A 72,089-nucleotide genomic window follows, 5' to 3' on the forward strand; every position below is an offset into this window, starting at 1 on the left:
CATATGCTGTCTTATTCATCACAAAAGCTATTTGCCTTATCTACTGAAAAAAAAAAATATATATATATATATATATATGAGCTTGTATTATGACTTCTTTAAGTAGAGGAGCTGATGTTGTCTGCTAATTGATCTTTTGGCCTACTCATGAGCTTTTGGAAACTGAACCAAAAATATTTGTTGATGATACCACGAAGACCCTATGAAATGGCTTTAACTGTAACTTGCTATAAGAGATTTGCTGAAAACTTGCTTATGACTTCAGGGTGAGTTTTCCTCATTAGGTGTCGACTCTATTGGCCCCATGTATAGGATGAGGAGAGAGAACTGAAACGATCAGATGCCAGTCAGGCTCCAGGACGTGTCCCTCCCAGCATGAGTTCTATGTCCACTAAAGAGATGGACCAGAGTGCCCACCGCAGCATTGTTCTTAACAGCACAATCTGGAAACAACTCACATGTCTGCATACAGAACCGTGGACGCGTAAATTATGGTAGATTCATTCAACACAGAGCAGTGGAAGGGAGCAGATTACTGTTACCTGCAATACGATGACAAAAGGTCAAGTGAAAGCAGGCAGCTCCAAAGAGTACGGACTCCATGCTTCTGTTTCCGTGAAGTTCAAAACTGGGCCAAACTAATTCCTGGTGATGGAGGTCAGAACAGTGTCAACTGGGAAGGGTCATGGGGCAGGGGTCTTGGGTCCTAGAAACTTGTATGTCTTCATCTAGGTGGGGTCACCCAGGTGGATGCGTGTCAATTGAGTTGCTTACTTAAGATGTATGCGTTTTGTCAGATGTAAGTGATACCCAAGTTCAATACTTAAAAGAAAAAGATGAGTCACAGAGTCCCTGGCTCATGGTCTGGTAAGAGAAAAATGCAAAGGGAATCATTTCCCTGGAATGTAGTAAGTGTGGTCATAGAGGCACACACAACAAGGAGAGACAGAGACAAGTATGGGGCTCAGGGAAGGAGGAGGAGGAGAGAGAAAAACGCACAGAACTCTTGGAGAGGCGCAGGACACTTCAGGAGAGGGACAGCTCAGTGGGTCTGGAGTGGTCCGTGCCACTGTCACACCAGTGAAGCTGCTCTACAGAAGGCCACTAAATCCCAGGGATCTTTCCCAGCTTTTCTTCCCTTTGATCTCCATGGCATTTTGTTTTTTCAATGGCTTTTATTTTTGGAAACAATCTCTTGCTTAGCCTCAGAGACATTTCCCCTTGTTTTTTTTCTTCTCACTCTTGACCATTTCTTTTTGTTTTCCTTCCTGGTTCCCTCTCCCAGTCCTGCCCTTTAAAGGCTGCTGTCCCACAAGGGCTGGCTGTGTCGTCTTCCTCTCTCATCCTGTCTCTGGGCAGCCTCATCCATCTGTGTCCATGGTTTTAGCTAACCCTACCTCCCCTTCTGCCTTCCCCCAACCCCACTGCCCTAATGTTTACAAATTTGGTATCTCTGACTCATATGTCCACCATTACCTTAAGAATTGCATTTTACATCCCAAGTGGACATGACTACTCCGATGTCCTGCAGACAGTCCAAAATTTCGTATTTCTAAAACTGGGCTTTTCTTCTCCCCTGCTCCCCAAATGTTCCTCTTCTTGTTCTCCCTCATCCTGCAAACTGTCTTGAGAGCTGTGTTTTGTCCCGGGCTCCGCTGGGTGGTCTCTCTCTGCTCTTTGGCCCCACCTTCTGTGCATCCCACCATGGCACAATTCATGCTCAGTTCAAAGCAGGGAGCAAAATGGAAGCAGCCACTGTTGTGTGTCTCCACTCTTAAATGAGGCGCTCCCAAGTGCAAGGCTGCAGGGGGGCTTTGGAAGAATGCTTGGTGGAATGCGATGAGGCTTACATTCTTTACTGGCAATTGCCTCAGAGTTTTCCTGTTTTTTCCCATAGCTCTGTGTGGACACTGGAATTACGAACCTGGGATTAGTCTGATGCAGTGACAGAAATGTAACTGTTGACTTAGGCAGAATGGGAACCTACTGCACAGTGTTGGATTCAACCTGGGGCACAATTGAATCCCAGGCCTTCGAGGACGGTGTCATTCCGATTTGGTCTCTCCCTTTCCCTCTGCCCTCTGTATCTCAGCTTTCCTACCTGGTGGCTTTGCTCTCAGAGGTGAACCTGAAAGCTCAGGACTTACTTGATCTTTATGGCTGGCAGTTCCATCAGAAAGAGAAAGAAGCTTCTCTTCATGATAGCATCTCTGCACCCAGCTAGGATCATGCTCCCCGCTGAGCCAATCACCAAGGCAAGGCAGGTGGAAAGCTCCTGCACCCCGCCAGGAGCTTGGTGTCCAGCCAGCCCTCCAAAAGCCTGAGTCTGGGGTATAGTTAGGCCCACAGGAAACCTGAGGGGCTGTTAGCAGAAGAAGAGGGAACTTATGCTGGCCAAGCAAAACAGCGCTTGGCCATCAGAGGCCCTCTCTGAGGAGGCGTGGGAGACACGGCTGTCTGGGCAGGGTTCGAAGCTGGCGACACCATGCTCCAGGCCCAGCCTGGGCCTCTCACTTGCGACTTAGCCTTAGGCTCACTCCACCTGGGGCTGTCCTCCTGTCAGCCGTACACTTCCTACTCAACGGGTCATTGTCAGGTGAACAGGACTAATGAAAGGGAGCCTTTTCACCTGCATTTTCAATTTGCCCTCTGTCTTTACCTGCCACGGCCTGTGCTGTGTCATGGGAATGAGGAAGGGCAGTGCAGCAGCCGGTGCTGGCTGGTCTGTGTGAATCACCTGCAAGTCATGCAGAACGATGTTGTGGCAGGGTCAGGCTTCCAGCATCCGCAGCTCACACACCTTTCTGTTCCACACAGGACCTGGCACTGGGCTCCGGGCCGCCCCTGCCCCTGGTCCGTCAGTGTTGCTCAAACTAGAAACAGAAGCCATGCTGGAAGACAGACAGAGCCGCTGACCTAAGCCCAAAGCCAAGGTAAGCTGCAGACAACAGGCAGGCACTGGAGTGGCAGGACCATCACGTGGTTCCTGTGTCCATGCGTGTTCTGCCCGGGCGACGGCTGGTGCCCTGAAATACCATTCACAGTGCCAGTCCTGGCCCTGCTGTCACGTTGGCTTGTGCTCTCATGCAGTCACCAACCCTCCCCAGACCTCCGCGTTCTTATCAGGAGAACGAGAAGCTGGATGTCATCGCTCCTTTGTAATGATTCTGAGGTACTGCATTTAGGGAGAAAACCCCACCACACACATGCTCAATACCAACCCTATTTCTGGGGGTAGATTTGATTTAAAACATCACCATAAACCATTTAAAGCATCCAGTAATTTACTAATAATGCGTTTCCTGATGAGGGGAGGGAAGGCCGCGGTTTCAGTCTCTCCTACTGATTCAGTATGCGCTGTTCCCGAAAATAAAAATCAGCTTCATCGAAAGCTGCTGAAAGTTTTATGTCGCCTTAGCGCACACCACACCTAGACCCAGCAGGACACTGTTTCCTTGTTAGAGGATACATAGCAGAGAGTTCCAAATAATAGCTCAGCTGTCCAATGTCTACTTAATGGATTAGCAAAGTTAACAAATGATATCTTATTTCTGGCTCCTTCTGCTGAAATGCGATACTTCCAAAGGCTGGAAACCGTTCCCACTCGGTGACCTTCCTCCTTTCAGGGAATGAACATGCTTGCTTCTCTCAGCCTAGGCCTTTTCCCCTCACCACAGAATAACCCAAAACATCTGGAGATACTGTGGGGTCTCTCTCAAGAAGATTACACATTCTTTTCAGCTTTTACTTTTCTGGGAGATGAATCTTGACAACTGGAAATTAGCAGCTGGAGTTATGGCAACAAGGGGGGCCCACCTCACGGTCCCGGGGGACGTTATCCCGTCCTTCCCTTCAACATCGTCTCTGCTGTTCCCTGCTTACTCTCCCTCCTTCCTTCTTCTTTCTTTCTTTCCTCAAGATGTTTCACTGAACCTTGAGACTGTAAGGCACAGAGAAGCTTCCTCCTCCTCCCTCCTGTTTCTAGCAGGGAAAGAGACCCCTGGAATAGGAATTTGGCATTCCTGGCTCCCAGCACATTTCCTCCGGGCCTGGCCTGAGGCCAGGGCTGCTGCTTAACGGGGCAGGTTTTACCTCATCACGAAATACCCCTAAAGGCCATCTAGCTCTGGCCTCTGTGTAGGTGTCAGTAACAGCTGGAGACCTTGAAGGCAGGTGGAACATGTTCCTCTGTCCCTTCTCTCGTAAGGACTTTACAGAGCTGGTCCGTGCCATCGTTAATCACTCATTCATTCCTTTCACACGAATTTTCAAACAAGGGACCTGGTTGAGTGTCTGCTCTGTGACAGGCAGGGGACTCTTGGCCCATGGAAGCTCTAGGGCTATTTTCCAGCTGAGGTTTAAAAAAAAATGGGAAGAGGTGGGTCAGAGGGCACCCACAGAGGACAGGTGCGTTCCTTCTCAGGTTGCCGCAAACATCCTGGGGTCTCTCCTCTTCAGTTCCCAGTTGAGAGCTGTCAGCTAGGTTCTTCCAGGCCCAATTTTGCTAATGTTTGGTTAGAGGAAAAAAGAGGAATAAACCCTCCTCTGATTGCCAGTGGTTACTAGGATGCCCATTGCTATGTCGAGCTGGGGCTTGGAGCAGAAAAGTCAATGCATCATAGGATGTTGTAAGGATGGACTATTTCAGGAAAAGACGTATTTTCCCTTGGGATATGAACACGTGCGTGTGCGGGGGAGCGGGTAGAAAATCGGATGATGGGGACATAAGGAGAGTGTGGGAAGACACTAAAGGTTGAAGTGCGGGAGGTGGGGACATAAGGAGAGTAGGGGAAGACACTAATGGTTGAAGTGCGGGAGGTGGGGACATAAGGAGAGTGGGGGAAGACACTAATGGTTGAAGTGCAGGAGAGTCTAAAGAACCAACCTTGTCTGCTTTGTCTGATTTTGGTACAGGTGGAATGTGAAATATGAACTATTTACACATCTCCTATTTCCACGGACTAAGAAAAACAGAGAAAGCTGGGCACAGAGCTATAACTGAGCTCCCTTCTTCTGAGCTCCAAACCACTTCTTTAAAATGGACCGTTAGATCTTGGAGGAAGCCGTTTTCCACTAGGCCTAGTGGTGCTGGAGCAGAGTGTGTGCCACCAGCTGAGAAAACAAACCCGAGAAGGAGAAAGTATACTCAGGTTAACAGGCCCCCGGCAAAGAGTCTCTGTTCCCTGCCTGCCCGCCTGGCCTGCCCTCCCCCGGGGCTGGAACCGCGGGCTTTGGCAGGAGAGGTCTCAGGTAGGGGCCGAGGATTGGCTGGCCCAGCCACATAGAACATAAAGAGATTTACAGTCTTCTACCTCTGACTTTTATTAAATGAAAACCAGAGGTATAAAAATAAGGCAGCAAATAACACCATAACAGGAAATAAAAGGGGCGAAGCGGGGGCAAGGCCGCCCCTTGAGGATGGCGTGCCCATTGCGACGCGGGTGTCCACGGCCGTGACTCTCACCAGCCACACTCCATGGAGAGGAAGCCACCGCGAACGAAGGCAGCAGGGCAGGACTGTCTGCATCAGGGGCTCGTGGGTCTGGAGCTCACTGAGAAAGGTTTAAGCTTTGGTGAAATCTTAACTGTGCCTTGTCAATATTTTTCCTCTTTCGCTTGGAGATCTTTGTTTATTCTAAGTGACATCTCGTATATTTGTTTCCAGTTTGTTTTATGCCTCCCTGAAACTAGTTAAGTTAAAAGTCACCTGATGCTGGAAAACCCTTCATGGACTATGTGTGTGGATGTGCCTCTGTATGTGTGAAAGAGAAAATAGTCACGCTTTTTATTTTAAGTAGCCAGCAATTGGAGCTAAGTATGACATTCTGAACCTTCGTCCGTAGTTTCTGAGTGGGGTTTGTTCTTTGGAGGCAATCCATGAACCTCCCAGCCACAGAGCTCTCATCTGATTGGCAATTCCCAGCACTGAAGAGCAAATCCTGCTCTGGGAGCCTCATGTATTTCTTTTCCTTTTTCCAGACCCATACCTGGGCTCTGATTCATCAGCTAAATTCAGGTGGAAGATATCAGATGCTTATAAAAATATTCTAAAGTCATGCCTAAACTTTAAGGGGGAAAGGTCTAGATGTTTCATTAAACATTTATCACTTTTTTGGAGGGAAAGAAACTTTATTTTCCTCTCTTGGGGAATTACCCAGAAGCCATAAAATGCTCTTTTATAACTGAATATCCCAGTTTACATCTCATGGAATGAAGCAAAATAAATACAAACTTTAAAAATATGGTCACAGCCCATATATTTTAAAAAGCATTGTCACCATGGAGCAACGCGGCTCAAATATGTTTCTTTCATGTTTAACCATACGGGGTGGGTAGATTTCACCCGAGTATCAGTCTTGTTTCCTTATGAACTGTCTGATTTCTGCTGTAGTATTCATAAAAAGAAGTGGTAATGGAATCTTATGTCTTATTTACAAAGTAAAATGTTACCAAAATCTGAAAATAATTCCTAAGGATGAATTTCTTTTCTCCTTTCCCCACTGGACCCTTCAAATTTTTCTTCAGTGGCTTTACTTTTGCTTTTCTTCAAGTTTTACTTTCCCTTGGAGTTTATATGAAGGAAATGGAATGAGGTCTGGGATTTGCTTCAAAACAGTCCAGTGGGGTGAGCCAGTGGGGGATGCAGGTGAGGGTCTAGGTGAGACCAGCTTGGGTGTGAGCTAATTGTTATTGAAGCTACGTGTTGGGCACAGGGAGGTTTATTAGATTACTCTGTTTTGCCATGTGTTTGAAAATTTCCATTAAAATGTCTTCCTCAATTCTCTCCAGATTCACTTTTCTCTTTTACTGGGCCTTGGTTTGTTGATCCATAATTCTCTCCTGCAGACTCCACGTTGTTTTTTCTGGAAAGGGTGCCATTTTGCCTAGTTCATGACCTCTGGCAATGGGATTCCTGGAGCTCTTTGTGAAGATATCGCAACACGAGAAGACAATGCCTGTCGTGCGGAGTGGCTGTATGCTGCCATCCAGCTTCTGTCAGGGTGCATGTAAGACATGGGTCTACCAGGGCACAGGCTAGTGTGAACGAGATGGGTCCTGTGGCACCAAAAGCTTCCTCATTTCGGCTCCATTTTTGCCTCCTCTTCCCTCCCTTCCCCTTCTCTTTGTCTCCCTTCAATATTTCTTCATCTTATTCCATCTCTTTCCTTATTTTCTCTCAGTACCAAAGTCACCTCTCCCTCCTATCTCTGGTGTGGGAAAGCTATTCTGTAACCATTTCTCAAATTCAAATTCCTCTGGAGTGGGGGGCTAGAGCTCTTAGCCACTGTAAGGTATCCATCTGCTCTGCTCTACTCAACACAGAACACATCCAAACAGGTGTCTAGAATTAGCCCTTGTTTGATGTGGGGCAGAGGAGTGCCAAGGGAAATAGCTTGAACTCTGTCTATAGTTGAGGATTAGATATGTTCAGGCAAAGCACATGGGATGTATCGGGGGAGGATATTACCAGCTGAAGTCAGAAGGCAGAGATGGACCTGAACTTCTGAAAGTCTTTCTGCTCTGCCAGGCTCCCCAGAACTTAATAAAACCTGCTTCTATTATCACTACATGAAGCTAAAATGGATAACCAGTAAAATAGATAGAAGTATCAGAATTCTACATTGCTTCAATAGGCAAGAATGACAAGCTAGAGCCAATAAGGGAAAATGAAATATTAACAATTCTAAATTCCTCCATCCAGGTGAAAATGACTAATTGCAGTAATGCGATAAAGACCTAACATTATTCATATGCAAAACACCTGGGGCTTCCAAAAGTTTAGCCTAAGCCAATAATGAAATGCAATCACTGAAAATGCAAACGTACTTTCAACTGAGTTAGTAGATTTACAGTATACAGATCAGAAGAGGTAAGAGTTTCATATTTTGGGCACCACACTTTAAGAAAAATAATGCATTTGGGAAAATCTAGAGGCAAGAGAGTGAGATGAAGAGGAGTCTGGAAACAATGAATTATAAGGGATCGTTGAAGAAACCAGGGCTACCTCTCCTGAAGAGAAAGAATAAACGGTGCCTTCTCTTGGAAGGCAGAAAGAAGGCAGGCTGACAGAAGCTGCAGGGAGCTTCCTGATGACACAGAGCAAGCTCTCCCCCTCTCCTCCCCATGTCTCCAGTGGCACGCAGCTGCAGGGCCAGGACGAAGGCATGGAGCAGCTACTGGAGGACTCAGAAGAGCAAGTTGCGGAAGGTTTACTGGAGAAGGAGGCCGAACTCCAAGTACTGCTGAGCTGGCAGTGAGTCTACCAGGTTTTTCCCCCAGTTCTCTTCACCGCTTGGTCCAGGATGTGGGTGCAGCTGCAGAAGGGCTCAGCACAGTGGCTAACTCAAGTTCCAGCTTTCCAGGTGGAGAATCAAAAAGGGGAGGGCCAGGGAACTAGCAAGGACTCACGAGAGCGCGGAGGGGAAGGAGTCCGGGAAAGCAGCCCACCCAGGTGGTTATGAAATCCTGGGATCCCCGTGAGTTGCACACGGACGAATCTGATTCTCATCAGCACACAAAGGACTTTGAGAACTGAAGTAACAGAACAGCCCACTGTCTAGGGTCCAGATAGTCACTGAGTAGCACATTTGTGGACAGATGTAAATAACACTGCAAAGGCCTTGAAAATTGAATTTACCTTGAAACCACAGACCAAAGATGGCGGGTTGGAACTTAGGCCTGAACCTACCTGGATTTTATTGTCTGCTAAGAAAAAAAATCAACATTTCCCATAGGATTTAAACAAGACCCCGTTCATAACATAATAGTCAAACTCTCTAGGACATAACCCAGAATTACTTGGCATGGGAAGAATTAGACAAATCTCAACTCAGATGGCAAAAAGCAATCAACAGACACTATTAAGATGACACAGATTTTGGAATTAAATGACAAAGGTATTAGAGACACTATTATTAATATTAAAATTTTCTAAAACGCAATTGTGGACACTCTTGAAACAGATGGAAAGATAACTTTAGTTACCCCACTCTGCTGAACTGAAAAATAAAATAACTGGAATTAAAAAACAACCTCACCAAGTGAGCTTATTTTCCTTTGTTTTTCATGTGTTTAACTGTAATTTTATAATTGATTTTTTAACAATTGCATTTTTAAACACCTGTTTGCCAATTCCTAAAAATTTTAAAATCAGCTCTCACGAACTGTTACAAGCTAGCTTTATAACACAACTGACATCCACCATGAATGGTCTGTTTTGATGAATAGTACATATCCCACATTGCAGGACTCCTTAGTGAATTGAATATAGAAATAGACATTGTCAAACACCATGCAAGAGATGAACATGCATTTCTGAACATAGTTATCTTATGGTCTGGGGAAGATGCTTTTGGAAATGTTGATCTACATGAACAATTAAACCCTCGGTGCTCTGATTCTTTTGACTACATTTTATTCTCTCTCTTGATCCATAGCCACTACACTCGTACTTTCACCCTGACAATCTGTTTTGCTGTCTTTGTCTTCTTTCTACCTCTCCTCTGAAACTCATCTCTTGGACAAAGGGAGTCCTCATTATTATTATTATTTCACAGACAGCAGCCAAGTTTAAAATCTGGACTTACGGGTAGGAATTTTGGAAAGGCTGTAATTTCTTTCTTAGTTGGTGAAAAGGGGCTTTTGCCAGTATTCTTTCTTATAAGACTTACACCATCAAAATCGTCTCTCACAACATTCATACTCTTTGCAGCTATTAAATCATAGAGAAGATGGAGACTGTCCGAGAAGCTTGGCCAGGACAGCCTCTGGGATACTGTTCGACGTCAGCCCCCTTTTTGGTGGCCATATGCATGTGATTTGTCCCCACATCCCCATCTGTGCTGACCTTCCTCCCACCACTTACTTACTGGGGCTCTCAGCCCTTGTTAGCAAGAGTAGGAGCAGCCAAATAGTTAGGGATGAGGTGATTTCCCCCTTCACTCTCAGATGGATGATAGATCACAGACTCGCTCTCATCAGCATCCCTGGATCTCATTTGGGAAACACTCCTTTTTATTACTTTAGACTATATTTATGTCAAAGAAAATCATCCCCAAACTACAGGAATTTGACTCAATAGCTAATTTCTCTTAATTTGCCCACAGCTGTTTTACCTGTGTTGACAATTTTGCTGAAGAAAAATGTTACCCCTTGTGGAGTTAAAGGCTTTTTCAATTTTGCCAGCATTTCAGAAATAAATGGTGTGCTAGTGCAAGTTGCTTTTCAGTGAACCATGGTCTTGCCAAAGCTGCATGTCCTCCCACTACATCGTGGCTGTGAAAGGGAACTTTTAAAGTAGGTGGTGCCTGAGGTTTCAGGCTGGCTGGAGACAAAAACAAATGGAGGAGGCAACTGTTTTTGAAAAACTACAACTCCCGTGTCGAAGCCCCATTTGGGAATCAACATTTTAACTTACAGTGGTTGAAATACTTAATTAAATTCGAGGTAGAAGCTGGCTGCCACAAGACACCATCTCACCATTCCTTTATGAGCCCTTTAAAGCTGTAACTCAAACTTTGGCAGGTTGGTTTTACAGCAGATTTGTTGACACACTTGTGGATGGCCAAAGTCAGGCTGTTGGTTTGCTTATTCAAAAGAATGGAAATTGTCTGTATTCACATGGTAACGGGGCTGTGATTCATAATCACGGCCTCTCAATGTTATGCTGTATTTCTCTTCCAGAAATAGCAATACGCTTTCTTTCTTTAGATATTCTAGGTGTTTCGGAATACATAGGTTTGTTTACTTTCTTACTGCTTCCAAAATTGCTGGTCTCATTAGTGGAATGAAGAAATTCAAGTTGAGTGTTATCCTTCCTTGCATCTCTAACTCCTGAGGCAGAGCTGGTTGGGCAAATGTCAGGAAGTGAATGAGTGAGTGATGATGGTAATGGGTGAAGTGGTGTTTATGGTCATATACAGGCTGAGTACCAAAGGTCAACATTTCCTTTCAGTTGGTAATAGGCTCACTGCTGTTAGATAACAACTAATATTTTCAGGGAAAAAAAAGTCAGCTTAGAAATGAAGATTTATCTTTCCCCACCCAATCCCAGAAAATTATTTTGTATTTATTTTGATCTAGGCCCAGTATTTTTGGCTGTGATTCAAGAAAAGTAGAACAACCCTCTTTCTAAGTGGGGATTTGGGGGCTGCTCTTTCTCTGTATTTTTAAATCCTCAAAATCAATAGGGATAATATTGCCCCTAGATGAATAAAAATTGGTTCTTAAGGGGGGTGGTTTAAAAATCCTTTTTATACGTAAGTATATATATGTAGATATACACATATGTAGTACATAAACACCATGTCTGTGGTATTAGAATCATACGGGGGATTGATTAGGGAAAATGTCTAAAAAGGGTTCCTTGGCAGAGGGGTGATAATGAGTAAAAGATTGAGAAACACTGTTCTAAGTGGTCACTTTTTTGATAACTTGCTATTTGTAACACTAATAGTTTCAAAATCCCTGATTCCATTTACTTGTAAAGAGATCCTGTAGGTTGGACAGGGTAGAAATAACAGGTATATCAACTATTCCAATTATGTATTTGCCAATCTTTTTCTTTTCTTTTTTTTTTTTTTGAGACAGTCCCAGCCTAGAGTGCAGCGGCACAACCTTGGCTCACTGCAACCTCTGCCTCCTGGATTCAAATGATTCTCCTGCCTCAGCCTCCCAAGTAGCTGGGACTACAGGCACGTGCCACCACGCCTGGCTAATTTTTTGTATTTTTAGTAGAGAGGGGGTTTTATCTTGTTGACCAAGTTGGTCTCGAACTCCTGACCTCAAGAGATCCCCCTGCCTCAGCCTCCCAAAGTGTTGGGATTACAGGTGTGAGCTATGGCTCCTGGCCTATTTGTCAATCTTAATGGCCAAAACGTAACTATGTTATTTCAAATAGCTTCAGTGTTGCTATTAATTTATAGATTTATATCATGCCTATGTTTACATTGATATGTTAGCTACGTAAATATACTCCCATTACAATGAATAAAATTGATATACTCTTTTTAAGAAAGAATTTTCAAAAAAGAAAGAATGGTCATTCATTTTATACAATATTTGGCCCAACACAATAATAGATAGTTAATTTGTGATCAGTTAACAATTAAGTTCTTGTTATTATAAAAATATCATGCTGACATATATGATTAAAACTTCTTAGAATCTATTGCTGCTGTTATTGTTGAGGTAAGAGCTAAGGGAAATCTTCTCTTTCATGTGTAAAGAGTTATATCCCCTTTTAATCTGTGATATCAGCATTTGTCCAAAAGCAGTTCTGTTTTCCAAAGATGATTGTCCAGGCTAGGCATTAGAAAAACAGAAAATTCTATTAAAAAGAAAACATAAATCTGAGCTGTGTATTTAAAATAAAGAAACTAGAACTTTCCAAAGTAAATGAAACAGGGTTTATCTTATTTTTCTCAGAAAGGGAAGGTTTGAAGCTAACCCATTTGTGATTTCAAAGTCACGAAGGGATTGGTGAAATAGTGATGGGTCCAGCGTATATTTTATAGTAGCATGGAATTTAAAAAATAGGAACTCCTACAATATTATTTCATCCAAAGCATAATAAATAGAGAGACTAGGGTCATTGGAGTCGATGATTTAAACAAATACCGTAGCTCAAGAGACACTTAACATTGTGTGGAAAAAGTTGAAAGATGGCATTTGTCTGCTTGGTGTTTCAAACACACGCTTCCTTCACGATTAATATTGAGATAAACCAAGTGAGGCCAGCTTTGCATTTTTCTTTTGGGTCAAAGGAAGTCACTGAGATATAATTTCATATCCTACTCTGAAAATGTGGGGCTTAGTGTTATCATGATTTAGGCCATGTTTTTGATGGATTATACCGGGAAAGAAAAGTTGCTACAGTGCTCAGACCATTTAATTCCTTAGGAAAGTAACGTGATAGTTTCTCATGCCTCACATGAAGTCCACTCTGGGGAAAGGTGACCTTCTGAGTGCAAAGCCAGGCTTGAGGTGTGGGGTCTTAAGGTGTCCATAGTATTCGGTTTGCGAGTAGAGAGAGTTGATGCTAAGTTAGTTGTTAAGTGAATAAATCAGACTGTGAACTTCTCTTGGGCAGGAACTGTGATTTTCTTGGTCTAAAGGGGCATCAAGAAGGTGGAGGAAAATATTCTATTAGGTTGGTGCAAAAGTAATTGAGGTTTTTGCCATTTAAAAGTAATGGCCAAACTTTTAATGGCAAAAACCGTAGTTACTTATGATCTATAGACAGGAGATCAGGCAAACAAAGTTCACATCCTTCAAAGTCATCCTAGAGTCATTCCAGAGGGCTGTAGACTTTGGCCCAAACCTTTAAATTAAACCTGCCTCGGTTTCTATTTATGTCAGATAAAACTTACTTCTGTGCCATCTTTTTCTTTCAGGAAATGATTGATCCGGAAGGGTTTTGCAAATGACTTAATAGCTTTTAGACTTGTTTCTTTGTCAAAAAATGGGGACACCAGTAGTTACCTTCATGTGTCTTCATAAAACATGTAGGAAGTGCCCAGCACTTAGTGGGTGCCCATTTAAGCAGGAACTCTGTATTGGGGTTCAACTGAAACCAAAAGTTGCTGTGCGAAGATAGAATTGAGACCACCCAAGTCAACATGATTTGTTGGTTCCCGGGACACTTTGCCCAGGGGAGATAAGGTTGTAAATCAAAAAATAATTTCACTGTTTGCTTCAGGAAATTTCTTCAGTGAATTTCTTGGAGAAAATAGTCTGCTCACCGAGGCAAACAGCTTGCTTATTTAAAAAACAGTTAACTTACCCTCACTCACTTCGAGGCAGTCATTTTGCTGCATCCACTAATCCCAAATGCCCAGTCCCTATCATTCCTTACCTTGGAATACCTGCCTTAAACAACTCAAGCCCAGAGCCCGAAGTCAGAAGGCTCCACTGATGACATTGTTCTTCTGAGACTCTGCTAAGATTCCGTTAAGGTGATGTTATCGCTTCCCGCAATGAGCTCAAATAAACTTAATTTTGCTTAATTAGCAGTTCATTGACTGGTGACATTTTATGGGGGGGGGTTCAACAGTAATAATTATACAGTGGGTTTTGATCTCGTCATTGTCTGTTTCATGTGTGTTGGTGCTAATGGCAGTGGCAGTAGGCTTTCCTCTGCTCAGTCCTTGGGCTACTCTCTGGTGTTATATTCAGTTTCTTTCTTTTTTTAAGAAAAATCTACAATTTTTTTAAAATTAAAAATTGTTTTGCATCTGGCCGGACATGGTGGCTCATGCCTGTAATCCCAGCACTTTGGGAGGACAAGGTGGGTGGATCGCTTAAGCCCAAGAGTTCAAAACCAGCCTGGGCAACATGGCGAAACTGCGTCTCTACAAAAAATTTAAAAAATGAGTCAGGTGTGGTGGCACACACCTTTAGTCCCAGCTACTTGGGAGGCTGAGAGGAGAGGATTGCTTGAACCTGGGAGGTTGAAACTGCAGTGAGCTATTGTTACACCACGGCCCTCCAGCCTAAGCGTCAGAGTGAGCCCTCATCTCAAAAACAAGTGTTTTGCACCTTGAAAAAATGTTATTTTTCTTTTACTTGTCAGTGGTTTTTTTCATGTATTAAGTTTTCAAATTTATGTTTTATTGAAAAATTATAATTTTATATACTTATGGGATCCACCATGATGCTGTGATGTAGGTATATCCTGTAGAATGATTAAATCAAACCAGTTAACAGATCAATCACCTCATATACTTATTTTTTGTGGTGAGAACCCTTTAAATTTACTCTTGGCCATTTTGAAATATACAATACATTATTATTAACTATAGTCATCATGCTCTGCAGTAGATCACAAAAATGTATTTCTCCTAACTGAAATTTTGCACCCTTTGACCAGCACCTCCCCAGTCCATCCACAGTCCTGCCCTTGGTAACCACTATTCCACTCTCTACTTCTATGTGTTTGGGTGTTTTGGATTCCACATATAAGTGAGATCACATAGTATCTGCCTCTCTGTGCCTGGCTTAATTTACTTACCATAATGTCCTCCAGGTCAACCCATGTTGTCAAAAATGAAACCATAATGTCCTCCAGGTCAATCCATGTTGTCAAAAATGAAAGCATTTCCTCCTTTTTAAAGGCGGAATGGTATTCCACTGTGAATATATATACCACATTTTCTTTATTTGTTCATCCATTGCTGGACACTTAGGTTGACTCCATATCTTGGCCATTGTGAACAGTGCTGCAATGAATATGAGGGTGAAGACATTCCTTTAACGTACTGACTTCGAATACTTTGAGCATATACCCTGAAGTGGGATTGCTGGATTGTGTGGTAGTTCTGTTGTCAGTTTTCTGAGGACCCTCCATACTGGTTTCCGTAATGCCTGTATTAGTTTACATTCCCACCAACAGTATGCAAAGGTTCCTTTTTCTCCACATCTGCACAGTTCAGTGCAGTTCCTAAGGGAGCAGTGACACTGGCAGCTGAGGGAGCATCATGGATTCCAGCCTTACTGATTGTCTGAAAGCCAATGGGCATCCCTACATGCATAACTTACTTGGCTGCTGGGGACCCTGGCTTATTCTCTCTTTCTTGTGTAGGAACCACTGTTTGTTGAGCATTCCAAAATACCTGCTTGGTTGTTCCTGGGGAAAAAACCCAGGAAGCAGCTAGAGCTGGATATTCTGCTCAGGTGACCAAGATGGAAGCAAAGATAATGAGTGACAGATGCCACACCAGTGACGACATTGGGCGGGCCGTTGTTCCAACCCTTTGGTTTCTTTTTTTTTTTTTTTTTTTTGAGACGGAGTCTCGCTCTGTCGCCCAGGCTGGAGTGCAGTGGTGCCATCTGGGCTCACTGCAAGCTCCGCCTCCCAGGTTCACGCCATTCTCCTGCCTCAGCCTCCCGAGTAGCTGGGACTACAGGCGCCCGCCACCTCGCCCGGCTAGTTTTTTGTATTTTTAGTAGAGACGGGGTTTCACCATGTTAGCCAGGATGGTCTCGATCTCCTGACCTTGTGATCCGCCCGTCTCGGCCTCCCAAAGTGCTGGGATTACAGGCTTGAGCCACCGCGCCCGGCCTAACCCTTTGGTTTCTACCTGGGTTCAGCAGAAGAGCAGCTAAGTCTTTGACTGGTTTGGTGTGACTTGGGCTGAATCCTGTTGTTATCTGTCAGCCTTGCTTTACAAAAACCTCATTCCCTAAGCTGAGTTTTCCATCAATAAGAGTGATAAATCAGCCAAATTCTCTCCATCTGGCTTTTGGCAGCAGAAAGCTCTTTAGGCTAAGAGAGAAAGGAAACCTTTCTCTATCTTCTTCAAAAGCTATAAAGCAGTCACATTTTTAACTGTATGTAAATTCATAGTCTTTTAAAAATATTTTCATGCAATATAGACAAATAAGATTTTAAACTTGAAATTCTGTAGAGCATAGTGCGGTCATTCCCAATTGGGTGTCCTTGATGTCTAGGGGTTAGGGTTCACAGATTCAGTGAATAAAATCACTGGAAGCCCAATTAAATTTAAATTTCAGATAAACAACAGACAGGTTTTAGCATAGATATATCCCAAATATCATCTGGGACATACTTACACTAAAAAGTTATTTGTTGTTTATCTGAAGTTCAAATTTAACTGTATGTCTTATGTTTTATCTGGCAGCCCTCCTAGGGATTCATGAAAGTGCTTGAACTAAAGCCAGCTTTCCTTACTCGTCGTTCTAGATTCTTTTGATCATGCTATAAGCTTGCTGGGCTTCTGAAATTGGTTTATTAGGTTACCTGCGTGGTACAGAGCAAAATCCAATTAGCAAGAAACTACAAAAAAGGTATTGTCACGTAGAAGCAGAAGTTTACTGTGGGAAAGGAAGAGGCAAGAAGGAAATTGAGTCTTTTGAGTTCAGGCTTCAGGGAGGGAATGGAGCAGTGCCTAGCACAGATCTCGAGTGTAGTGGTTGGAAATAATATTCAGCTGTCACAACTCGGTCTGAAAGTGTGTCTTTCTATCCTTCATTCTTGCCAGGTTCACGCCCCGTGAAAGGCAGTCAGGGAGTCTATTTTATGACACTGGGCTGATTGTGGCCAGATGTTATTCTTGCTGTTTGCTACATTTTATTGCTGTTATATTATCTTTAAACTATTGAACGATGACATGTAATGAAACTCCTAATATCCAGTAGTCAAAATCATTAAATTACAAGGGCTGCAAAGCCCATGTCCATCTTGAAAGTATTTTTCAATACCTTCCACACTTCTCCAAAGTCCATTCATTTATCTTAGTATCTTATAGCTAAGAGCCCTACATTCACGCTCTGAAAAAAAAAAAAAAAAACAACTTCTGGGGAAAATATGTTGATGTAGTTATTGTTTTCATTATCATACATCATGTTCACATTACTATGGGAAACAGCCCTTTTCCCTCAGGGGGAAAAAAATGTCCTGAGAGTGGGGGAAGGTGGAAACACACCAAATACAACAGCACCCTCCGCTGGTCGTTAACGGAAAGGGTGCTTTTGCGATGTGGACAGGAGTAAAGAAGGTCATTGTAATGAGAGGCAGATTTGGTTGCTGTGTGAAGCACAGGCGTTAGGGTATCAGAACATAAGTAAGTGATTGGAATCGGGCCTTTTTTTTTTAAAGTAGCAAGAACAATATAAAGAAGTGTCCACCGACTCTCGCTGCTGGTAACTGAGAATGGAACTGGCAATCATCTCTAGGGAGTGTTTCGCTGTGACGTCACCGCAGAGGATGTGGGGTCCTTCGCCATGAGTATATTTTCCCTCTCCTTTTTGTTGGAATAGATTCTGACAGACAAAAGCAAATTAAACTCAGATGCAGTTCTCAACAGTCTGGAGAGGAAGCTGGATGTGAGTGCTGACCCTGGAGCCACAGGCTCTGTGAAGTTTGGTTTGATTTGGAGCTTGACCCAGCTGCACCTGGGCGTCACCTGCTTCTCACCGCAGCCCACCTGGAACGGCTGAAGCGTCTGTTGATTCCGCAGTGAAAGCACCCTGTTACCAGTGCCTTCTTCCCAGTGCGACTCCCCCGCTGTGGCTATCTTGTCTCATCCTAGAACTCTCACTGCGTTCTAGAAAGCCCCAGTGTTAGAGGTGTGAGGATCTTTAAAGCCCATCTAACCTGACCTCTGTATTTTACACTTCATAAGTCTGAGGTGAGTCACTGAGTCATCTACGTATAAATATTTTATTTCAACTAGCTGCAGTGTTGCTAAGAACTAACTCTGTTTGGTGGCAACACCAATTTCTCAAAGAGATGTTTCATAAAGGACACATTATAATCCAGGAATATCCAGGATGGTGAGTGTCCAGCTACCGGGCTGAGGCTACTGAAACAGTTTGCTTTATTGCTTTTAGGGTCTGTTTTAATCATGGAAATGGATGAAATCACACCCCAAACTGATGAATGGTTAGTTTTGGTCTGTTGGTGAATTATTCTTCCATAACATCGGTATGTGAAGTGGATGGTAAACCATTATACCCAAGGCAAGTCTAAAATGGGTTTTGAGTTTTTCACTGGCTCCTAGAGATGCCATCAAATCAAGTTAACTTCATGGCCAAATTAATATGCTTAACAAAATCGACCAATATTTTAGTATAATTAAGCAATGAGAGATAAACTGAGAGTATCTCAGACACTTTATTTTTCTTTCATAGAAAGTTTCTAAGTCCAATTATTCCAAGTCTTAGGTTTATAAAATTGGAAAGCAACATGAAATAAACCCAAAGCAAAACAAAACACCAAACATGAGTTGACTCTCTGTAAAGGTCCTTAAAGCAACTTCACCATCTGAGCCACGCAGCCAAATGTTTCCAATAAATTGCGGTAAATGGAGCTAAAGGAACTAAGTGTGTGTGGATGGTCGTCTCTCAGAAATCGGGTGAGAAGTGGGTTGCCAAACCATCACCCTGCCCCCGCGCTGTTAGGTTTATTTGTCACTACTGTTACCGCGGAGGCAGCCCAGGGGCGACGTAACCCCTGGTTTTCTGAAAGGTGCCGCATAGACGACTTCTGTGACCAATTTCCATAAAGTTCGTTTAGCAGTTCAAACTTTATTAAGACTCTTGACAAAAACAGCTGCTAGAATTGCAAAGGAATGTAATAAAAAACACAGAGTCAGACACAACCGGAGTCTATAAAAGCAATATCCAGAGTGGCCAAGCCCCCTTGGGGGTGCAAACTGATCCCGGTCTCCATCAGCGCCACACGGACCCCCATGGGACACGCAGGCTCGACTGAAGCGCGAAGGCCCGAGGCTCCTGCCATCGCCCGGCTGATAACCTAGTTACCGTCCGGGCAGAATGCCACGTAAAGCACGAGCAGGTGGGGCATGGAGTTTTAAAGAGTGAAGAAGCACTGCAGCAAATTCATTTTATGTTGCTTTTATTATGTAGTAAAAAAAAAAAATCTCCAACATATACTCATTTACTAAAAAAAAAAAACACACACACACAATAAATGTTCAGTTGATTGTAGTTTCCATATTAGCACGAAGGGGCACAAATTGGTGTTAGCCAAAGACTCTGAGATGCATTTGGAAATCTTAGCGGAAAATTTCAAGTTTGAATATAAATACATAGCAGGAATTCGTGCTGACAATCCACTATTCTTAAACTGCTCTGATCTGGGGACTCCTTGAAATACACTTCGTGTGTTATTAGAATGACCTCTAGACCGTTCAGGGAAATTTAGGAGCACAATCACCGGTATTGCTGTCCACATAAAAATGTAATATTCCAAAAATGGAAAATTAGAAAATATAGTTTATTTTTGTGGGTTTTGACTGAAATCCCAAGTGAGGCACTTTGAAGAAGCTGTCGTGATAACGGAGGAAATGGAATCAAAAGTTAGTTCCCTCCCTTGGCCCTGCCTCTGCCGCTTCCAGTACACAAGCACAGAGTGAGGAGAGGACCCTCTCTGGAGACCCTTGGAGGTCAAAATCGAATCTCCAAAGTAGGATGTAGGAACAGGCATCACCAGGACTGGCCAGTGAAGAATGATTTTGGAGGATCTTGGACAAGTGGCCATCTTAGTGTGAAAGCTGGGGGTACAACACCCTGTGTACCGTCTTCAGAGGTTGGGATTCTACTTGGGGATATAAAGAGGCAATCATTCAAGATCTCCCAGCTGTACAGCTCCAGGCAGTACTTACATTTGCAACTGTCTCCTGCCCCCTCAATGTGAGTGTTGTCCCCTGGGTTGTCTAATGTGGTGGTCCTGCCATTCGCTCATTCATTCATTCATTCATTCAACAAACATGTGAGAGCTGATTGTGTGTCAATCACTGTGCTAAGCAATGGGGATGCAGAGATGCACACACAGCCCCTGTCCTCAAGGACTTCAGAGATCAAACAGAGATAGACAAGGACAACATAAGTTCTATGTCAAAGGTGGGAGCACAGAGGAAGATCAACTAACTCGGATTGTCAGGGTCTGGAAAGGGTTCGAAGTTGAGGTAGCAGTGGATTGAGACTCAGAAATAGTCAAGTCAGTGGATAAGGGATGGAGGGTTTTTCAGGCTGAAGGACTGCTGGACAGCCTGGAGCATTTGGCCGGGGGGGCACTGTGCCCGCTGAGGGAGGAGTGCTAGGTGGTGAGGCTGGAGCATGGGCAGGAGGAGGCTATGGGGAGAGGCTGGGGAGGCCAGGGAAGTCCTGCGGGATCCAGGTTGAGATGGCAGCCCCCTTTGCAGGGGGCTCCTAGCTTCTCCCCACTCAGCTTGCACTATGTGAGGGGGACCAAAGTCTTCGAAAGTGTCTGCTATCCCCCTAGTTGCTCATGTTTTATAAGGAAGAGTGAATGGCTCAGTTGTCCAAATTCACCAAGAGGGTCTCAAACTGGGTTCTGTAAACACTGGTCAAGGTCCTCTGCAGAGGGGCTGAGAAGATGCTGGAAGAACCGTTTCCCTCACACACTGAAGACATGATCTATGAAGATCTGTGAAGACGTGAAGGCACATGCTACAGCTAAAACCCAGTTCCACTGGCATCCGCAGGACGGCACAGGCCAATCGCGGCTGACACAAGTGGTGGGAGGTGCTCGTGCCACCTTCGTGGTGATCAGAAACAGCCCCGTTGCAGGTGCCACCACTTCACTTAACACTGGGTGCGGGCGGCTCTGTCCGCTCTGAAAATCACATCTTTGGTGGACATCAGCGTGGGCCTGGGTGAGGACTCACAACTTTTTTTTGAGGGTTGTGTGTGTGTGTGTGTTTGTGAATTGTTTTTATTTTTCACCTTTATTGAGATATAATTAGTATACTTTACAACTTAGCCATATAAAGTGCACAATTCAGTGGTTTTTTGGCATATGACGTTATTCATTTTTAAAAATGGTGGTAAAATATATATATATATTTTTGAGACAGAGTCTCGCTCTGTCTCCCAGGCTAGAGTGCAATGGCGCAATCTCAGCTTGCTGCAACCTCCACCTCCTGGGTTCAAGCGACTCTCCTGCCTCAATCCCGAGTAGCTGGGATTACAGGTGCCTGCCACCACACCCAGCTAATTTTGGTATTTTTTAGTAGAGATGGGGTTTTGCCATGTTGGCCAGGCTAGTCTTGAACTCCTGACCTCAGGTGATCCACCTGTCTTGGCTTCCCAAAGTGCTGGGATTACAGGCGTGAGCCATCGCACCTGGCCCTTTAACCAATTTTTTAAGTGTACAATCAGCAGCATTAATTACATTCACAAATCTGTGCAACTGTCCCCATATCCAGTTCCAAAATGTTTGCATCATCTCAAGCAGAAACCCTGCCTAATGGTTATTAAACAACGACTTCCCGTTCCTCCCTTTCCCTATCCCGCTCCTCCCTTTCCCTATCCCGCTCCTCCCTTTCCCTATCCCGCTCCTCCCTTTCCCTATCCCTCTCCTCCCTTTCTCTATTCTGCTCCCCTCCCTCATTGGATCTACTTTTTGTCTCTGCGAATTTGCCTATTCTAGGTGTTTCATGGAGGTGGAACTATACACTATGTGTCCTTTTGTGTCTGGCTTATTTCACCTAACATGATGTTCTCAAGGTGCATCCATGTTGTAGCATGCATCAGCATGTCCTTCCTTTGTATGGTCGAATCATGTTCCGTTGTACTCATGTGCCACATTTTCTTTCTCCATGTATCTGTTGATGGACGCTTGGGTTGTTTTCGCCTGTCAGCCATTGTGGATAGTGCTGTGTGGACATGGGTAAGTATTTGTTCAAGGCCCTGCTTTCAATTCGTTTGGGTATATTCCTAAGAGCAGAATTGCTGGGTTATATGGTCATTGTTTGGTTTTTTGAGGGACCATCAAACTGTTTTCCACAGCAGCTGCACCATTTTACATTTCCACCAGCAAGTATGAGGGCTCTAATTTCCCTATATCCTCAGCAATACTTGTTTTCCACTTTTTATTGAACTTTTATTATAGTCATTTTAGTGGGTGTGAAGTGACATCTCCTTGGGGTTTGATCTGCATTTCCCTAGGAACTAATGATGCTGATTTTTCATGTCCTTATTGGCCGTTCGTATATCTTCTTTGGAGAACTGTCTATTCAAAGTCTTTGCACATTTTAAAATTGGGTTGTATGTCTTTCTGTTGTTGAGTTGTGGACATTCTTTACATATTCTGGATGTTAAACCTTTATCAGATACATGATTTCTAAATATATATTTCCCATTCCCCAGGTTGTCTTTTCACTTTCTTGCTAATGTTCTTGGATGATCCACAACTTTTCCAGAGCAGGTAAAATAGCTTTTCTCCCTCTCTCCCTCTCCCCATCCCTGGCCTCCTTGCTGCCTCCCTTCTTGTGAAGGCAGACAATTAAGTGACTGTGGGAAGGAAGGGGCTTTGATGTGCTGGGACACCGAGGGAAACCTTCTCAATCTGGCTTTCTCAAAGAGGCCCTTTCTTTCCTGAGGGTATCACCCTGCAGAACATAAAATTCCTCAGAGCGAATTAATCATTTCCCATCTACAGAGGCTACTTTCAAAGTAAATATCCCAATCATCTCTGACTCCTGGGCAGAGTCCTAAGCTCTGCTCAGCCACATCTGCTTCTAGCATCCCATGTGTCAGGACGCCCACGTTCCGGGGCAGAAACTCCACCGTGCAATCAGAGCAAGGCTGCTTCTAAGACCTTCATCTCTCCGCTGCTTCATAATGGGGAAGAGATGTGCCTGAATGTTTCAAATTAAGACGGGGTGTGGGAACCTCGTCCTACAATGAAATGACGGGAACCTCAAAGCGGGGTCATCGCAAAGGATGCTGTTCATGTTTTCCATCTGAGTCCAAGCCTGAGCTTGGCGCTCTGTGGAGAGTAGTCCAGTTTCATTAATGGGGTCAGGGCCACTCCCACTCCCACAGCCCCTTCTCAGCTGGGTGAGTGCCCACACCTGCCAGCAGCCCTCCCCGTCTGTCAGCTGTCCCCAACTCCAGAGGTCCTGAGTGTGACAAGAACAGATTCATTCCCCAGGACTGTATCAGCGAAACTCGGCCAGGGCAGGGTCTTGTGCTTTAAAAAAAAAAAAAAAAAAAATTATTATGGAAAATTCTAAGCACATGCAGAAGAAAGCCTCCAGATTCCCACAGTCAGCTTTAACAATTATCCACGCATGGCCAATCTTGTTTCAATTTTACCCCCAGCTTCTGCCCCCTGCTTGGTACCATTCTGAAGCAAATTCCAGGGCTCACAGAAGTTCAGTCATACAGGTTTCAGATTATATATCTAAAAGGCAAGGACTTATTCATATAAAGACCCAAATCCCTTGTCACATGTCAGCAATATTCACAATGATTCCTGATCATCATCCCGTATCCAGTCATGGCTCACATTTCCAAATGTCTCATCAGTATCTATTAATGATCCCATCTGTTTGTTTGTTTGAATCATGGATCCAAAAAAGATTCACGCACTGCATTTGGTCAATATGTTTCTGATAAGCTGTAGCTGCACTGGGTGTTCAATAAGCTGAATCTGGTGCTTGGGAGAGGGGGCGGCAGTAGTGTGGTCTGGAGAGGTGGGCCTCATCACAGCAGGGGCCCCTGAAGTGGGTCTTCAGGAAACGTTTGCAGCAGGTGGTTCTCAGAGAAAAGTGTTAAGACGGAGTATGGAGCGGGGGTTGGGGGAAGTTTACGTGGGATATTTACTTTGTAGGATTTAACATTTTTATAGTGAGACTATATTTGTACGTTATGTATGAAATTTAAAAGTGAATTTAAAAATAAAGACGAGAATAAAATGAAGACAGTGCATCAACCAGCTTGGCAGGTTCTGGAGACGTGGCTTGGAGACAGAGATGTACATGCAAGACACAATAGGAACAAGTAAGGCCCTGAGCAGAGAAGGCCAGGAGCTTCCTCCATCCTTTGTCTCTTCCTTGGGCCAGAGGGACAGCAGAGAGGAGGCCTGGGTGTTCTTTGGTCCTTGGGCATGAGCTCCGCCCTCCTTCTTTTGCTAGACCTGTGGACATACCATTTTCTGTACGTAGATTTCAACCCTTCACCTTAGCCTGCTGTGATTTTTAGGATCCTGTCCGCGACGGCTCATGAGATATTGGATGCAATTACAAGAATCAGATAGAGATGAAAAACTGCTAGCGCTGTTGAAAAATGCAGGACCAGCAGCCACAAGGGCCTTTTTTTAAAAAAAAAAAGCCTGTAAAGGTCAAACTCCCTGTGAGCCTCAGACACAGTTCTAGTGCCGTCCCTCACCCGGCTGGAGAGAGTAAGGCAGGACCCCTGACCGGGCCTGAAGATGGGGAGCCCAGGAGAGGCAGCGGTGCGCTTGCCCTTACTTCCTTCTCCCAAATGAACCTGTTAAACAGAGGTTGCCATTCTTTGGGGAGGAGAGGGTGAGGGATGGAGAGAAGCCGCAAGACTCCTCCCCAGTTTTTCCCCAGAGGACTGTAGTGGAAATTTCATTCCCTCTTAGAAAACGTAAGGAGGTGGGAAAAATGCTGCCTCTGGCTCAGCCTCTGTGCTTCATTTAACTAACTGGAGATGTCTTCTTCTCTCCTGTGACTGAAAAGAGAAACAGTCTTTTAAATGCCTCATCCCAACCACCATGCCGCACCACCATGTGGTTCTTTAGGGCTGACGAGGAAGTGCCTGTGTTCAGACTCTGCCCTTACGGCGGGATTTAGTGAGGAGAAAGAGCACAGACTTCAAGCTGAGTGACTGAATGTGTTTGGCCGCTGTGTGTCATTACGATAATGTCCTAATGATGTAACCAGGAGGCCAGCAGAAAGCCCTCGGTTTAGATGTTCTCATCTGACTCGAAAGCTTCATTTCTAAGGCAAGTGGTCTCCAAATGAAAGATCCAGTGCTGTTCTGTTGCATGTGGACAGTGAATGCGAAATCTACAGCTGTGAAAATATGGATCCCATTGTACACAATTTTTTAAATAGGGTCTATTTTTTAAAGCAGTTTTAGGTTCACAACTTGAGGGGAGAGCACAGAGATTTCCCGTGTACCCCCTGTCCCCCTCTCAGCCTTTCCGACCATCGGCATCCCCACCCCGTGAGACGTGACTTACAATGGATGAACCTTCACTGACGAATCATTATCGCTCAGAGCACACGGTGTGCATTCCGGCTCAGTCTTAGAGTTATATTTAATACATTCTATGGTTTGAGGAAATGCCTAATGACATTATCCGCCACCGTAGTATCACACAGAGCAGTCTCACCACCCTAAAGATACTCTGTGTTCCAGCTACTCATCCCTCCCTCTCCTCGACCCCATTATCAAGAGACAAAATTACCACAAATGTAGTTCCAAGATCGAATTCGCTTTTGTTTGTGATTCTAGAATGGGGCAACATTGCTTTCTGTAAAGTAGAACGGGTGCTCCAATGGGATGAGCAGGAGCAGTTAGTTTTTTTTGTTGTTGTTCATTTGTTTGTTTGCTTTGTGACGGAGTTTCACTCTTGTTGCCCAGGCTGGAGTGCAAAGGTGCAATCTTGGCTCACTGCAACCTCCGCCTCTGAGGTTCCGGCGATTCTCATGCCTCAGCCTCCTGAGTAGCTGGGATTACAGGCATCCACCACTACACCCAGCTACTTTTCGTATTTTTGGTAGAGACAGGATTTCACCATGTTGGCCAGGTTGGTCTCAAACTCCTGACCACAGCTGATCTGCCCACCTCGGCATCCCAAAGTGTTGGGATTATAGGCGTGAGCCACTGTGCCCAGCCCGAGGTGGTTAGCTCTATAGGCAGAAAAGGCCTGAAGAAAGCAGAGATGGGACAAAAAAGCAGATTGGGTGCTTCTAAGTTACTTTCCTTCTAGGGTTAAAACAGAGGGGACTTCCTTATTACGAGGATTCAGGTTGACTGTAATATGCTGGGTTTTTTGGGAAAACCGACCTGTTTCAAAGTTGAGCCTGATTATGTGGCACTGAGCACAAGGGACTCCATTCTGGCTTGGTGTGGTCTGCTGGGGCCTAGCTTGGTCCAAACCAATGGCCTCCTGTAAAATGCATTTACCATCCACCAGCTTTTCAGGTCCTTGGGTTTTGACTCCTCTTTCCAGGCCTGGGCGTCTTTTTTGTCTGGGGCTCTAGAGTTTCTATCTTTAGGCCTGGAGAGTTTTCTGAGAATTTCCATTCCCAAGGCTGCCCCTCACTTAGCCTGCAACAGTATCCCCTTTCTTTGTCTCATTAGCTGCCATTGTAAGCTAATTTATTCATGTAAATCAAGGAATCAAAAAAAAAAAAAAAAACAACCAAACATACCAACTGAGTCATGGGAGAGCAGAGAAATAAAAGTGTATGGTAATGTTATGGTAATAGCATTTTGATTATTCAAAGAGCATTATTTTTCCCCAAGGCTATGAACAAAGCTTGTTGATTTACATGATGGGTAGTACTCTGTCAGAATATCGTTATTTATTTTAATTTTATAATTGCAACTTCTAGGGTTAAGTCATCTTAAGGCACAATTACAGAGGAATAACAATTAGTTAGTTGAAATATGTGACTAGTATAAAATTACCAGTTTTAAAATCAGTAAAACATATGACGATCTTTCTTAACTTATACAAATGAAGACTGAAAGGTTGTGTTATCTTGGCCAATGACCCAGTTGCAAAAGTAGAGGGTAATTCAACCTCATACAATTCCCCAGTTCAAGCTGTGATGATGGATGTCCACTACACTTATTTGATGTTGACATAGAGTGGTTAACCTAAGCACAAATGTTTGATAATAACAGTGTATGTAGCAGGCCTGGACATATGAGGCTTGTTCACTATTTCAGAATTAACTTTTGCAGTGATAAAAGCCAGGGACGTGCAGAGAGAAGAAGGAGAAGCAGAAGGAGAAAGAGGAGAAGACAAGGAAAAATTCTTGGCATAAATTGTTCATCAACAGGCGATTTTCATTAAAACAAGGCTAGGATCAACTCTGGAAAGCTTGATAAATCCCTGATAAGGTGCCCAGATGTTCTAATGAACTTTGTTGGAAGTTTTGCCATTTCAAGTTTATGCGTTTTGCCCAAAGGCTAATGATTGGGATGGCCTCAGCATCTGATACTGATTCTTCAAAGCAGCGCCCCCTCCTTGCCCTGGGACATTGAGTGCCTGCTGGAGAGGCTGCAAATTGGATCAGCCTAATAGAAACTGCAGTCAGGCCTGGAAGCAATATTCAGGCTCACTTTTCCAGGAATAGAAAGAAAGAATTCTTGGGATCTTTCCGCTGCCTGACAGTGATGAGTATGTTTTTCCAGACAGACTATAGGCTGCCTTCTAAGACCCCCAATACATTTTCGAGTATGCTTCTTGAAGGCCTGAACACAGAAGATTCACTCAAAAACCAATTTATCCACAGTTCTTTGGTTGATCTCAAGCAGGGTCTCTCTCCTCGAGGAGCTTACAGTCCTATGGAGACATATGCCAACTGACAAAGACCATGACGTGGCCAAAGCACAACAAGGCTGTTATCTTTCTAAGGCTCCAAGACTCTCAGCCTAAAGCTCCCATGTGGGGCTTGGTAGTTCCTGACACCCAGGACTCTGTTCTCCTGTCTTACACATGCGTGGGCTACTAGATCTACTGAATTCATTTCACCAAAGAAAGATTCATCATCAGTTGTTCATCCTAATCTGATTGCTTAAATTTTGTAAAATTTACAAAAGGGAAGAAGGAAATGGACTTGGAGAACATAACCAGATATCAGTCACCTGAGCTACAAAATGATTTTTTAAAAAGTTGGCTCTCATTTGGAATCCAGTTCAAAATATAAGACCAAAGAAATTCTGTTGTCCTACAAAAGGGCATCAAGGTTCATAAATGAATTTGGAGATATTTTACTTCAAATAAAAGTATGTTCTGTCTTTAAAAAAAAAAAAAAACCAATCAGCCTTCACTTGAAGTTACTACAAAAAAAAAAAAAAAAAAAAAGGAATATATAAATAGCAGGATTGTCTGGTCTAGCCCATTGTTCTTAATGCCATATTGCTGTTGCATTCATTTCATACAGTCATAGACTGTTAGATCTGAAAGGAAGCTTAGCCCCAGAATGGCAAACTACTTTCATTAAAAAAGCCAATAGCAGTGGGTTGGTGGTGGCTGCCTGGAGCCCAGGGTTGAAAAGGAGTCTGAGTTCACGTCAGAGCCCAGGGACGTGATCAACGGATGATGTCTGCCACGCACATGGACTTGGGGAGGAAGGGCACGCCTCATAGGTGCTAGCCTTCTTTTCTTATGGATAAGAAACTGGAAGCCACTGACATACAATAAACCCAGTGTGTGTTCCTGGCAGAGCTTAGAGGAGAACACCGTGTTTCCCCCCCACATAGAGGAGCACACACCTCAAAGGAGGAGCTGAGTCAACCAGAGGAGCCAGCAGCTGGCAGAGAGGACACGCATATGGATCGGCCCCGGTTGTACACACCACACCGTGCACTGGGGAGCTGTTATGGCCCCAGCCCAGTTTCCTGTCCACTGGAGGCCTTTGCTTGGCGTTGGGTGGGGACTGGAGAGCAGGACTTGACCGAGCAGAGAATGAGGGGAGGGATGTGCCCAGCATATGGGAGAAGAAGTATTCCTTGCACGACTGGCAGCGATTAGTCACACTTGGTTCTAGCTATGCTTCCAAGCCTAGCTTATCTTTAACACCCAGTCTCCCTCAAGACAAACAATATAAAGGAGAGAAAAACACTTTGGGGTCATTTAGAATTACTTGCGTCACAGATCCAATGAAAAAGGCAGCCATCGAGGCGCGGAGCAGGGAGAGGAAGCTGGGTGCCCGGTCTGCAGCTCAGCAGCCAGCTCCTCGCCTTGTGCAAAAAGTACTTTTGTTAGACATTCCTTATCAGGACTTAGAAACTGACGTTTTGTTCCAGAAGTTCTTTATCCTGCGATATCTCTAAACTAGGTAGCTTGCCCCAAAATGTCAAAAAAAAATAAAAACATTTAAAATTGCAACTTCTGAATTGAGCCAGCAAGAATAGTATATTTGGGAACAATAAAATTTCATTGTGGGGGTTTCTATGCCAATGAAGTAGCAAAATTTGAGGCCTAGAATAATAATTTTTTAAAATGTAGCTGGATTCTAATGGAACAGAAGACCAACTGTTGGAAGACAGCAGAGCAAACACTAACAAGTGCTCATGGGCAGAAATCACCAGTATTAGAATCTACCTGGTGGAAATGATATTTCTGAATTCTGTTCTGAAATCTTAACAGAACACGGTTCTTCCGTTTTGGTGAACTCCTCTCCAACGGTGGGGTGTTTCAGGTGTTGACAGCCACCCATGTTCTGACATGAGGAATGTTCCCAGCTCCTCTTTGTTCTCTGTGACCTTGGCTTAGGTTGACATCTTAGTGTGAACGCTCTTGCCACCATGTGCATTTCCAAGCCTGACCTACCCCTGCAGGCCCTGATGAGATTCTCTCTCTTATGAAGCCTTGCCTCCTAGTCTCACTCGCTGAAGCTCTCTTTCCGTTGTTTGAACACTGGCCATTCCATTTGCCCTGCACTGATTTTTAATGCTACCCAACGCTTGTACAAAATAGTGACTTCGGCTGCAGACCTGTGGTGCAGTGAACAGACTTGTCCAAAAGTCCCTCTGGGGGCTCTGGCCCTACGTTGCCTGTTAGATAAACTCTCTGGTACCAGGGGATTCCCAATTTTTTCAGTAGAAGAAGCTGCCCCAAACCTTGTTCCCTCAGGACTGGGGATTCCTTCCATCGCAGGAGGGACCACAGATACCCACAGGTGCATAAATTCTCTAGGGTCAGCTGGGCATGGAGGCTCACGCCTGTAATCCCAGCACTTTGGGAGGCCGAGGCTCGCGGATCATGAGGTTGGGAGTTTGAGACCAGTCTGGCCAACATAGTGAAACCATATCTCTACTAAAAATACAAAAATCAGCCGGACGTGGTGTCACATGCCTGTAGTCCCAGCTGCTCAGGAGGCTGAGGCTGAGGAGAATCGCTTGAACCCGGGAGGCAGAGGTTGCTGTGAGAAGAGATCACACCATTGCACTCCAGCCTGGGCAACAGAGCGAGACTCCATCTCAATAAATAAATAAATAAATAAATAAATAAATAAATAAATAAATAATTCTCCAGGCTCAACGTGGCTGATGTTCAACAGGCGTCTCGTCCTGTAAAGAGCCGACAGAGCAAACCCAGACTGCCTGGCACCGAGCAGACTGTTGATGCCCCCATGGACAGGGCTGCTTTGCTGTGGGGTCCCTGTGAAGAGGGAGGCCACGTCCCCTCCAAGAACAAAGCTCACGCCTCAGGTCCTGCTGTGCCCCGGGCTGGCACATTGCCCTGTGGGGTGTCGGGAAGCTCAGTGGTCCTGCACGTGTTCTTCTCTTGTTGACCTGGGCACAAGTGAAGTCTCCTGAGAAATCCTGCTCAGCTCATACTGTGTGCCGTCCAGACGTCCTCCGGCACCTCCGCAGATGAGGGGTGGAGGCTCACGGAGGGTCTCGCTGGGCACGAAGAGACCTATGCTGCGTGACGGCATCTAATCTCCCCTAGTGGGTCAGGGACGGTTTAGCCGGATGGGGCCATGGTAGCTCCTCTGACCTGGTGAGAAAGCTGAGGAAGGGAGACACGGGGAGATCCCGGGAGATCACAGGGTTACTGTGAAGGTCACAGTGATGAAGAAATGAAGGCTCAGGAAGGGGACTCGGATGGCAAATTCACAAAATGAGACCCTGAAGGGTCCTGGTCCAGCCCCCACGTGCACGTGAGCAAAGGCACTGAAAGTCTCTGAGCCTCACAGGTGGCCCGGAAATTCAGGAGTCTGCCTGCCTGTGACGCGAAGTCCTCTTCTTCTCTGCATCCACTGCCAGTTGCCCCTTTGCCTCAGCACCCTCTTTGCTTTGGCATCCATGAGCCCTCTCTGGTTTCATCCTGTCCTGCATCCCAGTGACTGTGGCTTTTCCCTTCTCCATCTGCCTCTTCCACCCTCTCCTCCTCTCAGGCCGTGTTCCTCCTCACTGGCCTGGAAAGTCTCACTGTGCAGGGCCAGACGTGCCCAGGACAGCTGCTGCCTCCAGGCACTGTGGGCCAATGCAGGGCCTGGGGCCTCCTTGGCATTTGCTGAATTTAATTGAGAAGAAGACAAAGGTATGTACCAAGGCACCGGGCGCCATGGTAAGGCACCACGCACTTTCCACGGTATCCACAGGTACCCTAGGGACAGAGGGGCACGGTTGCAAAGGCTTGAGTGCCTGGAGAGCGGGGAGCTTCCCGTGGAGCAGACTGAGCACAGGCCTCCAACTACAGAAGCGGAAAGAGCCCAGGGGCCCAGCTGCGGGCTCGGAAACCCATCACTGGCTTCCACCTGTCCTTGGAGGCTGTGCTTCCCACAGACAGCCAGGATACTGAGGCAGTAACCCTCCTGGGAAATGGGGAATTCCTCTGACAGACGCTGTTGGCTTGAGAGCTATCTGATGGCCCCTCAGAAACATTCTTAGACTACGGAGTGGTCCGGAGACATTCCCCAACCCTCGCCCCCCGTCTCCTTCACTTGGTCTGACTTGCATCTAGCCTGGCGGCTCTCCCAGGCTTACCTGGCTCTCCCATTCTTAGAGGTGTTTCCCCTTACAGTGCTTGTGTATTTCTCAGGTCTTGGTACCTGCTTCACTGAGGACCTGGACTAACAAAGTGAGCCTTGCATCTGACCTAAGCCTTGGCAGACACAGGGAGGAAGCCTCACATGCTGACTCTCAAAGCCGGAAAGGGATCTCGAACCCTGTGACAAGTCAGTCAATGTCTGCTGTTTCCCACTCCTGGGCAGTAACCACATGAATGGCCTGTGTCTACCATAGAATGACAATTAAAAATTCCTTAGACATGCCCAAGAAAAATGTGATAGAAAATAACAAGCTTGCTCTGATATTAGGGCAGGAAAAGGATGGATACAGAGTTTATTGATACAGAGTTATTCTGCTAATTATCCAAATCTCCGCTTTTTTTTTTTTTTTTTTTTTTTGACAGAGTCTTGCTCTGTCGCCAGGCTGGAGTGCAGTGGCGCAATCTCGGCTCACTACAACTTCCGCCTTCTGGGTTCAAGTGATTCTCCTGCCTTAGCCTCCCGAGTAGCTGGGACTACAGGAACCCGCCACCACACTGGGCTATTTTTTTGTATTTTTGGTAGAGACAGGGTTTCACCGTATTAGCCAGGACAGTCTCAATCTCCTGACCTCGTGATCCGCCTACCTCAACCTCCCAAAGTGCTGGGATTATAGGTGTAAGCCACAGCGCCCGGCCAAATCTCTGCTTTTTTTTTTTTTTTTAAAGCTGTGAAGATCCGTCTAATTAGTTAAGATGTATGGCAAGCATGTCACAAGCATTTTTTCAGCTAGCTCAAGCCATTCTACGTTATGAAAGCGGTCCAGGAGCAGCTGTTAGGAAATTCAGATGATCAAACGAAGACTGTGAAGAATTCTTTCCAGATACTAATGCCCAGCATCCACTAGGCACTCTCGGAACCATGGCTGATTAGAATAGTAATTCTAAGTTAAATGGTGAAAATGCTGGGTTGGACTGCCCTGGCAGGAGCTGACCATTTGTTCAGTGGGGTGTGGAACAGTTCATGGAAATGGGGAGACAGGCACGGACCTCGCCACTTCATACGTGCGATTCTTACAACATCGCCATGACGTATTTATTATTATGCCCATTTTGCAGATATGGGTGCAAATGAGGCTCAGGGTGGTTAACTTTCACAATCAGTCAATACAATTGAACTCCATGTCTGTTTTGTCTAGTCCTCCCTGCGTTCATCCTTCCAAGGGCCTGCATTCTTCCCCCCAGGTGAGAAGATGCTCAGTGGCCCTGCAGAGCACAGGCAGAGTCCATGCCCATCCACTTCTCTGTCCTCAGCACCCAGCCTCTGCCTGGCACAGACAAGATCCCCCGTAATGTTGCTGAGTTGAAGGGAATCGGGTGACAGTTTAATGAAGGGCCATCTTTCCAGTGTTTAGAACCATGTTTGCTTATTTGTTTTTGCTTCAGCTTAATTTTCCTTTAAGCCTCCACCTGTGGGTCTCTGCGGTTTTCAAAGGTTAGACTAGTTCAGCAACTACAGAATTGCCCTGCCCTGGGGCGATCTTACTTCCAAAGAGCAAGCACAGTTACCAAACTCTGTACCCTGTTCTCTGGTCTAGAAAATATAGTCACTCAGCAAAGCAGACTGTCAGCCCTTGTGGTCTGAACTGTATCCTACTGACCTGAAGGAACCCTGGCAGCCCCAAAAATGGAATTCTCTTGGGGAAGCGGGTAGATACCTCTTTTGAGTTGACTCGTCCTTCCATTTCTTAGGAATAGCTTTTTGAGAAATGTTTTAAAAGTGTTCCTTAATACAAAGGAAATATGTTCATTATAGGAACATTAGATTTAAACATAAGCAAACAAACGAGAATTTAAAAACACTCATGATATCTCATGATTTCTTTTTGTTGTTGTTTTGAGACGGAGTCTCACTCTGTCACCCAGGCTGGAGCACAGTGGTGTGATCTCAGCTCACTGCCACCTGGGTTCAAGCCATTCTCACGCCTTGGCCTCCTGAGTAGCTGGGATTACAGGCACCCGCCACCACACACAGCTAATTTTTGTATTTTCAGTAGGGACGATGTTTCACCATGTTGGCCAGGCTGGTCTGGAACTCCTGACCTCAAGTGACCTGCCCGCGTTGGCCTCCCAAAGTGCTGAGATTACAGGCATGAGCCACTGTGCCCGGCCTGATTTCTTTTTTTGAATTTCCCACAATTATGACTACATAACACTCATGATTTCATCATCCAAGAATTGCTGTTATTTACACCCCAGCATGTACCTGTCCAGCCCTTTTATACGTTTGTCCAGGGTGCCCCATAATCTTTCAGTGGTCCCTGGGTGCTGACTCTGCTCTCCACGCACACTGATACTGGAGGTGGACATTTGTGATTTTAAGATATTCACGGCAGATAGTGGTAAATATCTGTTTTTCTACTTGTGAGAACATAGAGTGATAATCGTGTCTTTTTTTTTTAAGATGGAATTTTGCTCTTGTTGCCAGGGCTGGAGTGCAATGGCACGATCTCAGCTCACCGCAACCGCCCCCCTCCAGGTTCAAGCGATTCTCTTGTCTCAGCCTCCTGAGTAGCTGAGATTATGGGCACCTGCCACCACGCCTGATTTTGTATTTTTAGTAGAGATGGGGTTTCTCCATATTGGCCAGGCTGGTCTTGAACTCCTGACCTCAGGTGATCCACCCGCCTCGGCCTCCCAAAGTGCTGGGATTACAGGTGTGAGCCATCGCGCCCGGCCTGTAATATCTTTTTTTAAGTTAGAATTATGCTGTGAACATCTTTCTGCATTCACCAGTCGTCATGGTAGTGGCAGGATGGAGCCTCCTGTTCCGCAGGTACCATCACTTACTCACCGAGTCCTCTGTTCCTGGATAGTCAGTGGTTGATGCTTCTCCCCTCTCTTTTATATTACAAATAATGCTTTCAGGAAAACCATTTTACTATGTCTTTTTGGTTTTCTCCCTAGGATATATTTCTCAAAGTAGAATTTCCAGGTGAAAGGGTAAGCAGATTTTTTTTTTTTTTTTTTTTTTTGAGACGGAGTCTCGCTCTGTCGCCCAGGCTGGAGTGCAGTGGCCGGATCTCAGCTCACTGCAAGCTCCGCCTCCCGGGTTCACGCCATTCTCCTGCCTCAGCCTCCCGAGTAGCTGGGACTACAGGCGCCGGCCACCGCGCCCGGCTAGGTTTTTGTATTTTTTAGTAGAGACGGGGTTTCACCGTGTTAGCCAGGATGGTCTCGATCTCCTGACCTCGTGATCCGCCCGTCTCGGCCTCCCAAAGTGCTGGGATTACAGGCTTGAGCCACCGCGCCCGGCCGGGTAAGCAGATTTTTAAACTTCAAATACTCACACCAAATACACTGCCAGAAAAGTTGTTCCTATTCACATTCCCACAACATTGATGAGAGAGCCTGTGTTCCAGTGACATGCTCTTGCAGCTCTATGTGTGGGCGTGTATGTAAAATTGCCAACTTGATAAACAGTGTTTTATTTTTGAAAATTTGGAATGCTATTGTTCCCTGTTACTTTTTAAAACATGACTGGTTTGCGAGAAAATAAGCCTATTTTTCCTGAGAAATGAATTCCTGGTCTTTGATGTCTCTGGCTAGAAAGACCTGTGTTTTAAAATGTGAGTTTTATTCTTATTCGGGTATATAAGGCCAACAGATCAGGAGATGACTACCACTGAAGAGGTAGCTTATTACACACAGTTCCAAAGAGGAGGGGCGTGCCGTGTCATGGGGGCACATGAAAGCACCAGGTTGGTTGGGAGGTAGAGGAAGGGGAGGAACTGTGGCCAGAGCCTTTACTGGGGTTTCAGCAGGAAGGAACAGGTAAGGAAGGGTAAGCAGGCTGAGGATTGGCCTTGTCGAATAATTTCAGCAGGCTCTGGCTCATAGGACTGTCCCTAGTTGTCTGGTACATGGACCTGGGTGTATTAGGGAAGGTGGATGGTGGCCCAGAGCATGAGAACCCCATGAGGGAGGTGGTTGGGGTATATATGAAAGGTGGGAGCTTGCAGGTGAATTGTTTATCATCTCAAGGAATTAGCTACCTGGGGGTGGGGTGGGGCAGAGTGGGGAGGAGCAGAGTCTCCAGGGTCAGCCTAGGCCCCGGATGTGGAAGCAGCAGAGTGTAGAAAATAAAGGCGTGGTTCACATGGCATGCCGCTGGCTCATGGATGGTGTGTGCAAAACAATCTCGTGTCAAGTGAGGAGGCTCAGGCTGCTGTCCTTGTCGCTGCAAGCCCTGCTTGGAGAATGAAAGCCCACTTGTTGTAAGGGTCCTCCAAGCATCCCAGCACCCCTGGGTGGGACCAAGGGCATGCTCCACCTTCTATCACAAGGACCGATTAGTATCAACAAGACGGCGCCGTGGAATGCACTTCTCAAATTGTGGACAGTGAGCAATTCCTAAAGGCGCTCAACACCTCTTAAGCAGGAAGGTGAAGTCTTGTTGTTTACAGTTCACTTTTTCTTTGTAACATATTCTATTTCTGAGACCTTTCTTATACATTTTATTTAGCCAAGGCTCTTTGCCAAAGAGTTTCCATCCACCCCACTGCTATTTGAGGCCATGCTTGCTGTGAGTTTCTCTCATTCCTCTCCCTGCTTCACCCACTCCTTCTGAAAAACACAACTGATTGATGGTCAATTTGGCCACAGAAGCCTATTATTGGAAGTGATGGAATACAGGAGGATTTGTGGACTAGAATTGTTTTTTTTCTTCTTCAAGAATTACAAGCTAACCCCAAATTATGGCAAGAATTCTTCAGGTTCAATAATTAAAAGCAAAAGGCAGTCCCCACGGAGAAAAAACAGTGTGGTCTGGAAGATATCTTTCAAATTGAAGCAGACTGTGTAACTCCCAAATATTATGGATACAAATTAGCTATATTTGATCACTGGATCTTATTTACCCTAATTGTCTTCATTTCTGTGGTTTCCTCATACATTGTGTTTACAGCACACTTGGTTTCGCAGTTCAGTGTTGGAGTCTGGGCTGCAGGGGTGGCGAGAGCGAGCTTCAGATTTGTGGAGGAGGGAGGGTAGACAGAGAGAGAAAGGGGAGAGAGAGAGACAGAGAGAGGAGAAGGAGAGACAGAGAGGGAAGGGAAGGAGGGAAGGCAAGAGTATAAGGGAGAAGCAGAGACACAGAGGAACGGAATGAGAAAGACAGGGAAGACAGAGACATAAGGACAATGAGACACAGAGAAAGAGAGGGAGAGACAGAGGGAGTGAGAGAGGGAGAGAGAGAGGGAGTGAGAGAGAGAGAGAGGGGGAGAGAGAGAGGGAATGAGAGAGGCAGCCAGAGGTGGGGGGGGAGCAAGAGAGGGAGAGAGAGAGGGAGCAAGAGAGGGAACCAGAGAGAGAGAGAGAGAGCGGGAGAGAGAGAGAGAGGGAGTGAGAGAGGGAGAGAGAGAGGGAGCCAGAGAGAGAGAGAGGGAGAGAGAGAGAGCGCGCTAGAGAGGGAGATAGGAAGTGAGAGAGGGAGAGACAGAGGGAGTGAGAGAGGGAGAGGGAGAGAGAGAGAGAGAGGGAGAGAGAGGAGAGAGGGGGAGTGAGAGAGGGAGAGAGAGGAAGCGAGAGGGGCCTTTTTTGGGAGATATGCTTTTCCTCAAAGACACAGAAGTCTTACACATTCAGACCAAAGATATGCTAAAAACCAGCACATTGTGTTATGTGAAATGTTTCGCTTGTCTCTTGGAATGATTGATGTGAACCTGAGAAGAATTTGAAATGTGAGCAGCCAAGCAACCAGGAATTAAAACCTTATCTAAAATGTAGGCAAAAACTCCAGACCACTGTAGTTAGGAAATCGGGTTAGAAATCTCCTGAGAAGTGACTTTCCCACAAGATTTCTGCTGTTTCCTAGTTCTGAGTGGATGAGAAATATGACAAAAATGTACCATTGCTTTTAGTATCGCCTGTCCCTTTTTCTGGTTTGGGGTGAAAGTAGGAAACCAAGAGATGCAAACAAACGGATACACAAGTGTCCCCCCCGGGAGTCACCCTCTGGTTTTCGGGTTTCGGGAATGTTGCAGGGGTTTCTGTTTTCCAAGCTTTCTTTTCTGTTCCCAGAACCTCGGCCTGCAGGGATGTGGCACTGTTGTCACAGTGGATGCGGGCGGCTGGACGCTTGCTCCCCTCGGGTGACTCGGCTTCAACTTCTGGCTGGTTCAGAGGGAAAGCAAGACTCGTGGTCTTGATGGACCCCGTTTTTGTGGGCATCTGTTCGCGTGGGCCTTGCATGCACAGCCTGCCCTGCAGAGCTGGTGGGCATCCCAGCAAAGTCCCAGAGCAGAATGGGGGATCCCAGTAGGGGCTGCGGGGAGGCTGGTGGTGGCCTTGCTGTACTCACCTTTGCCCACAGCTGGAAGTTAGTGCTTCAGGTGTGAACACGTGTTCACACTTCCCCTGCACCAGGAGTCTCCACACACCCAGTGCCTGGGCATGCATTTATGCTGTGGGACGTGGGAGCACTGGGGACTGTGTAGACAGAGCCACACCTGTACCTGGGCAGGAAGCAGAGCAGGGAATGTGCTTGGGGGTCTGTGCATCCGTGCATGTGTGTGTGCATGTGTGTACCTGTACATGTGTGCATGCATGTGGACACGTGTGTATATGTGTATGTGTGTCTGTGCAAAATGGAGCTGTGGTGATCTAGTCTGCTAGATTCTAGGGGTTATAACTGACTTCAGGATGGATCACAAGTAGCTGGTTGCATCTCTGACAAGCTAACCTTCCTGCGCTGATCCGTGCAGGCTATTTCTATGACAAATTGGATTTGCTCCCAAACAGCCCATTCTTGGGGAAATGCATTGCATTTCTTCTTTTTTGGATAAACGATACGGCCTGAGATGTGGGCTGGCTCCTCCCCTGGCTGAGCCGGGCGAAGATGCAGGAGGTCACACTCTTCCTGGGGTGGCTGTCCTGAGAGCTGCCAGGCCCAGCTCACTCCAGCTACTTCCTCAGGATGGGAAGCCCAGGTGAAGGAGGCACATCAGGAAAGTTTTGGTCATTTTATCTCTTTCCAGAATAAAGCTCCAATATTGTAGATTCAAGGAAGAATTTTGTTTCATTTCAGTTTTGGGTTTTTCTACCCAATATAGGTCAGCTGGATCTCGCAAGCTATTCTGACTGACTTCTAAGGCACAGCCTGTCGATTGTAAGGATTTGTATTGTTCTCCTCCACCAGAGAAAGAGTTTGTTGGGGAAGAGGAAACAAGAATTGCTACGACTGGTTAAGAAAATATCTACTCGAGAGTTTAGCTTCCCCATGCCTTTGGGGGACAGAGAATTCTATAAAGATCATGAGGCTTCCCAGAGCTTTCCATCTTTTTAAATGAGGAATTTGTTTAAAATCATCCATAATTTAGTAATATGTTGCTTTAAGATGGCAATGTTTTAAAATAAATAACCCCATAGTAATCAGTAAGCCTTCTATTCTTTTAATCGTTGTTTGCTAGAAACGTTTGCCGGACTTGCTCCATGCATCACAATTTATTATTTGTTTGGTGATGAAAACAGTCCATTAGAAATTGTGTTAGAGTTTACTTTATAGCTCAGTATCCAGGAACAGCAAGAAATCCATTCACCTCCCTGTCTACAATGCTTGATTAGTTCCCGCATTTCAGGCTGATAGCACTTACTTGGTTCTTGCTTGTCTCCAACTTGCAGTAATGTAATCTTTTATAAAACTTATATAAAGATATAAAACACATCTTTCAAAGTTTATCATTTATAGCCTATAGGTTCAGCCATCAAAAAACATATGATTTAAGTTCATTAGTCTTAATTTTAGATACGTTTCTGCCACTCCGAAGCTTATTAAACCAATTACCATAAATGAGTCTGTTCAGTCATCTTCCATGAAATGCACAGGCCCAGCACACATCACTGCTTTAACTACTTAGCTATTGATTACATACTAACTACAAAAATATGGAAAATCAGCATACATGTTTTATGCATCACCCCTGAGATGTGCCTGTCTGTTTGAGTGGAGTTGTATCAAAATTACATTTCACTTTTATGAATTCAACCTTATGCGTTCAGCAAAAAGAAAAAAATATATTAAATGCTGTGGTCGATTACACACTCTCATGCGTCCCTGTGTGTCCTGGAGTGAAGCAAGGCTGGGGGCTGTGCAGGTGCCGTGCCCCTCATCAGCCACATGTGGCACAAACACCCATGCGCTGAGTGTGAGCCCAGGGCTTAAAGAGAAGTGGCCTCTAAACCCAAGCAACAGCTTCATTTGGTTCAGCCGAAGAAGCAGCCAACACTTCTACCAATGAAGGAAATGACGAAGGGCATGTCCACGTGGGGCATTCTGAGGACGGCTCAAGGTGACGCCCTGTTTCCCTCTTAGGTTCTGATATGAGAAGCTACCCTGTGGGTGAGCGACAACTCCACTCAAAATTAATGACAGATGGGTGATATTTTCAGCACAATTTGAATTCCCTTGTTTCTTTCTCGTGTTTACTTCTCTGATGTTTCTGTGATCCTTTCCTGAACTTCAGCCTGCGCTCAGCACGTGCTCGTCACCAGCTGAGCAAACCCAGGGCGAAGAGATGTGTGTGCTGGAAAGTCAGAACAAAAGAGTCAACAGGGCGTGTCAGTCTCAGCGTCGCTAAAGGCAGCACCTTCCCTTGGCAAAAGCTGTTTTTGAAACAGAAAATAATTCGGTTCTTATCCATGTGCAGTTCTTACAGATGCAACCTGTGCCTCCAAGGTCCCCCTTTTTAGGGTTTCTAAGGAGGCAACCACGTCCTAATTAAACACTAAGTAGGCCTAACCTGACCACGCTTTTCAGTTATACTTTTAAAAGAGCTATTTTCTGAAAATATACCCTGCCCTGAATTGAGCTGAGAATTGATTTTTATCACTAGCTGTAGCTGATATACTGTGAAGTTAATTGCCTTCAAAACTCTGAAGCTCCTTCAGTCATGAACCAAATGATAAAATATAGAGTGAATTTTAAAATTGTAGAGTGAATTTGGGCATTTCCAAGCACACACTGTAATAGGTTTCCTTTGGACTAAGTTATCTGAGTTGACTTTTTCCTCGATAAAAATGTATGTGATAAATGGAGACTCCCCAGTTTTCTCTTTATTGGATTCAACAGTCATCCGAATCTGAAGTCCCATTTGCATCACTGTTAACCAAAAGCTGCACCGCGTCTCCTGGTCCTGCAGATTCTGGTGTACTAGATCACGGTGGCACCGAGATCGGAGGTCGGTGATGGTGGTGGTTAGGCTTTGTGTTAGTCGGACCCTTCCCCAGGTCTCCAGGAGAAGGTTTCCAGTTGTTGCTATGGCCTGGCTTGTGTGGCGCCATTGGGAAAGCTGCTTATGGAACAGGATGGCCTTTCCTCCCTTCCCATCTCCAGGTCATCCTGCAATTGTCTGGTGCGAGGTCCTGCTGTAGGCACCCTGGCAGAAAAGAGAAACTCACAGACAGAATGCATGACAGACATCAAATGTGCAGCACAGAGCAAAGTGGAAAGATTTCCACAGCTTCCATGGTTGTGTGTCTGTGCATGCATCTCCACAGGTGCTCTGCTCTCCTGGCAGTCAGGGGCTCCGGGCTGCCTGGAAATAGGCCATTGGCAAGTGTTCATTAGCCCTAAAACATGGGACACCCTTTTCTCTCTGGTTATAAGCAGCTCACATTCCCCATTTTGTGGACACTGCTGCCTCAGGGTTTATGAGCTAGTTAGTTCACTGTATTAAGACCTGGGCCAATGATAGTAGAAGCTGTCCTCTAAGTGTCCCCCGCTAGTTCTCTTCCCTCCTAAGTTATGACAAGAGCTACACATATCAGAGAAGGGTCAAGGACCTCTTTTCTCCTAACTCACATTCTCGCTCCATCCCAAGGTTCATTACATACATCTGGGTTCCCTTTACAACAGCAAAAATTGTGTTCCTGGACATCTATGTGGGAGAAGAATTCATCCTTCATCTTAAGGTCATGGAGAAAAGTCATGCAGGGGTTATAAAGGGTTGAAAAGTGATGCCTCTCCTCACTGCCCCATCCCTGCTGTCCAACCTTAAATTTATGTCTACTTGGAACCTGTGAATGTGGCGTTATTTGGAAACAGGGTCTTTGTAGACTTAATCAAGTTAAGATGAGGCCATACTGGAGTAGGGCGGCCTGTAAATCCAACATGACTAGTGTCCTTACAAGAGAAGAAAGCTTGGACACACACACACACACACACACACACACACACACACGGAGAACACCATGTGAACACAGGCAGCCATAGGGGGATGCTCTGCAAGCCAAGGAATGCCAAGCATTGCTGCAGCACTGGGAGCCGAGAGAGGCCCAGTACAGAGGCTCCCTCAGGGCCTCTGGAAGGAACAGACCGGCCAACACCTGGATTAAGACTTCTGGCCTCCAGAACAGTGAGAGGATACATTACCATTATTTTAAGCCACACAGTTTGAGGTGATTTGTTACAGCAGCCTTAGGGGTTAGAATTGTGAATAAATGTTAGTAGCTTTTATTAAATTATCTATACTATAAAATGAAACAATAGAGGCTAGACACGAGTTAGGGAAGTCATTGGTGGTATTTAATGCATCTTACATTGGTAGTAGTGGGGACTCCACAATCATTTCCCGCTTCTCCTTCCTTATTTGGAGACATTTCAGGATTTCCCTCTCCATCCATTCCAACGAGATGCCTGTGTCATTGTTTTCCTTTGTGGCAGATAATGCAAAGTAAGAGGCATTTTTTTCCTGGGTCTGCTTGATGTGGAGAAACTCCCCCTGGGTCCCCCACTCCCCACACACAAGGCCGCACACCCGAAGAGCAGGACGGTTTTCAGGACTGGGTTAACCCTGCCCCTTGGATTGCTCTCCAGTTCGCACTGAAAATTGACACCACAGCTTTTTTGTGTACTTTGTCTCCTTTTCTCTTCCCAAACCCCAGTCTCCTCTTTTCTGTCTGTCCTGAACAGTGCTGGCCAGGAGGGAACATGGGTCAGTAGGGCAGGCAGGGAGGAGCTGGTACAAATCACGGCACCGAGAACCTGGTTATTGGTGTACTGATGCAAATTCTGCCGAAGAATTTTCACCAGGCTGCCTGGGGTCCTGAACACATCTTCATCAGGGCCTTAAGCCAGAGCCTTTCCTTGGTCCGGAATCCCAATAGGAGAGATGCAAGATGCATACACTTAGGAAATGATCAAAAAGATAAGTCTACCCAGAACGAAAATTAATACAATCACTCCAGAAAACTGTTTAGCAATGATCTCCTAAAGCTAAACATACACATTACCTAAGATTCAATGATCCAACACACATGCACACAGAAATGCATACACTATGTTCAGCAAAAGGCATGTGTATGTTCATGGGGGCACCATTTTCATAGCCCCCGATGTGGAGACAACCTCAGCATTCTTCTAGAGTAGAATGAATAAATCCTGTGACATGTTCAAACAGTGGAAAACTGTGCAGCAATGAGAATGAACATAGGCAACAGCCTAGATAAATGCCCAAACATAATCTAAAGCAAAAGGACTCACACGGCTCCATTGACACAACATTCAGAAACAGCACAAATGGGACTATGGCAGTAAAGTTTGTGTGAAAGCTACCACTGGAGGTGGAGTGACTGGGGCCAGGAGGGAGCTTGGTCATGCCTGTTTCTTGATCCCAGTGCTGCTGGCATAAGTGTGTTTCCTTTTGGACTATCCATCCAGGGGTGCAACTGTGGATTGTGTGTGTCTAGCAGTATTCACGTAGGCCGGCGTTGTTCAGTGTGGAGTGCAGACCACCAAAGAACTGAGATAGACCACCAAAGACTGATAAGAGCTTTCCGGAAAAGCCCCTCAGATATGCAGAATCCTAACGGTCCACGTCGGAGCATGCATTACAGCCCAGATCCTTTCCTTTCTGCAGCCACAAACATCCCCAAACCTCAGAACATTCTAATACATGGCGCGTGGCTCCAGCCTGTGCTTGGTCGGACCTCCCCATTAGACCCCAGGTTGAGTCAGAGTCTCCACAAGAAATAAATGGTGAAACAAATTACAATAATTTGAGGGGATGGACAAAGTTGACAACAGGGTTTAGGGACACGACGGGTGATGGTAACGCTGGGTGAGGGCAGCCAGTGGTTACAGGAAGCTGAAAGGTGAGAGTGCTGTGGCAAAGGCCGGCTGGAGAAGAACTGTCACCTTAGCTCAGGGGACAAAGCCCGTCAGAAGCAACTCCTCAGGAAGGAAGCTGGGGAACAAATACCCTGACCTCACTCTCTATCACCAAGGCCAACTGGAAGTCAGAGGACGGAAGCCTACTGGGGAGGCCCATGCCAGGATGGGGGACATGCAGCGTGGACCTTGGGAACCAGAACAGAAGAACCCGTGGTGCAGACACCGAGAGTGCCGCGCGTGAGGCCACGGAGAGCTGCAGCCCTTGGCCAGGACCTCTGTGTCCCAGCTTTGAAAGGCTTTCAAAGCCTTTAAAAAATAGGTTTGTGTTTGCCTAATTTATTAGCTTTCAATGCTGTCTTAGAAATGTCTTGATTTCTGACATGGTTGAAAAAGGGTGCTTAGATAAGAAACTGAATGAATTCCTTGCACAGGGCTACCCTGGAAGAAAAATGCAGCAAGGTTTGCTTTTCTTTTTTCTGATACCTTTTCTCTTTAAGTTTGCTAAACACAGATGTGAGAAAATCTAAAACATGCAAAGTAGGATCAGGAGCAGTGGCTCATGCCTGTAATCGCAGCACTTTGGGAGGCAGAGGCAGGAGGATCACTTGAACCCAGCAGTTCAAGACAAGCCTGGGCAACGGAGGGAGACCCTCATCTCTACAAAAAATAAAAAAATTAGCCAAGCATGGTGGCATACGCCTATAGTCCCAGCTACTCAACAGGGCGAGGTGGGATGATTGCTTGAGCCCAGGAGTTTGAGGCTGCAGTGAGCCATAATCACACCACTGCACTCCAACCTGGGTGGCAGAGTGACACCCTGTCTCTAAAACAAAGCAAAAACACCCTACAAAGTAGAAGTTGTTGAACAGAAGCCAGGGGATGGGTGAAGAGGTGACACCTGAAGTCAAGATGGGAACTGGCAACAAGAAGTTAAAGGGCAGGAGAGGGATTCTGGTATCTACCTTCTCCCTAACCCTGTGTGTGGCCGTCTCTCCAGTAATAACACACCCAGTCCAAAGCTCCAGAATCTCAGTGCACATTCGAGGGCTTTTCCTTTATTTGCTTTGTGCTCACCCGAGACTTGATGGAGAAGAGACAGCGAGAGCACGTCTATGATCATAGTTCATGTACATTTAAAACATGAATTATTTTGGTGGGGATGACATAGACTCAGAAATGTGCCCACAGTAGCAAACAGCTCAATGCATTTCACGCTGTGGACACACCCAGCAGCCATTAGGCTGTGACGTTGTCTGGAGCCTTGGGTACGCTTGACTGACCAGTTAGGCCGAGTGCCACGGGAGGGGCTGCCTGAGCCACCCTCTGTGAATCAGCCCAGCTTCTTGTTCCTGGTGCACTCGGAAAACGATGGATTCTCCTAGGGAGAAAAATTATCCCCAAAAAATGCTTGCGTAGAGTTCTGGAAAGGAAAGAAAAACAAGATAGTTAAGTGGGATGGATGAATTGAAGATGACGCAGGAAGTGTTAGGCCATATCTTATAGAAATAGTGGCATATGGCTGGGCGCAGTGCCTCATACCTGTAATCCCAGCACTTTGGGAGGCTGAGGAGGGCAGATCACAAGGTCAGGAGATCGAGACCCTCCTGGCTAACATGGTGAAACCCCATCTGTTCTAAAAATACAAAAACTTAGCTAGGCGTGGTGGCACACACCTGTAGTCCCAGCTACTTGGGAGGCTGAGGCAGGAGAATCGCTTGAACCCAGGAGGCAGAGGTTGCAGTGAGCCAAGATCACACCACTGCACTTGAGCCTGGGGCAACAGAGCAAGACTCCATCTTAAAACAAAAAAAGAAAAGAAATAGTAGCATATCCAACATTTCTGCCCAACCTCCTTTGCTCATCTGGAAGAAGCAAGAACCATTAACAATGTCACGAGTAAATGTAGTTAATTCTAAGGCATGACTTGCTTGAGAGCAGGAATGCTGACATCAGGGATGTCTAAAGAAGATGTGTTTATAGAAACTTAATTGAACCTTTAGGCTGACAATGGGCTTAATAAAAATGGCCTCTTTTTGCTACTTTATCGCATGAAATCCAGTGAAATGAGTCAGAAGAAAAGTGACCTAATACATATTGCCACTCCATCAAATTCACTGTCACAGGGAGCTGTGGATTTAATGATACTGACCAGACTTTACAAGTATTGCGTTCTTTTGGTCCATTAATAATATTTAGGGTGTGTGGTAACCACAAACGATGGTGAGCCTGGAATAATGAGCCTTCAGGTCTTGGGGCTTATCCTGCTTTCTGGTTATGTTTTCCATATAGGATTACATAATTGGCCAGCAAATGTATAATGGTTTGGATGTAATAATGGCATAGTCTGACTTCCTAGCGGTCCCTGACTTTCCGAACACCAGATTCATCCAAAAACTTAAAAACCAAATAAATATTCCTTCAAGTGATTACTGCATTCCAGTTGTCATCTGGCTTGTAATGACTGGTTTTCAGTGTTCAGCGATGGCCCGGGCATAAAATAAATCTCGCTCCGATCCTCCATGTCAGCACCGGCATTAAAGCCCATAAACCATCCTCTGCCTCGCCTGTCATTGCCACCGCATTCTGAGTACTGGCTAATAGAAACCTGCCCCGCCAGCCCAGCAGCCACCAGACAGACATTTTATGGTTGCTGTTCCCTAAGCCAGATGAAAATGATTAGGAAACTACAAGGGCTCTTTTGATATGACCTATTAATAGCCATGTTATTTTGTGATGAGCGTAGCAGGGAGCCTTGGCATGGAATGGGCGAAGAGTGGGCACTGTCTCCCATCTCCCAGGGTGATGCCTGGGGTTGCCCCGCGCCTCGGCCCCCGGGACAACACTGTGCCTCCATCTCCCACACTGCTGCTGCCGGCCTCCTTCTGTCCCTCCACTGGGAAAGAATGTTCGACATTCAAGCTATTCCAGGCAGCATCCTTTATGTCTCGTTTCACGGGTCTGTTTCACACCGTGGTGAGCGCTAGCTGTAACTCTCATACCTCGGCTATTTGTCTTGGCAGCTCCTCCTGTTTTGCTAACTGGACAGAATCAGGCAGAGGCGGCCTCCCCTGCACACAAGGGAAGGGGTGACATCTGTCATCCTCTTCTGCCTGCGGGACGCCCACAGAGGCCTCTGGGCAGGGCCAGAGGGTGAACGTCCTTCATCCTTCTCTTTCTCCCTCTCTGAGCTGTGAGAAAAATGCTGAGGGAATGATTTTGCTCACAGCCTTTTGGGCAGACATTGAAGCAAAACAGATGACAAGGGTTGGCAGGGTTCACTCAGCAGTGGATATCTGGGGAGGAGACCCAGGACTCCCACCCGCCACGCTGGCCACCTGTGGCAAGAGTATGCACTTTGCACACTCTCCAAGCCCTGAAATCACCCGCATGGGGGGTGTGTGTTTTCCATGTGCCCAAGTGGCATGGCACCACAGGCACCACCCAACAGGGCAGGGGCATTAGCCCAGGCAAACCTTTCTCATAAGTTTAGATCTCTAGGCTCATCAAAATGGTTGAATACTTCCTGATGCCAAGGGAAGGAGAATGCGGCGGGGAGGCACAGCTTTAAAGTAGAATTTCTCCTGAATTAGGGATAACACTATCAGGTTGCAGAGTTTAAGAAAGAACATAGAGTAACAAAAGAGGATTCAGAATTCAGAGAATGAGTTCTAGTCACGTGTCAGACGGGGTTATCTCACTACTGGCTTCTGCTGAGGGAACTAGGGATGAGAAATTGGCTTCATCCAAGGTTGGCTACCATATTTCTGTGACTCATGGCCTGTGTCTGGCACTGGCCTTCAAGAAATGTTAGCTCCAGGCTGGGCGCGGTGGCTCACGCCTGTAATCTCTAGAAATTAAGAGTTTTCGATGTAAGAGGCAGAGGGGAATAAAGAGGTTTTTCTTGTTCAACACTTTCCTATTTTCCTAAACAAAAAGAGTCTGATGCAAAATAGAAAATTCAATTGCACACAGTTTATCTAGATACTCTGTCTTATGTATAACAGGAACTCCAAGAGGTAATCAAGACTCTTCCTATTCACAGATGACTCAACTGAGCACTTTGGGAGGCCGAGGCAGGTGGATCACAAGGTCAGGAGATCAAGACCATCCTGGCTAACACAGTGAAACCCCATCTCTATTAAAAAATACAAAAAATTAGCCTGGCATGGTGGCGGCGCCTGTAGTCCTAGCTACTCAGGAGGCTGAGGCAGGAGAATGGCGTGAACCCAGGAGGCGCCGAGATGGCGCCACTGCACTCCAGCCTGGGTGACACAGCAAGACTCCATCTCAAAAAAAAAAAAGAAAAGAAATGTTAGCTCCATTGTCCCCAGTTTGGTTTCTTCATCGGCCTTTCCTAGAGATTTGCATATTGGAACACATGTTCATCTAAAAATCCTCCAGGGTAAAATCCTCCAGTGTTCCTTGGAATGAGTTTGAAACATTCTAAGCAAGATGTCATTCCATGGACACCCCTTGCTGTGGCCCTCTCATGACTCTTGTGTCCAGATGGTACTGGGGAGAGCTCAGCCTGTCCTTGGCCCAAGCAGGAAGGAGTCAGTGACAACAAGGACAGGGCTGGAGTCAAAGAGGAAGAGAAGACAAAAAATAACGTGTCAGAGTGTAGAGCATTTGTCTCTGAAGACGGGGCCAGAACAGTCCCTCCTTGGCATTCACATGACGTGGTTAGAGATTTCAACCCAAACAGTTATCTCTATGGAGGACAATGTCACCAAGGATCTTAACAAGTGGTAACTGAAAGCCAAGGAAAGTTTGGTAATTAATTTATTCTGGAAAGGTTGTCTTACTATGGGGAAATTAATTTTTTTTGAGACGGAGTCTCACTCTGTCGCCCAGGCAGGAGCGCAGTGGTGCGATCTTGGCTCACTGCAAGCTCTGCCTCCTGGGGTCACGCCATTCTCCTGCCTCAGCCTCCCGAGCAGCTGGGACTACAGGCGCCCGCCACCGCGCCCGGCTAATTTTTTGTATTTTTAGTAGAGATGGGGTTTCACTGTGTTAGCCAGGATGGTCTCGGTCTCTTGACTTTGTGATCCGCCCACCTCGGCCTCCCAAAGTGCTGGGATTACAGGCCTGAGCCACCGCGCCCGGCCGAAATTAATTTTTAAGGAAGCCACAGAGAAGTGACAATTAAAATAAACCATGTGTGGGCACTTTTTGGCAGTGTTTTGGGGCTTTCCTTGCCTCTATAGTGACCTTTTCTCCCTCGTGGGAAGGTTTTGGAGCTGTTTCTCATTGGCTCAGATTCATTTGCCAAATGGACTCTTAGCTTCACTCCTCCACTGCTGCCCACAGGGTCTTGAGAAATTTGTTTCACCTTATTGAGCCTCAGTTGAGTCGTCTGTGAATAGGAAGAGTCTTGATTACCTCTTGGAGTTCCTGTTATACATAAGACAGAGTATCTAGATAAACTGTGTGCAATTGAATTTTCTATTTTGCACCAGACTCCTTTTGTTTAGGAAAATTGTAAAGTGTTGAACAAGAAAAACCTCTTTATTCCCCTCTGCCTCTTACATCGAAAACTCTTAATTTCTAGAGACAAATACCTCAGTTTCCGTTGTAGCATATTTCAGTGTCTTTCATCACGGACAGCCAAAAAGTGTTATCTAGTTCATAAACGATGCACTTCCCTATTTGTCAGGACTGCTTGCACCAAACAGGGATTTCATTGTCACCTGGAGAGCGTGGCTTACATTTCGATGGGAGAAGACAAGGAAAGTTTTGGAGCATAGAGCGAGCTTCCCAGTCTCTGGAAGGACAGCACAGTAGAAAAGGGGCACCCCCAGCCCCGAACACGTCACAAGTGAGTATCACGGATGTCCAGGGCCTTGGCCTGGTTCCATATAGGCACTGTCCAGGCAGCCAGCTGAGGCTCCATGCAGGGTCTCCACTTCCTCCTCCAGGCATGCTGCCTCCTCATCCCTTTCAGCGGGGTCATTTAGGGCTGGTATGCTGGTTCCCCAGTACGGGAATCGCCAATTTGCCGCTCTTGTCACTTTTCCCTTGTCATGCTCTGTCTCTCTCTCACACACAGACACCTACTATTATTTAAAACATTGCTTTTGGCACTTCCCAGGCCAAGCTATAAATAAAGGATGGACTGACCTCATCAACTGTTAAATTGGAGCCATGATGCGTTGCCTGGAACATCGCGGATGACTCCGAGCAGCACAGCAGACCAACGGCTGAGAAAGAGCTCATTTGGTTCATCTAACTAGGATGCCGTCCTGCCAGAGCCCTGGGGGTTCTCATCTCCTGGGGCAAGAGCAGCATGCAACCCTCATGAACCCATCTTGGAGGGCAGTCGGGAAGCCCAAGACAAGACCATTGGGAGCCTCAGGGTCGCTCTGGGTGGTCTCTGTGCTGGAGAGCTGTACCTGTCATGAAAAAAACAGCTGACCATAAGAAGGAGGTAAGTTACTCACGGACAGGAAAATAAGAAGCTCCTACTTACGGCTGTGATATGCGTGGTAGCCATTTAATGTTAACGGCATCCATGTGAGACAGGTGCTAGTACTACCCCATTTCATATTGGAGGACATGTAGGCACACAGATTGTGTGACTTGCCCAAGGCTGCCCACCTGGTTAGGGGAGCTCCAGGATTCCAATCCAGTCTGAACTCAACACCCGGGGTGGCACCTACAGGCTGGGGTCAACCTGGATGACTGCCTGTTGTATGGCCTGGCAACTAAAAATTGTTTTTTACATTTTGAAATGGTTGAAAAAATTAAAATAAGACGATATTTCATGACATCATGAAATTACATGAAATGCAAGTTTCAGCATCTACAAATACAGTTTGACTGGGACATAGCCACTCTCATCTGTTTGTAGGCTATCCACGGCTGCTTACAGGGTCCACATAGTCCACAAAGCCTGAGATATTTACTCTCTGGCCTTTTACAGAAGAAGTCACCAAACACTATTCTAAAATGTTAGCATGCATCAGAACCCCTTGTGGGGCTTGTTAGAATGCAGCTTCCTGGCCCCACACCCAGTCTCTGATTCAGTAAGTCTGGGGCAGGGTCTGGGAATTTCATTTCTAAAAAATTTCCCAGGTGATGCTCATGCTGGTCCACAGATCACTTTGAGAGCCACTACCCTGAACTCCAGTGCTCTACTGCTTGTCATCAGGGTGGCCAAGTCTTTCTCACCATGGCACCATGGTGAGTGCCAAAGAAGCCTAGACATCCCTAGTGCCACCTGCTGTGCATCCACCTTTTGAGAAAGTGTCCCCAGTGATCTTTTCCCAGGTTAGCCTTTGTGGCTTGGGCAGCTGGCTTTTCAGAGATGTGAAACCACACATCTTCAGAGTGAACAGCTGCTTGCCCTGATGTGCTCAAGGGGTGCAGGATGTGGACACATCCTAGTGAATGAGTCGGAAAATGTAACCAGATCTGTCCCCAACAACCCGATGGGTGACATTGCCATCTGCAGCAGTGCTGTACTTCCTCCCACCGATTTGTAAAGTGCAGTCAGGACGCTAGATCAACTCGCTGCTGCCGAGGCCAGTGACCTCTAGGGCATATTTCCATGTTCTGTGCAGTAGCTGCTCGCCTTTGTAAGCATGTGAGTTATTCATGCTGTCTGTTGTGATCCTAAGGAATCCAACAGTCAGAACTAGAACTTCTGAATTACAGCCCAGCATTGCTGTTTGGCGTCACCAGAAAGCAGATTTTGAGATTAGCATGGGGGCCGTTAAGCGGGGCATTCTCTCTGGAGCAATGTCTAGCCGGGGTGGGACTGGGGAGAGGGAGAAGTGGGCTGCTGAGGATATCACAGAGAGATGGCAGCCTTTCTGCAGCAAAGGCCTGAGTGCACACTCACCTGGCTATCACTGAGAGGACCCTCTGTTCAACAGGGCCACTCGGGGGTTCCCCTGCATGGAGATCTGAGTGTCCAGGGAGGGGACGTGGTGAGCATTTCTCTGTTCAAAGGGTGCAAAGGAAAATCTGCTCCATTCCTGCCAAAGTGGTTGATATGGAGGAAAGGGAGTGCCAGTTCTATAGGCTGAGGTGGTGGCTGTTAGAACTGCTCCTGGGCTAGTTGGTGCTCTGGAAGTTTCCCCTCTATGTGAGATAAAAGAGCATATTTTTAAGAGCTGCAACTTTGAAGCTCTAATATAGAATGCTTTTAGTGGCAAGCAATACTTTGGAAGCAGCTTGAAGACCCCTGAAGATCCTTGGTGACCTAGGCAGTTCCTTTATTGCCAGGGCTGTGCAGGACTAAGCTTCAACAGCGCCACCATGGGGCAGCAGAAGTAATTGCAGTGGTGCATTGAGGGTTTTCTTTTGCACTGAGGACTCAAGCCCCACCTTCACCTTTGGACCTGGTAAATCTTTGGGGTTCATGGACAATTCTGAGAAGGAGATACTTAAGAGAGTGATGTTAGACTTTGATGTTTTGGTTTATTGTACCAGAAAATAAAATAGGTTGGATTTATAACTCAGTTTGTGGTTCATATCAATTTAAATAGCTTTGAAATGCTGATAGGACCATCATGGTTTTTCGTTGCTGAAATCCCATAACCAAAGCAATGCCTCAATAAGCTTTTAATCCACAGCTCCCACACCCAGGTCTATAACAACGTTTTTACATGCCTATGGGGAAAAAGAATTATGAGTCAAACATTTATAAAGTTAACTTTATTACATTTCTAGTCCTATTTTTTTATTCTGCTAGTGTATTGTTATGTATTTTCCTACATATTTAGGGCAAACATTTTCTTCCTCTTATAAAATGTTAGTGATTTTAAATGATGGGATTTTTAAAAATGTTTTTACTTGGCAAATAAAGACTTAGCAACCTAATACCTACCTCTCAAAATATTTGTAAATTGTACTGATCTATAAAATCTATTAAGTATGAGATTTGTTGATATGATGACTCATAAAAGCAATGTAATCCAAATTAAAATTTGTAAAATGCTGCATAATTTACATAGTATTTCTGTCTCGAGTATCTTTAAACCATCAAGTTAAGTGTGACTTCGGACGGGTGCAGTGGCTCACGTCTGGAATCCCAGCACTTTGGGAGGCCAAGGCGGGCAGATCACCTGAGGTCAGCAGTTCAAGACCAGCCTGGCCAAAATGTTGAAACCCCGTCTCTACTAAAAATACAAAAATTAGCTGGGTGTGGTGGCATGCCTTGTAGTCCCAGCTGCTCGGGAGGCTGAGACAGGAGAATTGCTTGAACCCAGAGGCGGAGGTTGCAGTGAGCTGAGATCACACTACTGCACTCCAGCCTGGGCGGCAGAGTGAGACTCCATCTCAAACAAAGAAAAGAAAGAAAGAAAATATCCTCTAGTCACTTCTAGTTACCACAACAGTTTGATTTTAATTATTAGAAGACCTACTTCTATGCAGAAATATGAACTCCAAACCTCTGGATATGGGGACAGAAATTGCCATAGCACACTAAAAACTTTGTCCAAAGAAATTCTGTCTTCTATTTTCTTTGCCGTTAACCATTTTATATCCTTGAGATGGTGTTGAGTTGAGCTGCAAAGCCGGCCTTGGCCACCTGCCCTGATAGTCTTGCCTAGATGCTCCAGCACCTTGCCCTGGGACATGGCCAAATTGGCCACCTGCTGTTTTGTTCGTCCCTCTGATTTCTGTCTCAGTTGCTCTCTTTTGGAGTTCTGCAGTTGTGTATGTGCTTTTTCTTGTTCTGGGTCAGTTTTTTTCTCATCTGTCAAACCAGGACACATAATTTTTCCAAGGTCACACAGTGAGGAAAGCCTTACTAAATCTTACCGCTACGATTCACGGCATTGCAGAGGCCCTGCAACAGATCTCAGAAGTTTTAGGCTAATTCCTTCATTTTACAGATGACTAAAATGAAATCCAGGGAGTTTAAGTGGCATGACGAGAGCCAGAGGATCCCTTCTTAAGTAACTATGGAACAAAGCCTTTGAAACACATACACTGGTACAGAGTTAGGCTGAGAGGGGCCTGAGCTTACACAATGTGGGCGCCCTCTTTCAGAAAGAAGAAATACAAAATTAAGTATACAATTGTTATCATTTTAGAAAGATAAAGGAAATTACCATGAATTACACACTTTCAAAACCTGTGAAATACCACAAACAGCATAGAATCCAAGAAAATAATATGTTTATTGCTTAATTGTCCAACCAATCTCTGCAATTCCTGTTTTCTTATATTTTCGTCTGCATAATGTTTGATTGCCTTTTCCTCTGACCACAGTTTTGTAATGTCATTTCTATAGAGATAATAGTGAGAAAATTCAGTCTTTAGCACAATCGATCACAATCTGGTTCTTATTGATAATTTGAACATTTTTCTTTCAGTTTTACAACTCATTTTTGGTAAGTCATGTAAGTTTTTGTGTTATTGTCAAGTTGTGGATAACTTCTGTCAACCTTCTTTCATATGTAAGCTGTAAGATGTGGAAAATCTTTTGACAAACTGGCTTCTGACTGTATCTTTTTCAGACTTTCATCCCCTTCCCCTCCATGTACTTCCCGTGCTGTGGAGCATGTTTGAGCTGGGAGATGACCTGTGACCCTGGGGGATGACCTGTGACCCTGGGGGATGACCTGTGACCCTGGGAGATGACCTGTGATCCTGCACTTCAGGTCACACGCTGGGTGCATCAGCAGAATGGGCTTCCTGGGCATTCCCGGAAGCTATGTCCACACCAGGATGGCAGCAATGATTTTACTGTGCCTGGAAGTAATGATGAGCTGTGTAAATGTAATCCAAGCTAAGTTTATCCCAATCCTCCACTTGCTTTGACTTGGGGCACTGAAGGGCTGTGTCCTAGGTGCACATACACATACACACACACATGCACATGCACACATAGAGGCTTCTGCAATTCCAAGCATGTCCCCTAGCCCCATGAGGCAGTCAGTGGCTTCACCCCACCTCTCAGCTCCTCCCTCGGGAACATGCAAATTCCTCCAGGGAAAAAGGATCTCCAGTGCTGAGCTCAATTCTGCCTTCTGGAAACTGGCTTTGTAATTCTTTACAATCTTGTTAGCACCTGAGCTTCAAATTATTTCTATGATAAATTTTGAGTTACAGAATCTAGCATACAAGGAAAAAGTAAGCATACTTCTTAGGAGATGCGACAATATGTACGAATACCAGCTGAGACAGCTAACAGTGGCAACAGAGCCACAAAGACTCCAGAGAGTGGAAGTACAAATTTATAGAAATAGCAGAAGAAAATAGAATGTTTAAAAGATACACAAACTTTCATATAATTATTTTTACTATGTTCAAGGAGATAAAAGACAATAGAATTTCAGCAGACATGAGAGGTTGTAGCGTATGCTACAAAAACCAAAGGCAAATTGGAAAACCAAAAAATTCAGTAATCAAAATTAAGAACTCATTGGTTGTCTTTGACAGATGAGTCATTGAGGATAATTGGAAAGTAGGATAGGAGAAAACAGAGTAAAACATGGTAAGGATAAGTAATGGAAAACTACAGAAGAGTTGGTCAGAGACAGAGGATACAGTAATAAGGTTTAACGTCAGCAAAAGAGGAGAGACTATGCGAAAGAAATTTTAAAAGTGTAAGGACATAGGAAAAAACAAACTCAGTTTCTCCTGCTGTACTCTCACAACACTCACACTTCTATGACCCCAGATGTGTGGAGTTTTTCTCCACATACCAAACAATTCTGCAGATGACTCTCCAGTGGGCACTAGCTGGGTGTCTTCTAATTCAGCTCAGCTCTGACGCTGTCTAGCTAGAGATTGTGTCAGATCCCACAGGTTGAAGGCTCATTCCCACAAGTCTATCCCTCAGCTCAGATGCCAATTGCAGCACAGGTGGTGACCTGTGCTTTTGACCAACCAGCTATAAGCTGGGGTTCCACCAACCCCCTCCTTGGGTTTATTTAATTTGCTAAAGTGGCTCACAGAACTCAGGGAAATTCTTACATTTACACATTTATTATAAGGATAAATTACAAAGGATACAGATGAACAGCCAGATGGAAGAGATACATAAGGCCAGGAATGGGAAAAGGGGCACAGGGCTTCCATGCTCTCTCTGGATACACCACCCTGCAGGAGCTTCTACATGTTCTGTTATCTGGAAGACCCAGAGCTCAGTCCTTTTGGATTTTTAGGGAAACTTCATTAGGTAGGTCATGATTGATTATATCATTGGCTGTCGGTGATCAACTCAATATTCAACCCTTCTATCCTCCCTGGAAGTGAGAGAGGTGGTTGGGGTCTGGGGGAGTAGGAGGTAGGCTGAAAGTGTCAACCTTCCCTCCTGGGAGGGTTGAAAACAGCGAACAGTCCCCCACCAGAGACTATCGAGGAGCTCCAGTCATCTCATTAGCATACAAGAGCCACTCACCACTCCAGAGATCCCAAGGATTTGGGGAGCTATGAATCAGGAAACCAGAAGACCAAATATACATTTCACAATATCACAGGAAGAAACATGATTAAGAACTTTCCAAACTAACTATAATGTAAAAAATCTGAAACATAACTTAAATGTCACAAAATCTGAAAACAAGTTATTTTCAATTAACTTTCTGATGCAGCTCTAAAATACTTTTTCTTACCTATTTTGGTTGTACCCTCTTTGATCACCTCCTCAAAACACAACAGTTTTTGCAGTACCATTTTCTATAGAGAGAATAGAAAGAGAATTCAGATCTTTCTCTAGTGTGTTTTATTAAAATTTACTATTGAAGATGTCGAGAATTTTTTTTACTTTCCCTTTTCAATTCAATATTGGTCACATTATGTAAAGTTCAATATGGTCTAGATTTGGGGAAACATTCATTATATATGAACTGTAAGATTTGAGAAATAAAAATAAAATTCTAAGCCCCCACGCAGCTGAACAGATCCCCTCTTGACCAAGGGGGCCCTGAAGAAACCTTAAAAACTGGGTTCCTGGCCATGACAGGAGGAAGGTCAGCCGGCCTTGTTATACCGCCCCCCTTGCTGACTGCCGTTGGCTTTCTCTTTAAGGATTACACAGAAACCAGCCCTTTGGAAAGACTTGCTCCACTTTCGATGCCAACCAGCCCTTATGCTGCCCCTCCCTTACCATTTTGACACAGGACTCACCATCATTCCTTCCTGATGAGAGACCACTAGCCACAGAGTGGCTCTGGCCAGCTAGGGACGCTACACACAGAGGGCCTCCATGTCCTCGGCTTCACCTTTTGATGTTTAGAGCCTACTTGTAATACATTCAAATGTTAAGTCTCCCCAAAGTGAGCAGGGAAGCACGTTGCATGCCTGTTAGCTGCTACACATGCCCTTGCTTTCCTGTTGTGAGTGTCCATCACTCCTCCTATGACTTGCTGAACATGTATACTTAGCCAACCTCCTCAGCGTACATTCCAATTCCATTGATCCCTCCCCGAAGTACTTCTTATGGAGGTTACACTTCCCAGTCTGCAAGATGGTCAGCCTGCAGGCTGCAATGCTTTATGAGAAATAAAATTCTTTTGCCAAATTTATGAACCTCATTATTCTTCAGCTGGCAGATTTCAGGGCATTTCAGTTTTTCATCTACAGTGACTGAACATATTCATTGAATTGATGACCTGCATGAGCTGGTTTGGTTAATGATTTCCTATAACAAACTTTTGCAGAGTTTATGGTATCTTCATTGATGTAACTAATTTGTCTCAAATCTACAAGACATTTAAGTCTTACCCTTAATATGTTCATAAGATTCTTGCATCTTCATTGATTAGATTTTCCAATAATCCAATGTCCTGTTCATGATTTTGACTCGGAATGTATTTGTTCTTTTTGATGGATTACTTTTTGAATTATCTGGACACTTTTTGGTTAAAATTGGTCATCTATATCAGAATAATTCCCACTAGTTCCATCACATAGCTTCTTGACATTTGTTCATATTCCATTGAATTTATTGAGAATTTTTCTCTCAGGTCCTTAATAAATTTAAGCTTGACAAAAGACAACACTTCAATATACATTCAAGTCAAGGGTTCATTTATTTTACTAAAATGTTTTCTTTTTCTTAATTGCTGAAAAAATGTGTTCCAATTTTATCAAATATGCCATTCCCGTCGAAAAAGAAAGAAAGCATTGTGAACTTTCCTTCTGACAAGATGTTGCTGACCCTGTGCAGATCATTTCACATAACCGATGATTAGAGCAATTTGTCTCTCTTCTGCCACACACGGCTAGGCGCTGTAGGATGCATTCTTATCGCTGGCGCTGCATCATCTATTCTTCTGCTTAGTGAGTAGATACAGTGTGCCACAGGGACATTCCTAGAAGCCATCCCTACATTAGGATAATTAGCAGTAATTTAACAGTAAGAAGACTACCTGAAAGTCACATACACTTATTCCATTAAATCCAAATTAATTATGTCCCCAACTCTACTGCCCCTAACTGGATCCCAAGTGGCCTGCGGGCACCACAGCTCACCCTGCAGAGGAGAAATATATGAATTGGACATAAGCACGGACAAAGATCCGAATCCACTGCTCTTAAAGCAGCTTACTCTTGCAAATTGTATTACATATGAGCACGAAGGCACAGTGTTAGGGGCCCGCTCAAGAAATACATGGACACATGGACACTGCCTGCGGTGCTCACCCCGGCCCTGGAAGGGGATCGTGCAACAAAGGGCACTGCGGCATCAGCTTTGTTTGTTTCATAGGAAATCTACTTTGGACACCTATTAATTAATTCATTTGGTCGTTTCTGTTAATTCTTAAAAATCCTACTATGTACCAAGCACTGGGGGATATCAAGGGCAGGCGAACACTGCATGTGAGTGAAGCTAGTTCTCTTTTCCCTCCCCCTCCTTCTCAGATGCTCTTTTCCAATTTTACAAAAGAAAGCAGGCTCTTCCTCACGTTAGGGCACATTCCTCTAGGAGGTAAAAGTGCTTGGGGCAACAAGGAAACAATTCAAAATATTGGTGTTGAGACACAAATGAGGAGCCAGCTTATTTTTAATACTTTGCCTTTAGTAAAATTAAAGGAAGATTTAATTAGATTGGCAGCTAATAGATCATTAAAAATAATTTTGATTATCAGTCATGACTTTTGGCATACTACTCAGAAGTTCAAAGAATTGAGTGACATTGCTCCAACAAATCCTTCACTTACCATCTACTTTTTTATGTCAACAGAGTTTCTTTGTGTTTACATGTACAAAACAAAAATTAGTACAAGATTCATTGCTGAGTTCTTTCTTATTCTAATAATATGTAGTTATTGTCCAAGAATGTGTAAGTGCAATTAAGAATCACACACATATACTGAAACATTTTTGAAAAGTTTGAAATGGGCAGAAGGATTACTGGGTGTCCTGTGCAGCCTACTGTTCCAGGTTGTCTCTGACTTTCACCATCTCTGAGCTATTTTAGAACACTGTATGTTGAACAAGTTGCATAGTAATACAAATAATTCTTGACCAAAGAAATGCTGAATTAGTTCCAGTGGTGATAAAATTAATTATTGCCCCTGTAGATGTTGACGCATTTTGCATCTATTTGTAAGTTCATTTCAACATTCCTAATTACCCCTGCATGCCCCCCGCTGCCCCAGCGTGTGTGTGTGTGTGTGTGTGTGTGTGTGTGTGTTGAATTCTATTTTGAACTGGTTGTAGTTGATATCTTACTGGTGCCCTCCTTGGTTAATGATGTAAACAAAATCTTTGATATGCTCACTTTATGAAAGTCATGAGGATTTTACCTTTTAAAAATTCTCACACACACACACACACGCACACACACGACAGAAAACAAACTTGACCTGTGTGCTTTCTACTTTTGAACTGTATTGAACATAATTTTTCCCTAATAAATGGCCAGTCTAGAGGTACGCTTTTTGCACTGTAACATGGATTTCTAAGATTCAGGGCAAATAATATTATGTATCCCTCCAAATTAAAAAAAAAGTCCCAGTTAAATAACTTCATGCAAATCTCGAGGACTGCATGGATGAAAGCAAGTTTCTAAAGGGCACCTGAGCAGATGTGTATGGAAGTGGAGGTATCAGGAGAAGCCCTTTAGCTTGGCAGAATTGGGCTGCTCAGGACCAACCTGCTGTTACCACCTACCGCTGCTCTGGGCTGACTGCAAACACCAGGGACTTCTCAGCATTAACAAGAGGATGCATCCCTGTCTCGCAGGGTCACTGTCTAACGTCCCTTCAAGCATGATGGCTCTGATTTTCTATTCCCAAGGCATTTTTTTTCTGATCAGAAATAGCCCAAATCCTATTTGTCAATTGCACCGTTTTGTTTTCTGCTACCTGCTTTTCTCTTGTTACGCTTTCAATATCTTTTCAGTGAAACACTCCCCAGTAGCTCCCCAACTCCCTTGTGCCCACTGTATCCACTCAGAAAACAACAACAACAACAAATTCATTGTTTACAGAAACTCAGAGGAGTGCTTGATTTTGTCTGGGGCCAACTAATTATATCTGCACAGTAACCAGAAAATTCCTCACGGTGCGTCAACTCCACAGCTAGGCAGAGGAGACAAAACTCAACCAGGCTGATGTACAGCGATTCAGACCCTCCCAGGAGTCGAATAGCACCCGGTGTCACCATCCTAGCAGCGCGGTGATACGTTAGACAGACACCCCTTCTGACTGGATGTGACTGGGCTTGAGGTGAGCAAGGAAGAAACGGCTGACATTAGATCCATTTCCGGGGGTGGGTTTTAACAGGAAGCGGAGAGGGAGCAACAGGGCATCTTGTGCTTGGCAGGAAAGCTTGTACTGAGTAAATATGTGCCTGAAGGGAGGCCAGGGGACAGCAAGGGGAAGGAAGGAAGAGAAGAGCGCAGAGGGATCCCTAAGGGGGGCCACCAGGGAAACCTCCCTGAGACCCAGGAACATCCAAGATGCCTGGAAAGTTCCATGCCTTTTCCCTGGGTTGGGAGGGTCTGTGGGCTACAGAATGTCTATATTTGTCAGTGTGAGTTATACCTCCAGGTCACACTCCTGTATTTCATCACACATGGGTTTTCTTCATCTCACAGAGCTGCAACCCGAGCTGTTTGTGAGCTCAAGGCCCGGCCCCTTAACATGTTTTCCCCAACTCTGAATCTTTTCATCTGCTTCCCACCACGTCCTGGAGACTTCCAGGTGTTAACTGAAATGACTGTTTGGGCACCAGGTTCAGGTGGAGCATGCTGATTATAATCTGGTTGGCTGAGAAACTTGTTGGCAGTTTCTTTCTTAACTCTCTCATGCCAATGGAAAACAAGCCCACTGCCAAACCCCATTCAGTAAGAGGCGCTAATGAACCTCCAGCAATCAGACCGTTGATGTCAGACTTGTTAGCTGGGGCCAACATTTGTGAACTTTGATTTTTAAGCCAGCTTTCACACACACACGCAAAGGCACATGCACATGCACACGCATGCACATGCACACACGTACAAACACATGCATACACGTGCATATTTGGCAACGTTTTACTTCCCTGCTACCCGCCTATCCATGAACCCACATTTTCCCCAATCATCTAGAGATCTTTTACCTACTCCTAGGAAAGGTCAAGGTCACAGGTATATATCCCCAGTCTTCTGGTGACAGAGAAACAGATTCTAATATTCAAAAGGAAGCTACAATTTATGTGAGCTTTTTTTTTTCCTTTCTTTTCTTTTTTTTGAGTTTTGCTCTGTCGCCCAGGCTGGAGTGCAATGGTGCCATCTTGGCTCACTGCAACCTCTGCCTCCCAGGTTCAAGCAATTCTCCTGCCTCAGCCTCCTGAGTAGCTGGGACTACAGGCATGTGCAACCACACCCAGCTAATTCTGTATTTTTTTAGTAAAGATGGGGTCTCACCATGTTGGTCAGGCTGGTCACGAACTCCTGGACTCAGATAATCCGCCTGCCTCAGCTCCCAAAGTGCTGGGATTACAGGTGTGAACCACTGTGCCTGGCCAATTTATGGGAACTTTTAAGAGTAAGAGTCGCCTGCTCCCCATATGCCTCAGTGCAGTGCCTGGGCACACTGAAGTGAAGAAGGCGCCTGCTCACGCTCTGGGTAGTGGTGTGCTGGCAAATGTTTAACAATCAGCTCTCCAACAGTGAAAAGCCCTGGCAGGATTTGCCTATTTTTATGGTGTAAATATTCCCTTCGTGGGTGATTCTAAGCCACCAACACAAGGCCACTCACATGGAGTCGTGAAGGACAGCACACGGTTGTCTCTCAGAAGCCAGCAGGAGCCAGCTTCAGCACCTGACTCGCTCTGGGCTTAGCTCACCATGAACCAATCTCTAAGTATAAATCAACTACCCAGAAAAGTAAAAGCCTGTGAAGTAACTAGGGTCAGATTTGGAAGTGGAGTGGTGAGGAGGATCTGAAAGGGTTTTTCAGATTCAGATTTCCCAAGAATTATCTTTGGCAGAGTAAGAGCCAGTAGTATCAGACACACGTCAGAATGATCAGTCTCTTGAGTTGGACAATATTTATCAAGCGTTTTCTCACACAGCACACTTTAATAAAAGTCCAAGCCAAAAGGGGCCAACCTCTGCCCTCTATGGCAATATAAATCTCCAGAAGTTGCTGACCTGTTTACAGGTTCTGACCCGAGATTCTTTATCCAACAGGAGCAGGGTTTTGTGAAATCTTAGGATTTGGAAAAGACCTCACAGATATGTGTTCTAGTGACTTTCAACTCTCGCAGACTCAAGATCCCACTCTTTCCCACTTTAGGGAGGAATAATGGAAGTATGTATTTGAGGTGTACAATCTGATCAGTTTTGTGTATGGATACAAATTTGGAACCATCAGCACCACCCTCTCCTTTTAAAAAATATTCTGTAACACACCATGAAAGAAATTCATCCACTTAGAAATAATTTTTAAAAATCGATATAATGATCCGTTGCTAAATGCTCAGGTAGTTTTGTGCCAGGAGGACGTAGTGAAGAAGTCAGATGGGTGCGTGTGCATAGAGAGCCATCAGAAATCAACAGTGTCAGTATGAATGAATGAACAATGAACAATGAATGCATACATGTGGGGCTCAAAAGTGGGCAGCTTTGCAAAATGTGAGCTGATTTTCCAAACCAGTGCCCAACCTTGTTATTGTTCCAACAATAACATTTTAAAAGTATCAAGATTTACATGATCACTGTGTACTAAACCTGTGTAAACTTTCTCTGTGCTTTTATGTAGAATGGGGTTAGATTCTAGGCACAGATAATGCTACAAGTAGGCTTCTCACCTACGTGGCCATACAGCAGAACATCCTCAGATCTTGCAGAATGTGAGATAGTTTTTGGGGAACAGTCCTGTGCATGGTGGGTCATTGCCTCCCTCATTCTTGTGACGACCCCGAAATGGTCCCATTGCTCTTGGCAAAGCACAAATGTACTTTAATACGTATTTTGCAGAAATAGCTCTTGTGCTCTAGCTGTACTGTTTTCAGTCATAAATAACATAAAGCTCTGGCTCCCACTGGCTTGGACAACCCAAGAATTTATGACCTCACAGAACAGCTTCTCAATAATGCCACTGGGAACCAAGATTCCCGTTCCATCTTTCCTGCTGCCCTCTGGTTGGCGGCAGGCTGGCTGCACAGTCCAGTACCTGCTGGACACCAGTCTCACCAGAGGAGAAGGGGATGTCTCAGAGATGCCCCTTCTGCAGGCTCCCTTATTTACCAGTGCCTCTCGGGCAAACGGGGCAAATGTGGTTGGTTAAGATGAGTCAGGATCTTCCCTCGGTGTCTTCATCTGTTTGGGCTGCTGTATCAAAATACCGTCAACTGGTGGATTCTAAACAACAGAAATTTATAAACAGCCCTAGCAGTCCTGGAGGCTGGAAGTCCACGATCAAGGTACCAGCAGGTCACTGTCTGGTGGAGTCCCACTTTCTTCATCGATGGCTTCTTTTTGCTGTGTCCTCACGTGGCTGGCGGGCCGAGGTGTCTCTCTTGAGCCTCTTTTATGCGGGCACTAATCCAACTCATGAGGCTCCACCCCCATGACCTAATCTCCTCCCAAAGGCCCACCTCCAAAACCTTCACCTTGGTATTGGTTTCCACACAGGAATCTTAGGGGGACACAGGATTCAGGTCATAGTATTCGGGCAGGAGATGACATCATTGTGAGCAGGTGGATACCCGGATAAAATGGGGATTCTAGGGGGAAGAAAAGGGGGATTGGGGATGTCACTTAGGCAATCAATAGACAGCATCCAGTATATAGAGAAACTGGTGACATGTTGACTGACTGTGGGTGGGGCCACGTGGAGAAGGGAGGGGAAGGAGGGTGGGGAGGCTGCACCCTGAGATCACTGCTCACCTTTCTGTTTCCTATGCCAATAACAGCAGAGGCCAGCATGAGGGGAGGAACCCAGGGCTCCGATGGTCCTGGCGTTTTGGTCACCCTCCATGATCAGCTGGCAACATGATGGGGGCGCTGTGCCTCAGTGGCATCTCACAGAACCCACAGCCCTGAAAACCATGCTTCCTGGTGCCCGCCCACTGGAGTGAGCGCCTTGGGGATTGGCTGGATTTGTGTTCCGTTTCAAGCCCGGCACTTACTGTGACCATCACACATGAAGCGCGTGATGGTGTTTTACCAAATGACTGAAGGCAGCTCTGTCTCTGGGTTGGCCACCTGCCATTTGGGCTACTTGTGGGTCCACAGCCTGAATTGCCAGTACATCTTCCACTTCATCCACCCCTGCTTCACTCATCCATCCTCCTCCCTCTCTATGCAAGGGCCGTTTTAATTCCTGCTGGGAAATGCTGAGCAGAAAGCCACTGTAATAACTGACTGTGGAATTCCTCCCTGGACAAAGCCGACTTTGCTTAGGAATATATCTAAATGGGCATGTTTGTTTATGAAGATGAGGGCATGGCCCACACTGGTCAGGAAATGACCAAGAAATGGAGGAACTGCATGGTATTAAAAAATAGCAGGAGACGGTGGGTGGAGACCAAAAACAACGCTTGAAAGAGAGGTGCGAGGGCACATTGACAGCATTTCCTCCATGTCGGGAGACCAGAGACGCACGCGGGGGAAAGTCAGCCGAGAGGCTCACAGGAGCAGCTCTGGAGGAGGGACGCCCGACTTTTTGTCTTGAATTATCAGCTACGCTGCGTGGTGTGCACCCTATCCCCATCCTCCTTAATCTTGAGTCAGGGTCTCCTATACACCCGCCGACTTGTGTGAGTGGAGGGCGGTGGAATCTGTGGCTGGGTTGGGGTGACATGGGACAGAGGGAAGGAGACCGTCATATGAGGTGAGCTGTGCATGAGTTCAAGAGGTCAGAAGATTGGAACAAGAGGTGACTGTGGGAATGTCACTCCCACAGAGTTTGCAGAAATCTTGGGTAGGGCTCTGGCCTTCTCACAGGATGTGGGAAGGAGGCTTAGCCAACTCTAGTTGAATCCTGGAGGACCTGGTGGCCCCACTGACTTCTGTGTTACACAATCTCCTCCGTTCACTTTTCTGACCAGAAATGGACGCAGGGAATAAAGAAACCTAGAAACCCAGGATCTTGATACATCAAGTTTGGTGTGACTATAAATGCAAAATAGTATGTGATAGGCACCTGGCAGCTCTGTTCACAGTTGCCCAAGCATCCATCGCATTCCCAGTATTTGCAGTCCTAGCAACTGGACCAGGCACCAGGAATAGCAGGCGTGTGGGCTCTGGTTGCCTCAGTGAGGGATTCCTCACATTGAACCCACTACCCTATGGCTGTATAACCGAGTCAGGCATTTCCCTCACTAGCTTTGTTACAAACAGTCTGCTGTTCACCACCTTGTGGCTGGTGGGGCTGACCTGGCCTTGGGAGTCTGGAAACTAATCTAGAGGAAGGGACTTCTGGGCTGAGACTCAAAGGATGGGATGGTGTTAGCCAGGCAAAGAAAGGAGTTTGATGAGTAACAAGCATTCTAAAAGTCCCCACGGCTCGGCCTGTCTCTGCAATGGTTTGATCAGAGTTGTGGTGTCCTATAAAGGAGAATTGCCTGCAAAATGACTTGGATGTCAGGTCTGTAAACTCTTAGCTCCTTCCTGAGACCCGTGTGTATGTGGGTGCACACACAGTCAAATGCACATCGCATCCTTTCCTCATCCTCCAGTGGACGGGAAGCTCTGATGTGCGTGTGTGTGTGTGTGTGTGTGTGTGATTTATGTCATTCTTTGCTGTACAAAGAATGAGGAAATGGTGGGGAGGATAAATAGAAGTTGCTGTTATAATTAGATGTGTGGGAGATTTTGATTGCTTATAAGACGGCGGTCTGAAAAAATAACACAGTACAGCATTGGTTAAGATTACAGATGCCCTCCATTTACAACAGGGCTACAGCCCAACAAACCCATCCTAAACTGGGTTTGTTGTAAAATATCCTGAGTCAAATATCTGTGGCTGATGGAGTGGGGCTCACTGCTGCTGCCTAGCACCACGAGAGAAGTACGGTTTCTATGAAGGCGTCACACCATCCTGAAGTCGAATCATTGTAAGTCAGGGATGGTCTGTACACACTTTGAGGCAATTGTCTTCGAAATCTGGCTCTGCCAAGTTCAAGCTACCTAGCTTCCTGGCATCTCTGTGACTCACATCTCTGTTTCTCATGGCAACCCATCTGACAGCATCCCTCTCATGAGCTGCTTGCGAGTGGGGACTGAGATCATGCATGTGAAGCACCTGCAGAGTGCTCACTAAACATCAGTCAATGTTACTGTTTTCACACAGGGGAGGAGCAGATCGAGATGACTCCTTTAGCTTCCCCACTCATGGAGGAGCAAATGGCAAGAAGCATCTGCCTCTGGATCAAAGAGAACAATCCATTTCTAGAGGTTCTATTTTACAAATTTGGTTCTCTTTACAAATGTGCTCACTCATCTTCAAAACTCTAAAGTAATAAAATGTTTATTGAACATAAAAATATTAAAATAATTAAATAATTAAAAACATTAAAATAATACTTGCCTGAGTACAGTGACTCATGCCTGTAATCCCAGCACTTTGGGGAGGCTGACATTGGAGGATTGCTTGAGGCCAGAAGTTCAAGACCAGCCTGGGCAACATAGCAAGACTCCATCCCTACAAAACATGAAAAGAGTAGTCAGGCATGGTAGTGTGCTCCTGTAGTACCAGCTACTTAGGAGGATGAGTTGGGAGGATCACTTGAGGCCAGGAGTTTGAGATCACTTTGGGTGTACTAGTTGGTTCTCACGTTTCTATCAGTAACTACCTAAAACCAGGTAATTTATCAGGAAAGGAGGTTTAATCGGCTCACAGTCCCGCAAACTGTACGGGAAGCGGGGTTGAGGAGGCCTTAGGAAACTTCCAATCATGGCAGAAGGCGAACAGGAAGCTGGCATGTCCTACATGGTGGAAGCAGGAGGAAGAGAGTGAAGCGGGAGGCGCTACACACTTTTAAACAAACAGATCTCATGAGAACTCCTCACTATCATGAGAGCAGCAAGAGGGAAGTCCTCCCCCATCATCCAGTCACCTCCCACCAGGCCCCTCCCACAACACTGGGGATTACAATTTGCCATGAGATTTGGGCAGGGACACCAATCCAAACCGTATCACTGAGCAACAGAGCGAGACCCTGTCTCTACATAAAATTAAAAAAATAATTTAAAAAAATTGCCATGCGTGGTGGTGGCCCACGCCTGTAGTGCAAGCTACACAAGAGGCTGAGGTGGGAGGATTGCTTGATCCCAGGAGTTCGAGGCTGCAGTGAGCTATGATTGCACTGCTGTACTCTAGCACTGTAGCCTGGGTAACAGAGCAAGACCCTGTCTGTAAAAGGGAGAGAGAGAGAGAGAGAGAGAGAGAGAGAGACTCTTTTTTCTACTTCCTATCACTGTATGTAGTAACTATGTGTTGGGTGGGTTCTTGAGGATGAACCCAGGGTTGTCCAGGAAAATTCAAAATGTCCCTGGGAAATTGCAGGCTAATAATGTCCCCAGGGCACCTTTGTAAACATGTATGTGAGCAAGCATTGAGTTAAGAGACGGAGATTTGGGTTGGAATTCTGGTCTTTAAGACCTCAGTTTTTATACCTCTCAAACAAGTATAATTTGCTTTGCTCTTGTGATTTGTAAGATTAAATTGCATCTATATAAGCAAAAGTGCTTATAAAAGTGTGAATCATTCCATAGGTAAAAAAGAAATACCTGTGTCCATTTCTCATTTGGTGTTGTTCTCTTAGGAAGCAGTCACTTCTTCAAGAATTTCTCAGGATACATGAAGAAAGAGTGACTGAAATAATTTTTTGATAATTGCCAAGCATTCAGGGGATGAATGTTTTGTTTTTTTAGATATATTATCTCACTCTGTCACCCAGGCTGGGGTCAGTGGTACAATCATAGCTCACTGCAGTGTTGAATTCCTGGGCTCAAGTGGGCTCAAGTGATCCTCCCACCTCGGCCTCCTGAGTGCCTGGGACTACAGGCACGTGCCACCAAGCCCAGCTAGTTGTTTTTTCTTTTCTTTCTTCTTCTTCTTTTTTTTTTTTTTTTTTTTGTAGAGATGAGGTCTTACTATGTTGCCAGACTGCTCTCAAACTCCTGGCCTCTAGTGGTCCTCCGGCTTCTGTCTTCCAAAGTGCTGGGATTACAGGTGTGAGCCACCGGGCCTGGCCTGAAAGGTGGGTTTTAGATGTCAGGTACTACTGCTGTTGCCTACAGTGATTGACGTCTTAAGCTGCCACAATTCAAAAGCAAGACAGCGAGTCCTGGGCGAGCCATTCAGAGTTCTGGAGCAGAGGGAAAATGAAAGTCATTCCCTTTCACTGGTGTAACTTTCCTTCCCAATGGCCGCCAAGACAACTCCCATTGGGGTGATTGAGGGGAGCACTTAAAGAAGGCATCACCAGGTCTAGTTTCTCCATAAAACGTCCCTGCTGTAAAGTTAGCTGTACGTCTCTCAAACTAGCCACTTTGAATGGCTCTGTCATTAGGAAAGAATTTAGTGGCCTTACATTAATATAAGCTAATGGTTTCTGGAGGATTTTTCAGCAGCAAATAATAAGTTTAAGCAGCCTCCTGAGAAGGTTGAATGACGTACAAGCTCTAAAGCACCTGAGAGCAGTATGTCTGCCCTCTCCAGGAGCAAAATGTTGGTTATTGAGCTTAGTTAATTTGCCTGAAAGCCTCTAGCTCCGACCTTGTATCTGTATTTGACCCTCCTATTTATTTCTCCCATCTCCATGGGTGACTCTTTTGTTCTTTTTTTTTTTTTTTTTTTTTTTTTTTTTTTTGGCACAGAGTCTCTCTCTCTCACCCCGTTGGTGTGCTGTGGGGCGATCTCGGCTCACTGCAACCTCCACCTCCCGAGTTCAAGCGATTCTCCTACCTCAGCCTCCTGGGTAACTGAGACTACAGGCACATGCCACCACGCCCAGCTAATTTTTGTATATTTAGTAGAGACGGGGTTTCACCATGTTGGCCAGGAGGCTCTTTTGTTCTTATCTTACGGTGTCTACTGTAGAAAATGCCTTTGGGTGTGTGTTTCTACATGTAAAGAAATTGACACATTGATCTTGATGAATGCATGGTAGAGAAAAGTAGGTGACATCAAGTCGCAATGCAGTGCCTTGAAGTGTGTAGGAATACTTCGGTGGACCTGAAAGACTGCCAGTTAACACTTTTCCTGACACTAACTTTTCGTAGTTCTACACCAATGACATGAGAACAAACCATAATCTGATACATGATGCATACATAACACACATAACATAAAATTAACTGTTTTAACCTTTCTTTTTTTTTTTTTTTTTTTTTTGAGAGATGGGGTCTTGCTCTATTGCCCAATCTGGAGTGCAGTAGCATGATCATAGCTCACAACGGCCTTGAATTGCTAGGGCTCAAGCCATCCTCCCAACTCAGGCTCTCAAAGTGTTGGAATTACAGGCAGGAGCCACCGTGTCTGGTGGCCTGTTTTAACCGTTTTTTAAGTTAACCTTTTTAAGCTCTGAGGCATTAAGTACATTCACACTGTTGTGCAACCATCACCATCATTTATCTTTAGAACTTTCCCACCTTCCTCAACTGAAACTGTGCCCATTAAGCAGCTTTCATTTTTATTGGAAAACAGGCAGGTTGCTGAGGATGACTGTCCACCGTGGCACGCTGACGCGCACGGACAATGCTCTCGGAGGAATGCCATTCTGGGTTGTGTCTCCACGGGAAGGGAGTCATCAAAGCAGACTCTTTGGGGTCTCCCAGAATGATGGGGAGTTCAGATTAGTACCCCAGCCATGGGGAGGGCCTGCAGTAACACCATGAAGGAGGGCAGCTGGACGCCCCCAGCAGTGCTGCAGCTTCATTTCCTGCGTGCTGCCGGCTTAGCAGCCCCTGGTGGGAGTGTGGGAATACACCCGGCTCCTGCCTGCGGTTCACACGCTGACCCTTCAAAAAAAATATCATCTGAAAATTTGGCTATTGCCAAATTGCCCCAAAGAAATGATCTTTGAGCAAAGGGAAAAGTATTTGTCACTCCTAGCCTGATGAGTTTTCTCCAAAGCAAACAGATGTGCCCTTCCAAAAATAACCATTCTGCCCATTGGGTCATAACTGTTTACATTCGGTCAGAGCCATAAAGAGCCAGGATTTAGGCCAGGAACACTGCGAAGAGGGCATCTCCTGGATGAAGGCTCTTGTTCTGCTCTCCGGAAAAGGCTTTCGGGAGAAAAGGCGGAGCCTCCCAGAGAGGGAGAAGGAAACAAGAGAGAGCAAGGGCAGGAGGGATTGGAAGAGTGTGGTGGGTGCGGTGCCTTGGGCTGGGTCAGTGCGCCCTGCTGCAGGCCTGGCCCTGGTACTTCGAAGGGCGGCCCCCAGTTGCTGTGGGCCTGCTGGCATTGTTGGGGAGGAGGGCAGGCGGCAAGACTGGGGTGTTTCTGGGGAGTTGATGGCATTTAGGAATTATTTTCTGAAACATAACTCTAATGTCTCATGTTTTCATGATCTGAAATTGCCTTGGGAGCCTTTTAGGCTTACTAGAGTCCCGGGGGCGCTTCGCGGACCTCCCGTGGAAGTTGTGGTGAGCAGCCGGAATGTTGACCCAGGAGCAGAAGCCACCAGGGGCAGTCATGACCACCCGCAGGCCAGCAGCATTGAGAAACAGCCCTCCTGAGGGGCAGCGCTCACACGGCCTGGAGGGAGTCTGGGGAAGAAAAGAAGGAGAAAGGACAAAGGCAATAGCGTGAGGGAAAGCCTGCTGCATGCCAGGCACCTGGCTTTATCTTCAGGTCTTCAGAGATCGCGTGACTTTCAGGAAAGGGTGGCTCTGAGAGCTTCAGTAACTTGTTGAAGGACACGTGGGGTATGCGTGTGTGCAAGTGCCGGTCTGCATATGCCCCCAGTCACAGGGTGCTCCAAAGGCGCGTCAGGCCTCCCGACTCCTTCCAGCTAGAACGAATGCTGACAATCAAAATAGTTCAGATAGTTTCAAGAAGCAGCAGACATTCAGAAAACCACACAAAACTTTTTTTTGAAAGTCTTAGCAATAGTTTGCATTCATGTAGTAATAAAATGATTGATTTTATGTGTACATCCAAGAGAGTTTACATAGATATGCAGTATTTAAAAAACCGTCCTATGAAGTCAGGCGCTAATATTCCCATTTTACAGATGAAGACATTGAGATTCAAAGAGATGAAGTGACTTCCCTTTAGGTTCATAAATGAAGAAAGAGGAAGACATAGTTCTAGAACCAGATCTTCCCATAGTTAAATTCTTTCTGTAACAACCCATTTTCTTTGAGCAGATCAATGTAATGCGTTTTAAATTTAGATTGATCGAAAGGTAACTGTCAGTTAAATCATAGTTTTGTTGGTCTGAAAGCCTTTTTAAAATTTTTTTTTGTTAAAAACACATAAAACAATGATTACCTGATAAACTTAGATTTTGAAATGCCAGGCTCTTTCCAGACTAACGTCTGTGTGAGTCTTGGATCCTCT

At 45.4% G+C, this 72,089-nt stretch overlaps 1 long non-coding RNA gene across 1 annotated transcript; it reads left to right on the forward strand.

Annotated features, from left to right (window-relative positions):
* The first annotated feature begins 21,010 nt into the window (after window positions 1-21,010).
* On the forward strand, window positions 21,011-52,943 carry LOC112623524. Its single transcript, XR_003119156.1, has 4 exons — window positions 21,011-21,161; window positions 22,657-22,714; window positions 50,263-50,598; window positions 51,441-52,943. It is a non-coding gene; the product is annotated as an uncharacterized LOC112623524 (long non-coding RNA).
* Window positions 52,944-72,089: the final 19,146 nt, after the last annotated feature.

The sequence above is a fragment of the Theropithecus gelada genome, chromosome 4 (assembly GCF_003255815.1).
Source record: "Theropithecus gelada isolate Dixy chromosome 4, Tgel_1.0, whole genome shotgun sequence".
Lineage (NCBI taxonomy): Eukaryota > Metazoa > Chordata > Mammalia > Primates > Cercopithecidae > Theropithecus > Theropithecus gelada.